The sequence below is a fragment of the Dermacentor silvarum genome, chromosome 1 (genome assembly GCF_013339745.2).
Source record: "Dermacentor silvarum isolate Dsil-2018 chromosome 1, BIME_Dsil_1.4, whole genome shotgun sequence".
NCBI classification, from domain to species: domain Eukaryota; kingdom Metazoa; phylum Arthropoda; class Arachnida; order Ixodida; family Ixodidae; genus Dermacentor; species Dermacentor silvarum.
Genome location: NC_051154.1, coordinates 334,476,441 through 334,548,529, shown reverse-complemented (window position 1 = coordinate 334,548,529; position 72,089 = coordinate 334,476,441). Strand labels below are relative to the sequence as shown.

Sequence of the window (72,089 nt, the reverse complement as noted above, 5' to 3'; positions counted from 1 at the left end):
GAGCGCTCTTGCTAAATTCACCGATGGCATGCGCGTAGCCGAAGCCACTTTTGTCACAGTTTCTCACAATGCCACCTATTTTATTGCTTTCCTTTTTATTTCCTAAAATACTGTAGGCACAATGTGGGCCCTAGCAGCACGGGGGAAGAATGTATGCATTTAATGAAGAGCAAGAATACATTAAAGAAAAATTAGCGTGCATCGAAACTTTTAGTGAGAGAACTGGCGCTGCTACACTTGCATGCATGGAAATGCCGCTACGTGGCGACTTCGGGTTGACATCGTTCTCGGAGAGTCGGGAGACCACGAAGGCACGCCTGGCTGGCACCGCTGCGTCTCTCACAGTGGTTCATTTTATAATAACAGAGCGAGCAAACAGCTCTTCTCTCTTCATTATTGCACAATGACGTGTTTTATTCAATAATGAGGATTCGTGATTTAATGCAAGAGCATATGAAACGCAATTATTCCCGGCGGATCGCTTACGTTGCAGGACGGATGACAAGGCATGCGCTCACTGTGCGACAGTTCGTAGCTTGTTCTTGTTTTCGCTCGCTTGATTAAGCACTATAGGTGAGTAAAATGTATTGACAGATGGAATAACCGCCGCAGTGCCTATATCGTTGTGCTGCTGAGCTCGAGGCCGCGGCTACAATTCCGGCTGTGGCCGCCGTATTTTGAAGGGGGGAGTGATTTGACAGCATATTCGAACTGAACTGCTGCGAACTTCAGCCGCCCCCATTTAGAAAAACATCCCCTGGAATTTATTGATGACGCGTTCCAGGAACACCCGTCGTAACACATCGACCACGCTACTCTCCTTTCGGTTAGTACGCCACTTCAAGCTAGGTCACAAACTAATACCGTTGAACACGTCCCGCTAATGCACACAAACTTCGGGCTGCACTTGGAAAGCATAGCGTAGCGAACGTCCTTCATCAGGCTTCGAGATCGCGAACAGGCATTCACGGTGCATTGATCCCGCGGTGCCGGTCGTGCTGCGGAGCATTAAATCGCTCTTGCAACAGCTAAAGCCCCTCGAAGTTCTAATACAAGCCATCATGCCGACAGCAAGCGGCATGACGTCACAGGCATGGCGCTTCCGCCTCATCTGCAGCGCACAAGTAACTCAAAGCAGAGTGGACAGCTCTGATATTCCCGCGGAACGGAGAGCGCGCAGGACCGCCTCTGAAGATGCGACGTGCAGCGATACAGGAGAAAAGAATTCGGCAGAATCCATCTTGCGATGACTTCGCATTGAAGCACTGCAGCGACAAACCGGACTTCTCAAGACACCTCTACGACACCTGTTCCTGATTCTGGCAATAGGGCCGTCACGCAGAGCCCGCTCATTCATGAAACGAGCTATCGTGGCCCAAAACCGTGGGAACAGCTTCGAGCTCAGTTTCCCAGGTGGCCACGCTTACTCAAGACTGCGGGGGTGCGACATTGGAGATCGGCCCGGCGGTAGGGGGAGTCAACATGAGAGGGATGCTGTGACCGATAGACCTCTCCTGGGGTACGTCACACCGCACCGGCGACGTCACAGCGTGACGGTCACCGGCGCACGTGCGGTGGCCCTGGTTGGCAAAAAACAGCCGCCGCTGACTTCCTGCGTGGTGCTGCAGTGTACTAGAATATTCTAGAACACCATAGTGGTGCAGTCGCGCAGAAGTTGGTGTAGGTATGCGCTACGTGGCCGCGTGTCTTTATTTCTTTTATTTATTTTTTATTTTTATGTGAACTTCCACAATTCACTTGCCAGCCAGATTAGCCGTACTGCTTGTCGGAGAACATTGGCGTGTGGTAAACTGCGTGATGAAAACGTTGCGACGCTGGCCTTTGTTACTTGCGAACGTGAATCTCGTGGTGGTGGTGTGTGATGGATTGTGCGATGAAGAATGTCGGCTTTTCCATGGTATAGTGTGCCACATTTGTTGTGGTAAAGTGTGCGACGAGAACAGCGACGATATCGGCTTACCTTGGCGCAGGGAAACGGCGCACATTGCGTGTGTGTGCGTGCGTGGGGGGGGGGGGGGGGGGGGGGTGCACTACGCGATTAGCAATACATCTCGCTTACGAGAGACTGTGGACGCGTGTTGCGTGTAATAAAACCAGTCGCAGTGATCAGGCTCCGATAGAACTTCAAGTCCCGTCATTATTGAACAGGTGAGAATGAATGAAACACGGCGATTAGTGAACGCATGTATTTCGGGACCATCCACGCTGTGTGCATAAAAAATATGCAAAAAAAAAACTCCGTTTCAGCATAATTTATCGACTGAAAGGTATGACTACAAATGAGCTCCTACGATGTTTTCACCGCTGCCGAAGCTGCGTGTTTGCATTTAACCACGGGGAATGCCCAAAAGGCAAACCACTGAAATTATCGCGATTTAAAGAGATCACGGGTCTTAAGTAAAATTGAACTTTCTTTTTTTTTTTGTTATTGGTGTATTCACCTTTATAGCACGGACTTTATGCCGTGGTAATGCACAAGGACACGCAAAAGTTGGGTCTTGTAAAGTTGAGAGCAGCAAAGCAGGCAGCAGACAGCGAAGTTACCGCGCAACGGATTATGTACTTATGTAAGGTGTTGCTTTCTACATTCACGTGAGCGAGACTAATAATTAAAATTCAATTATGGTGTTTAACATCCCTAAGCTGCCCAGTGGCTTATGGGGGACAGCGTAACGAAAGGCTCCCGATTAATTTTGTCCACATAGGGTATCTTACCATGCTCCTAAAGCAGAGTAATAAGTTTTTCTGCATTTCTCCCTCATCCTATTGTAGGTGCCGCTACTTGGTACGGATCCACTCAGCCGCCCTGTAGTTGTAGACGAAGTTAATCTTATATATCGTTTAAAGCTACAGTGTAAATGGGGTGCAAATCAGTGCATTCACGACAATGCAATACAAAATTGTGTTCGAAGACCAGTAATTTAGCGAAAATGTGCATCATCTGCGATAGAATGTTCGTTTTCGAGGAGTAATACATTTTTGTCGATGTTTGATGTACACGGATGAGGTGCACCTTTAGTAAATCACCACACGCTGACTGACGGGAACCATGCACTCGGCAACAACGCTACGTTGTTGTACCGGTAAAGTGGGGACGATTATACTTCCTAAGCACAGTTCGTAAATGCTGCCACTTCAAAAAATCGCAATAGGCCGGACTTACGATCGCGGCAGTTGATGTACAAGCAGCGCTCTTAAGCAGAGAGCAAACTGGTCGCACGAACGCTTTTTGCCAACCAGCGCCCGCTTCGGCGGCGAAGCAGAGGGGAGGGGCCCCCGCAGTGACGTCATGCTGTTTGCAAACAGGGAGAAGTCTATCGCAATCGACCTCTCCCGCTGTTTATATATATATATATATATATATATATATATATATATATATATAATTTTCCTGCATACAGCGCGGATGGCCCCGAAATACATGCGCTCTCTAATCATCGCGCCTCATTCATTCTCACCTGTTCAATAATTACGGGTCCTGATGTTCTATCGGAGCCTGATTACCACGACTGGTTTTATTACACGCAACACGCGTCCACAGTCTCGTAAGCGAGATGTATTGCTAATCACACACGCACACACACATGTGGTGCGTTTCCCTACGCAAAGGTAAGAAAGTTGATATCGTCGCTGTTCTCGCCGTACACTTTATCACAACAAATGTGGCACACTTCCTTGGAAAAGCCGACATTCTTCATTGCACAATCCATCGAAGACCACCACCTCGTAGTTCGCGTTCGCAAGTAAAAAAGGCCAGCGTCGCCACATTTTCATCACGCAGTGTAATGATCGACTTGGAAATCTGCATCTCAATTATGGGAAACCAAACCCGCGCACGTTCCCCTGTCGGGGCAATTACTTCATCCCCAAGAGGCGGTTATGATCTTCCTGGAAACTGTACCTCTCAAATGTGGGAAACAAGCCCGGGCGCTTTTCCCGTGACGAGATAATCCCCTTCATCCCCGAGAAAGCGTCACACCTCTACGACCTGAGCAGGCGCAAAGGCGAGCAACCAAGAGAGGACCCGAAGGGGAGGAGGTTGTCAACTTGACCACCTGACAGAGGACTGACACTTCCACAAGTTCCCCGAAGGAGACATCGGCTACCACAAGACCACGAGGGGTTATTTAAGGCCTTCCTGGCCCCCGTGTTAAACAGAACCGTTCGAGACTCGGGAGAGTCAAAACCATGTACCAATGAAGTGAGTGCAATCTTTTCCAATTTTTTTCATCATCACGATGCAGTAGCGCACCCAGGATCTCTGCCAGGGGGGGGGGGGGGGGGGGGGTTGATAGTTTGCCAATACCATCCAAACAGCACTAATTTCGATTTCTTCACGGAAAATTGTTTTAAAAATTCGCTTTTTGCGAGTGTGCAGACGATTGCGCGTCTTACATCTTAGTTGCAGTACTCAAATGCGTAAGGAAAGAAAAGGGGTTAAACAAAAGGGGGGGTTAAGTCGGCCTCAGGGGGGGGGGGGTCCAACCCCTGAATCCCCCCCCCCCCCCCTGTCGGTGCGCCACTGTCACGATGACCGCCTTCATCGCCGTCTCCTGATTATTGCGGTGACGACCCACCTCACCCGGTCGAGATTATATCAGCAGTTTACCACACGCCGATGTTCTCCGACAAACATTACTGCTAATCTGACTGACAAGAGAATTGTGGAGGTTCACGTAAAAATATATAAGAAATAAAAAATAAATACTGTAAATTAAAACCTTTTGCCTTCGTTCCTACTGCCAGACGTGCTCATCAGTGGGGTTGGTGATTTCTTGGCCCAAACGCCACCTGGAGCCGCAACAAAACGCTACGCCTTAGGAGGCTACAAATCCTTCTCTTCCCGCAGTATTCGTGACGCAGCGCTATGGCTGTGCTTGAGGAACCACTGTGAAGAGGGTTCGGATTTAAGATAAAAGGCAGAAGCTGTAAATGAAATGTTTCGTGAATATTGTCTTCGAACTGCTATTGTCTACGATTCTGAGTAATAATTCAGCCGACCATGAAATGTGGTCTGAGCAACTGCGTTGTTCGAAGGAGACAGCGCCTTTTTAGCATGTACGTCATTAGATATACTTGTAGCATTCATATATACAGAAATACGCATTCGAACTCATTCATAATGAAGTGCTTGGAACCTCCAAATGTTATACAGGACACTCCGCTGTAAACATCGTGCATCGTACCGCTCACACTAGAGCAGGCTTAGCACCTTCGACAAAAAAGCACTTTATTTAGCATGAATGAGAGAGACTTAGTACAATGAGCGGCAGATGTTCTGGGCACACTTCATATCACGGAATGTGCGACTGCAGCTGACCTTATTGTACCGAAGTACACGGCATGCTTCTCCATAATACGCGCGTGCGACACAAAGTGAAAGCGGTAGATGGTCGAGAATTCGTTTACAGGCTCTTCATTACTGCTGCCTTCGTTGAAATTCGTGGCTTCTCGGCCCTACGTTGCGGGCAGTCAGTGCCGTTCGCATCACCACACCTGTCATGAACTGCGACGCATTCGTCAGCCGTACTTGCACGCTCCTCAAGTGCGTCGTGACTCGCCAGCGCTGCAGTTATCGCTAGCGCAGCTCAGTATAGCGTCTGTGGAGGGCAGTGGCGGCATCGGGTTTTCGTTACAGAGACACAAATAAGCCGCAGGGGCGCCTAAATTGCTTCGTCGTACGGGCAAATTGGTTGTAGCAGTCTTCGTTTGCTGATGTACTTGCAATACGTATGAAGCATGGGAATTCGGCCGAGACGGCATCATTATACAAGTCATTTTGTAGCAGAGACGTTCGACTTGACGGCGACAACCATGGCGAAAATTCGACTGCAGTGGATCTATAAGGCCATAAGTTAAGAATTTGCCTCCAGCAGTACATTAGAATCTTGCTTTCTCCAGTTGTGCAACCTCGTTCATTCGAATCGGACGAGCAGTGGTCAAATGAGAATTCCAGCGGTTTGCATGTATCTGAACAAAGAACTCGTAGTTGGTCTCCAAGTGTTTTCCAACGTCTCCTTTGCGTGACCACCTTTAGCAGTACCAAACCTAGCATGAACCCCCCCCCCCCCCCCCCGCCCCACTCCAGCATTTTAAGCCCTCTGCAAATTTACTGCCGCAGGTACATTTATATTTCAATTTATGTGGAAGCCATTTTTAACACCCCCCCCCCCCCCCGCAAACAGAGCTACCAAAATACTTGTTAATGCTTTTTTTAACCAGAGTTGATTTAATCATGATTTTTTAATGAGAAGGATGGTGTGTGCCACATCTGCTGAACCCCAATTCTACAGTTTCGGTGAGACAAAACTGGCTGCGGTTGGGAGGCCGTGTTCGGTGAAGTTTACTTTGTGCCATCCGCTGGTTTCGATCGCTTTTGTCTTGCCGTTTCAACGTGCATCTTGTGGCCAAAACACTTGGAAAAATTTTCACAGGTTTCCTGTGGCAGATAGCACAATTCTAGTTGATGAGCTGGTCTACTCGAAGAGGCGGGTATGACTTTTAGAAAAAGGATCACTAATGAGGTTTTTAACTAATTACCTTATGGCCCATATTGCAATTTACAAATTCTAGCCGTGGAGTTCGCAAGGCGATCACTTGGAATGAATTCTCAGCATGACACCAGTTTCGAGATATAATTCGAAAGTTAGTACGTAAAAAAAAAAAAAACTCATTTTATGCATTGTAGCACAAAAGTAACTGGAACGCCAATGCGTTTCTCCGCAAAGTTCGGGAATATCCCGAAACCGGTGTCATCCTGAGAGTTCGTTCCAAAAGGATCCATCGCCTAGAGAACTCCACGGCTAAAAATCGTAAATTGCAATATGGCCCACATTGTTAATTGCATACAAGGTAATTTGTTCTAACCAAATTAGCGAAGTTTAGCCAATTAGTCGATTATACATTTCAATATTTTGTGCAAGTAATGTCAGCCTCTTTGACTAGACCAGCTCATTAAAAAGAATTGTGCTATCTGCCATAGGCAACGTTTAAAAATGTTTGAAATCTTGATGCTAGCACCAGTTTCCAGATATCAGTCCCCGTGGTTTGCTATGAAACTGATTGGAGCTCCAATAATAGTTTAGATATTTCGAGAAGCATAACTCAAAATCGGTGGTGACGTCAGCATTTCTCCTCGGGGTTTGTGACTTCATTATTGTAATATCAACGCACACGTTACAATTTACTTGAAATGAATAATTATAAGATAATTCGTAAATATGTTCATAGCAATTCGTAAATATGTTCATAGTAATTTATTATGAGTGCGGTGTCCCAGTTATCCACAGTAATCCGCGTGAGAAGCTGTAACATACATCACTATTTGGCGCAGGAGATAATTACAAAATATTTTCAAACTTGAAAACATTAAAAATAGTTAGCTATATATGCGTTTATCTGAGAAGGCTTTGGCATCCCGAGGAAATCGAGAGTTAGTTTCGATTTTGCGTGTCGGTCGCTGAAGTTATGAAATGGCCTTCCGGCGAAATCAGATCCTGAGGTTGCTTGTGTTGTTCATATGCAGAACTAGTCAATATATGATTCAGTTTATCTAACAGCAAACAACCCCCCCCCCCTCCCCCCAATATCCGCTTTTTTGTTTCTGTGTTCTAACTTCTAAAACACGACGTTGACATTACCAGCTGATTTCTGTGGCGCATATCTTTGCTCGTATTCACCGCACACTTCGATATCGGCGACAGACGTGCTGCTGTGGAGTGCGACGTACGAATCTGTGAAGACTGTAAAGGTTGTGGGCGTTTGAGATGGCTGCGTAATTTACATTCAGTGTGATTATGCTCTAGTTATAGTTTGGCTAAACGGTGTATTAAATTTAGTTGGGTTTTTAGATTCAGTTGCAAGTTAGTTGCACTAGCGGGAATCGCGCTTATCTTAATATCATCCCAACGCTGTGAATGCAGGACATGCTTGGCGCGATTCCACTTCATCCACTGAGCGACGAATGCCGAGGGAAACGGTAGTTTGCTTCGGTTTTCCGACCTCTGTGCGACGTGCCTTGCTAGACCCTCTAGTGTCGTGGACGTCTGGTAAAAAGTGTTGCTAGTTATTGGGGGCGAGCTCGACCACTGGAAAAGCTGGTGCCACCGTCGCCGTGACGTGGCATGAGGCATCACGCAGTGATGTGATTGCTCCAAACTGCTCCAAAAGGCCAATCGTGCTACATTTTCGATAATATGCTCCAAAGCTGCTCCAAAAGGTGTTTTTTGCTACTTTAAAAACACTAATCTAACAAGCGACATCATTCATCACACGCAAAGTCGTGTGGGCACACGGAGGAAGTAAAACGTGGGTGCAATAGTTGGGCTGCCACGCGCTTGGAATGTAGTGGCTTCGGCCATTGCTGAAATGGTGCTTTGAGAGGTGAGAGCAGACAACTTTCTTAGCACTTTATGGAAAAGCGTTCTGCTGGTACAGCAAAGCCTTTTTGCGAGATGTGACTATCCTGTGGTTTGGTCAAGTGGGTACATGACGGCTGAAAATTTTGTTAAATGCGGGCAACTCGTTGCACGAGCTACTGAGCTTGTTTCTCTTCGTTGCCCTGCTGCTATTTTGCTGTTTTCGGCTGGTGTAGCTTAGCGAGCGAGCATTGTACACTCCTAAACCTCTTCCGTAGTTGAGTTCCCCAAATTCCATCCATCATGTGCACTTCTACAGTTTTAGCGCGTCGCCATTTTAGCGCCCAGCCTCCTGCAAACTGGAAAGCTAAAGCAGAGATTAGAGAGGTTTGCGGTCATACTATCATCGTGATGCTGCAGTGGTCGTATTATCCCAGCTTCATCTAATTTTCGTCACACCATTGTCTTCATACAGTTGTCATCCCAATGCCAAAATGTCATCGTAATCACACTGCCGTCGTCATTACTTTGTCATCATGCATGTGATTCGCATGTTTTAGGGCTACAACTTTATGTTGAGCTAAATGATTCTTGGTAAAAATGTGCATGTTTCCCGTTAAATTGGGCCTCCTCCCTCTGTAAGCTCACTTGCTTCTCTCAAAGACGATTTTTCCACTTGGAAATATGCATTTAGATACTCCAAAAGCTCGCTCTTCTGCTCCAAAGCTCACTTTTGGTTGCTCCAAGAAGATGCTCCCAAATGGCTGCGACCAATCACATCACTGCATCACGTCGACACAGCGGCCGCGTCGTCTGCTTCGGAAGCACCGTAGCGAGCTGAAAACTAAAGTTAAGTGTCTCACCTGCGCTACAGTTCTGATTAAGTGGGGATGTTTTCCCGTCCGACGTGGTAGGCTATTGCTCGGTACCGCAGGTCCGGACGCGTACGCAACGGAGCCCGGTGTCAGCCGTACACGTAGGTACACGGAGGCCAAGAAGCGGCATGTAGCTTGGATTGCGAAACTTAGAACCGGCAAGCAGCCATCGGCTACAACTCGGGTGTGTAGCAAGCACTTGCGCGAGTAAGATCTCTGCTACGGCGTTGAGGCTGCGATGTTCGGTGAGTAGCAAAAAGCGCGCACTGAGAAGCTCGCCCTCGCGGGCAGCCCGGTTAATGTCATGAAGACTTGGTCTATGAACTTGTTGATGCTAAAAAATGACAAGTTCACCAGAATGGGAAGGGAACGGTAAGAAGCGCATTCAAAAAAGGCATGGCATATGCTCATGTTTGTGTTAGCACCAAACAATAAATGTACTGGATTAACAAAAAGAAGCAGCGGAAAATTTCTTTGCTGAGAAGACCGATAAACACACAGTGCGATGCAAGTTGAGAAATAGCGATATTGAAACGTCCAAGAATTTAAAAGAAAAAAAAAAGGAATCGTCGCGATGGCACATCACGAGTGGCCGTAGAGCTGCGAATTAAATCGCTAGTTGGAACAAAATTATTTTTGAACAACTCTGATAGCGTCCACGAAACAATGGTTGCTTGTGTACTGCCAAATGGTCATACGCTGCGGCCTAAAGCTCACGGCACGGTGCGAAATCGGGCTCGGGCAGCGAAAGCGAAACATTGTGCGCGAACATGCATGCAGACGCGCAGTCGGTCGCTGCATTGAGGCTTCATTATTTTATGCTCCACTTGGGTATACAGAACATATAACTATAAGAACATATTTCACACAGTCCACTCTCAGCAACTATACCTACCTTTTACGTAATAAGTTGGATAGAGGGAATCCATCGCGGCGACCGCGCGCAATGGGCGTTCACTGTACGTATTCGGGAACGCGATAGCGCCTGTAAACTATTCTGCGCTTTCTGTTTGCCCAAGATTATTATTTTGGCAGTAAGAATCTTCCCTTATTTGGAGAGTACTTACAGAAATGTCCAGGAGGGCTCCCACGTGGTGTTTTTATTGAGCGCCGACAGCCAAACCTATGAGGAGCGCGCCGCGTTATCCCTCGTACTACGCAAGCGAGGGGCTTCCAATAGATGGCGACTCCGTAAGTCCTCGCCCCTAATACCAGAGGGCGACAAAATTGCAGCTACTCCTAGGAACGGCCGGAGTTACAGAAATGCACGCGGCAGAACCTTTTCTTTTTTTGTTTTTTTTTTTTGTTTGTTTTTTTAGCCATGAGCTACATTTGCTAACAGTTATGCAGTCAACACAAAACAATTTCTTTCGGTTTCTTACTTCAGTGAAAATATTGGGCGAACATTATAAAAAGTTTGGCGCGGAAACAAACGATGAATGAAACATGACACTGACAAGAACAATACGTCCAACTGATGCACTGACGGTGTTGAGACCCTCTAGCGATGCATAATTTTACTCGTGGGTGTTGCTCCGATAAGCCGAGTAATTAACAAAAATTGGGAGTGAGACCTCTATAAAGAAACGAAGTAAAATGTTAAAAAATGGTGTAAGAAAAGCGTACCCGCACTGTATTCCAGGCTCTGGATTTATGTACAAGAGGTGAGTGTCCCGTCCCACTCGTCGAAGATCCTTTATGGCTCCAGCGAGCACGTTACCGCCGTGGCAGTGGCAGCTCACAGAATGTTACACGTAGTTTGTTGAGATCGCAAAGCACGCTCCTGACAGACACATTCGACTTCATTTCGCCTCCATCGAAATGCGGCCCGCGATCTCGTGCTCAGCAGCGCAACGCCTTCGCTGACCAGCATGTCATAATGTGCTGGGTGCCTGGGGACAGCCACGACGCAGTTAATACGCTCGGCCGACGAAATCTCCACACCCATAGCAACTTTTTGCGTTGTTTTCTAAGTCAGGTGATTTGCTTTGACTTGTAAATTGGTGTCTTTATCTCCCCTATTAAAGACATGAGTTCGTTGTCTGATGCGATGATTTCATCATCATTGAAAAAGTGTTCGTTCGGGCACTTGATCTCTAAATGAAGTCGTCGGCAATCTTATTCAAATTGATTTTGCGGGAGAGTTCTTTGTGGGCTTGCAAAATTGGCAGATGGTTCAAACGGGCTTGTCAAGTCGTCGACCGCAAGTACATTTTCAGTCGTCGAAGGCAAGAAAAGGACCTCTCGGATGGGGTCGACGAGACCGGTATGGCCAACGCAATTTTTTTAGCTTGGCCATTTCCGGCAAAATGGTTTCGCAGGTGTCACGCGCCTTATTTTGGAGTTAATCTGCGACGAGTTCAAACATGGCTGCATGGGCCATCCGAAATAGCTGGTCCCTTCGCGTGCGCTGTCTCCCCGCTCGCCTATAGTGTTATGTTTCCGCTGGTGCTTATACGGTGGAAAATACGCTTCCTTTTCAGCGTCAGACGGGTTCTGGCGAAGTACCGATGAGGGAGCTGCCCACTATAAGTTTTTTCGTTGGTACTCATGCTGTGTTTGTAGCCGGTGCACATTGCAACGTCCGCAGCCGCGGTAGAAGCGAGCTCGACGCCTGTTTTCTATTTCTACTTTTATTGCGACAGCAATTGTATCGACACTCCAGGCAAATTTTGGCTGTCGTCGTCGCCGTGATATTCCGTATAAAGTCCAAAAGTCATATGAGTAAGCGACCCATGCACTGTGGATGCGAGAAAAAGCCAGTAACACTGAGACGAAAAGGATGGCGGCTTGATGGACATTATCTTCCCATGCGCTCAATATTCGGGTTAGTTGGAGGTCACGTGATCAAATGCGCGCATGGGGAGGAGAGCACGCGTCTTCTCATCTAGTTCTGCCGCAGTTGCGAATGACTGTGCGCGGTTGACGCTTACGGGGCCCGCGTACCGCATCAAATTGTTCGTAATCATTTGGGGAAGGGGGGGGGGGCAATAATGAAGGGCGAGCTGGGATGGCTGCTAACTTCATGCGCGCTGTCTTCCTTCTTAGGCTGTTTTGCCGCGCCCCAAGTGTTGCAGATCGCATAGCCTCAGAGGCAGGAGTAATTAGAGATCGCTGACAAAGGCCGTCCTGTAGTGGACATAAAAAAGTGCAGATGATGATGATGAATCTAATTTTCGGAGTCGCGGGGAATCGCATGGCTGTACGAACCGTTCGTCCCCGCTGCCGGCGTTCTTCATAATGCCAGCGTTGTGATAGCGACTGCTCGTGGTCGTCGAGCGAGATATTTACAGGTTTACATGGTCCGTGCATTGCACGATGTTTGCTATTTTAATTAGTAAGTAAATGTTACTACAATTCATACGGCGATATAACTAACGTACAGACCCGTGTGAGGGCCCCACTTTTATGCCACAATTTTAGCGAACCTTACATGGGACCGGGCCATTTTACATAATTTTTCCAACTACGTGTATGAAATCCGCCGTAAACCTCCGCGATCGCCTCCTCTCACCATCTGTAGTCGTGGACAACTTTAGAAGGCAGCAGCATTTGCCCCTCAAAGGCGAATGTGCACGAGCATCCACCAATCGGCGCGCACTCTAGACTGACGTCATGAGCCGGATGGCCGGTGACGCCGCCGACGGAGGACATGGCAGCCCGCGCTTCGAGCTGGGCCGAGTTACAGTGGCTTGAATGGGAAAGTGTGATGAACGGAAAGAGAAGCAATGCTGAGGCACACATCATTCACGTGCATTTCACACACCGTTGAGAAAAGACTTTGCCGAAGGGGTCACTCAAGTCTGCAGGTCTTTTTCAGTGTCAAGAAAGCGCGCAAAGCAATTTGTAGCAAGTTGAACATACTGCAACATATTCATTCTCTAGACATAGGCTATCCATATCATTAGAAATAATTGTTAGCTGGCTACCTCTTTCTTTTTAAAAATATAATAAACTTTGTCCCGTGTACACATTAAAATATACTGTGTCTGTGCATGGTGTTCACACTGGAAATTAAAATAATATGTTGAAGGGGGGGGGGTGAAAAAATAGGAAAGAGGTAGCCGTTGGTGCTTCTAATGCTCTTGTTCTCCTATTGCGAGGATTTTCAGAAATAAACCGGAAGTATGAAAAAAATCCGTGCACGTCCGCGTCATCAATGATGCAATGAGCTTTTAGCCATATTAATATTTTAAGGGAAAAGGTAGCGGCCACTCAAAAGAAACCATAAATTATTTGGGTAACCGGACTCTGGTAATGACAACTTAGGAGCGGGGGAGGGCATCGCCTGAGAGGAAGCAGACCCCCCCCCCCCCCTCCCGGAAAACTCCGGAGGGCACTCGAGCCCCCCCGTAGTCGGCGCCTATGCCATTTGCCGCCACATACCATCATTAAAACTCGCGTCTTACTCCGTTGCTGGGCGTTTCCGCTTGACTGAGCAGCGGCACGCCATCGGTTTCGATGGTGCTTGGATTGAGCGTTGAAATTCGATAATGGAACCTCGAATTACGCGCGATTTTCAGGAATTAAAACGAAAATGAGGGTGCTATAAAATGTGACGGCCTCCCAATTTGCGATATAAACAACTGTATCCAGGGATCTAATAATTTAAAGCTAATTATTTTTTAATGTTGATCATACTTCTGATACTCACGTTATTAGCGGCGGAACATTCCTGCCTCGCCCAAGAATTTATCTGCAAAAACACCACTTTCGCTGCACTCAAAGCCTTTCCATAAAAACAATCTGCATATGGGTATGGTCTAAAAAAAGAACGTATATTTTACGCACTTTACAGCGACTGGTTTTTGGGCCTCTCTACAGCAATGTACCATTCACTTTTCATTTCTACATTGATTACTCATTACCACTAGCTTGGCACTGTTTGGCGTGTCCGGCCCTTGCGCAACAAAGCACCGCATCATCATCATCACGATAATTGGTAGCGGTGAGTGTTTCTTCGATATATTAAACCACCATTTGTGCCTTAGCTGTAACGTGTTCCTCGCCCTCGCGTTCCAGCTGCACATGATGTTTCACTCGGGGTTGCAAGCAGCACGCAGTGTTCCTGATCGGACTCGGCAGTCTTGGTCGTGTGTCCGCTTAGGCGAAGCTATGCGCTATGCCCCACAGTTTGAGTGGCCTACATGGGCATCGCACACTGTGGGGGTGATGCCTCTGCTCCGAACGATGCGGGGTTTCGTGGCGATGACCGCACGTGTTCTGCTGATTTTCAGCCGACGCCGGATCATCTGCATTGGCTCTCTCAGCCTGCTTTCAAAGCATACTCGGTGCTGCCCGATGACGCTTCCACACTTTTATCGCCGAAAATCCCTGCTAAGGATTCGTTTAAAAGCCAGAATACCGCGCGCGCGAGCGTGCCTCTAATTCGTCCGCAGCGCACGGAACGCAAAGCGCAACCCTTGCTCTCCCTAGCGGCCACCTTCCCCATGGCATGTAGAGAGAGAAAGAGAGAAAAGAGAAAGCGGAATAGATGACGGCAGCAGCTTTAGCTCATGCTTTTCCTGAAAGAAGAGATCCTGCCATGGATCCTGCTGATCGCCGGCGCATCGGGGACGTCATGTGACATCGGCGCGGCGGCGCACTGCCATTTTTCGTTGGCGGCGGCGGCGGCGTGGAAACCGAAACCTTAAATTTAAAGAGCTGTTTAGCTACATCCTTCATTGCAAAACTCATTGAAATTCTGGGCTTTTCATAATACGGGCGGAGAGGACCGAATACAGAGACGTTGAAAGTGAGAGAAACACAAAACCGGGGGGGGGGGGGGGGGGTCCACCCCGCACCTTCCCCATATACCCAACCCTATCCGAGAGGACTGGGAGGCGGCCCTGCTCGGCTGCTTCGACCTGGCGAGCCAGAAGGCCCTGGCCGTGCGTGTCCAAGCCGCGGCTATAGCCAATGGGCTCCTGTAATGAGGAGCCCACCTAGTATTTATAAGGAACGTCCCTTAAGGATCGGCCCACACCCTCCCTGTCAATACTTTGGCCAATAAAGTTTTTCAGTCAGTCAGTCAGTAGTCGCGATTGTTTTCTTTTTTGCTATGCCTCGGTTTATATGAGATATTGTTCCATTGAGCAAATAGTCAGTGAATTTGTCTAGAATTGCTCAGCCAGCACCGGCGCACGTGACACTCTCTAGATATGTTAATCTTGCTTCCATTTGTCCTGAACGCTTTATGTAAAAATAAGTAAAAATATAGAACAGACCTCTTCTATGACCATCTATTGCTGGGTTCAACTCTAAGCTGTCAACCAATCACCAGATGCTACAACACACATTCCCGACTAGACAGTAAGTGAAATCACATGTTCTGAATATTAGTGACCCTTTGCTTAAGTAACTTTTCTTATAACGGCCTTTTTCCCGGAAGAAAAATGAATCAAAATACTTTTTTTTTTGTTGCTTCAAGTGAATATAGTGTTTTTCAGCTGAGATATGTTATGATGCGGTTCAAAACGAATTTTGCTGACTTTGATAACTCGTCATCACCGGGTTGATTGAACCAAGTGCGGATTAGTAGAAATGCAGGCGTTGCTCGGATGCACAATTACTTCAGGGAAATAAAAAAAAAGTTTTTTTTTTTTTAACCTGAACGTCAAAACTGTTTTACAGTTCAGTGGAGCTATCGGTGTCGTTGCATTTCATTTTTCAAATGAATGTTCGAAAGAAAGAGCACCATGCAGCAGAGATGTAGAAATATTTTTATTTAGGAAACAAACAAACTGGGAACAAAACAATGATTGGATCGAACAATTTCGTTCAGAGGCAAGATTTGCAAAGGCTGTAGTCATCAAGGAAATAATCCTTGACCGTCGCGGCTGCCCCCTTCTTGCAGTCGTCTTGCAGTTTGTGAACATCCATCAAGCGTCTCTGCATGTTCGACGTGCGTACTGCGCACGCGTAGCGTTTTACCTTGCAGCTGCGGTGGGAACAGGCGAATATTTAAATTCTCACAATGAAATGATGAAAAGGCTACGACCAACATATTTAGTTTTATAAGAACCAACGGCGCTCTACTCACGATTCGAAAGGCGTCCTCCTTTAATGACTTGGTCAAGCAGCTCTTGCACTAGTAGTCCGTTCCAACTGTCTTCTTCTGCTTTCCCCCAGTGATGTATGGTAAGTGTCCAAAATGTTTCCAAACAAAACTAGACTTCACCTTCGATTGCAACGGAATAATGCGAAAACTTCCAACCGGCATCTTAAACACATCGGGGCCAGAAATTTCTATCTCGCAACAAGTTGCATCTCTCGCGTTGATGCTGTTTTCAGACATATCGCCAATTCTATCCGCAACCACAGCAACCACGACTGTCAAACCGTCATTCCGACGTTCTGAGGCCGCAGTTCCCTCTCGTCGCTCCGTATGGCGCTTTTGAAAGAGGAGTTTCGGAATCCCACCATCCCACGTTGCGCTGACTGGTGAGGACACGCATGCGCAGACGCGCGGAGAGCACGGTTGCTTTTGTTTGTTTTGTGTTGCTTCATTGCTCCCTTACTTGACATGGTACTATGCCTGAGACAGGGAAAAGAATAAACAAGACAACACAAATCTCAAACGAAGCTGGATTTACTTTAAAACAAAAAACTTTATTCCTGCTTAAATGGCGCGCCGATCGCGCCGAGAAAAAACGGCGGCGGCGGCGGCGCGCCGATCAGTTTGCGTCGGCGGCGGCGGCATAGCGGCGCCACAAGAAGTCAGCGGCGGCGCGCAGTCGTCTCGGCGCACATCTCTAGTTGTGAATTCTGTCTGAACAAAGGCTGCTCCTTGAACTTTGTCGTTGCTTGCACTGTGCTTCAGTTCAAGTTGGTCACCACCGGTCGTGCCTTGTGTGGCAAATTGAGCGTCTCGCTGGTGCGGCCACGTCCGACAACCATCAGGCAAGTGTTCGTATTGGTGCTCTAAGCAGTCTCGCCATGAGTTGTGTTCGCCTTTGTTAGCAGCACACGTTGCTACATTGTGACGCGATCACCGTCTCTTCATTCTAGTGAGCTCTCAAAACCTGGCTAGTCGACCGGTTTGCTGCGTGGTTTCGCGTCTCTCGTCGTGGCACTAGACGCGACATAGTCAGTTGGTTCTTTATTCTATGACAGTTTTGAGTTCGCACGACGTCGTGCGTGTCGTTCCTCTCTGGCGCCTTGCTTTCGCTCACCGCAGGCGAGTTATTTCGATCTTTCATTTTATTACTTGCGGTGTGTACGGTACGGCGTCTGTTGTGCGTAAAGTGTATTTGACAACACTAGTGTCGTGCTCGTTCACTTGGAGCATCACGACATTTCGATGCGCGCCGGTGTGTGCTGCCGCGCCGCACATTGGTGGCATGGGCTGTGTTCCAACATTCGCCGTAGACGGCGAAGCGGGCAACGCCATCTTAAATCTCGTTCCAATTCTCGCGAAGACGTCAAAGCAGACAGCTTCGCGAAGGCGGCATCGAAGTGAAATAGGGTGCAGGCTACTTTCCACGAGTGTCTCGTTTCAGCACTACGCAGGTTCTTTGCTCGTTTTGTGTGCCTTTGTCCGTAGGCGTGCCGGCTTTGCTAAGTGAGCTCTGCTGGCGCACTGCAATGGCGTGGACGATTGTTGGCGAAAATACACGCGCTGGGCCATGCTCAAGTTTTTTTACGCTCCAACGCTGGCTGCCGGCGCGGCGAACCAGTGGGCACTGGCGCCCCATTTGGGAAGCTCTGTGTGTCTAAAGGTACTATCGGCCAAAAAAAAAAGGAAACGGCTCCGGCGGCCGGAACGGCTGCCTGGCCACAACTAGAGTGTACTAGACAATGGTCACCATATTCTAGTACACTCTAGCCATAACGGAGCGCTGCTGTCTCGCTCCGCGCGCTTGGGTCGAGAGTGCCGTGGGTGACGTTAAGCTTCTCCCTCACTTTCGCGCTGTGTCTTGTCAGGCTCGATAAAATGTGCCCCCTTTCTCTCCCACTTTCCCCTCCCCGTTGGCGCTGAGCCGTGCTCCCTCAAGGGCTGCAGAAGATAGCGCCAACATTTCCCTTTCCACACGAACCACTTACTACTACTAAAACGTACGTCGAACGGTTGCTCTGCGGCTGGCGGTCGCGATAAAAGGGACCGTGCATAGCCGGTATTCAACACATGGTGCTATCGCGCGCAGTAGCCGACGGCCGCAGGGAGTCCAACCTCGGCGCTGTGAAAGAACAAAGACCTGCTTTTTTTTTTTTTTTTGCCTGTATTGACCTAATCTTTCATACTAGTGTGTGTCGCCTACGTCCCTTGCTGCTCGAGTTTAGGCAACATTGCGCAGTGTGCCGCAGCGGCGGCTGACGCGCGCTCTTTCACGCCTGCGGGAAAATGCATGTTCACGTTAGCTGTACGGCGGCTTGCCGTGCACCGTTTGACGTTCTCAGGCTGACGTGCGCGGGCGGTGGTGCTCGCACCCGTCAAGGTTTCCTTGCCGTGCAGAGCTTTCACTCTGCCTTTCACTCTGCCAACAACCGCGCTCGTCGCTCGCACCGTCTCTTATCTCCACACGGCTCTGACCTTTATTGCATTCGCCGCTCAGTTTCCGTTGAAGCGATAGACCGCACGTACCTTCGCCGCTGCGGCGTATCCGATTGCTGCCAGAGTTTTGACGGTCGTTGTCTGCAGTCATTCAGTGTGATCTATTCATGTTTGTTTGTGCGCGCTCACACCACGCTTGTTCATTCAGTTAGTAATAGTCGGGCAACATTTTCCAATGCACGCTACACATGCAATGCTGCCCGGATAGGCAGTGCAGCGCTACAGGTGTGTCCCTTCGCACGCGCTGCCCACGGGAAGCGCTTCTCATCAACACCACCGTTTCACACGCGCCTTCTCGTGGTCATCGAGTCTCTCTTCATGTCGGTCTACTTACGCCGCAGCACACCTGCTTACTTAATCCGCTCATGTTTACTACAATTCATATTGCTACCAAAGCCGCTCACCTTACTTCGTATGACATTGCTGTGTTGCTATCGCATTCATTGCTTCGCCCTTAGGGCGAAAACTGTGACATTTTTTTTTTTTTTTTTACTTTTTGCTTGCGAAAGCCAAGTCGACGGTGGCGCACCTAGAAAGTCTACGTTGAAGCTTTCAGGCCGGGCCACGGCCGGGCTCGCCTGGCGCGCGCGCTCGCTTCTTACGGCCTTCGGATCGGGGCTAGTTCATGCCTATCGCCGCTGCTTGGAGGGGGGCGCTGCGACCCCACCCTGCTTAAAGTCCCTATATAAGAAAAGTACCGCCATCGTTTGACAAATGCCGCTTCGCTCTCTCCTGTGTTATCCTGTATCTCCGATTGGACGATGATAGCGCGCGCTTTTCACTTCTTTATATTTTCTTTTTTTCCGCCTCAGAGCCATGTTGAAAGTCCTCTGCGCAGCCGCAGTCGCCGGCGGCGCACGCCCGGCCTGAAAGCTTCAACGTGGACTTTCTAGGTGCGCCACCGTCGACTTGGCTTTCGCAAGCAAAAAGTAAAGAAAAAGCAAGCGCTTTAGGAGAGGAGGCGGCGGAGGAAAGAGTAGATGGCGGTACTTTTCTTATATATGTATAGGGACTTTAACCCTGCTCAGCGGTTCCCAGCCGATCTGTGCAGCGCGCGCAACGCTGGAAGATTGGGTCGGGCGCGCTTCTTACCTCACCGTGCATTCAAGAACAAGTCGCCTAATTGTAGAGGACGCGTAAATGGTTCATCTAGGCTTCTTATAAATGGATACAGTGTAACCGTATTAGTACATCGAGCTTCTTTAAATTCACTGGGGATGCGTGCGCCGGGAGAACAGCTCTCCGCCATCAAATGCATTTTGAGGAATGAACATATTTATTGCTCGTATGCACTTACACTGATTGCCATACTTTCAGGCGAAAACTATTACGGACACAGTAGCTCACAAATGTCTTATTCACAATTACAATCTAAAGTGTTTCCTTGGCGGCTTGTGTACAGAGGCCGAAGGCTTGTCGTTTTCGTCAGTCAGTTGTTTTGACTGATTTACAAGGAGTATTCTCAGAAACTTCTCGGAAATTAGATTTGCGGATCGTATCGCATGACTGTCGTCAACACCTTCAGGGCAGCTCAAGATAGGAGCGCGTTGTATACTAGTACTGGACTGCTCTTTCGAGTACTTCTGGCACACTCCTGCGTGGTAGGTGTTCGGAGGCTTTATCGAAAAAAAAAAAACGCTATTTATTTTATAAATACTGCAATCACCATGCGGTGATTTTAGCAGGGTGGTACAAGCATAACGAATACATTGGTATGTACAGAAAATGCACAGGTTAATAAAAAAACTGTTATATGAATAAATACAAAACGTACAGGTTGGGCACACGCGACGTTACACTAAAGAAGTAAAACACTGTCACTGGAAACATGGCACAAACAAAATAATGTCACTGTAAACATGATAAGAAAAAAGTTAATGTTGGCGCAGAGACGTCATTTTTTAGCTGGTCCCAGTGCACTATTGTGCGCAGAAAAAGAGAATGCTTAAAAGATTTGCTGCGTGAGGAAAAAGGAGTTATAGTGAAATTATGTATTTGCCGAGTAGCGTATCCGGAGAAGGCTACGATCTTTGCTATGTCCATCTTATAATTCCCCTTTATTAGTTGACGCTATCTTATCCAAAAGCGCTAGAAACTCGGGCTAGAAACTCGATCATTGCTTGGGAACTGGTGAAAAGAAACACCGGGTGCTTTCCCGGAAGCGCATTTACATTCGCACGCCCGTATAGCCGGTCGATTGCAGCGCGCTCGCGCGGCGCTAAAGGGAACTACGCATCTAGGTGCTTTTCGGTCATAGGGGTCGCGCGTACCTATCTCCGTCGAGCTATGGTGGCATAGTCGATCCCCCTAGTCCCCGCTCGCCGCCATAGCCGCGGGGACGCCTTCGCTCGGCCAGGCTCGGCAACTCGCCGCGAGCAGGTGGTGCGCACACTGCGGGAATCGATGTCTATCCTGCATTGTTTGAGATAAAACGAAGCGATACAAGGTGGAACAACGCGTTTGCGTGAACGGAGCTGTGCGTGCGCAAACAGCGCGACGACGACCACGTTGAGAAGACGATCGTTTTCTAGTGCGGCCGTGGCGAGCCGACTGTTGGGTTCTAGCGCAGGTATTGAACGCGCATTAACTAGAGAAACACTGGATTTTGATACGATTAGCGACAGTGTATACAACCGTACGGACTTACGTTTGTGTCATATGGTCAATGTTAAAACGACGATGGCATTTGTGCGCCGGCGAAGTGTTAAAACGTGATTACATTTCGGAGGGAAGTATGCATGCGATCGTGGACCAATGGTAGAGCATCAAGCTCGGAGTCATACCTCAAAGAACTTTTAACTTTTATTCTGTGATTATGCCACAGTGCTAGAGCCTAATTTCTTGCCATTAGTAAACAGGCAAGAAGACAATACATTGCTGCTCTACTCCTGTCGCGACTGTTTAGTCAAGTTTAAGTAGTGCCGTGTTACGGTACGGTAAGTGCGGTAACGTACCGCGATGACCGAATACGTTTGGGCTGCGTGTGTGCTCGATGCGTACGGTAACTTGATAATGATGATAACGGCTAACATTTAGGCCTTGCAGAATGTAAGAACTATGTGCTGAGTGCGAAATATTAATTTTGGCAGATACTAGAAAGCTTTAGCTTGTCTATACACGTATTATTTACGGAATTGCCTTCAATAACACGTGAAACCTTTTTTTGTTACGTAGGTGTGTTTGTCGAAGCAATAATAAAAATAAGACTCTTTGTTGTAAATTGCACCGCTGTCGACACATTACACCAGCAGATAAGTTGAATATAGTTAGTTACTGCAATAAAAACTCAGCGCCCCCTCTAAGTAAAGTCTGCGTCACTAGATGGCGCCACCAACCTGAAGTGTTTTTTTTTTTTGTGCCACGCTTTATATTCAGTTTTTTTTTTTCGGTTATTTGAATCTTTTTTTCTCATTCGGCCTGAGAATATTACTCGCCTGTACGAAGGGTACGGCCACAAGTTCAGTTCAGCTCAAGGTTATGCTTCCGGTTAGAGGGACTGTCATACTTGCTGCCACTTCGCCACGTCGCAGAAGGTGAATTAAATTTAACTCGTCCCTTGGTCCTACCATGGTGAAAAACGCACGCGAGACGCGGACACGCACGGCGTGGGCTCTGTGGCCGACGCCACTTGCTCGCTATGTTTAGACTTGGTCCGGCTCGGCTCGCAAAACATGGTGCGCACGTTACCGTATGCAGTAACGTATGGTAAAACTAAAAGGGGAAAGAAATTGAGATCCAAGCTAAGTGACAAATTGTGTCCAGTCAGTTTTAAACACCGTTAACTCAATGCATCATTCTGACGGACCACGGCGACGCGCCCGCCTGGCCATTAGCGCGGCGCGCTCCGGGAGGCCATGCAAAAGCTGGGGAGGCGGCGGCTCTAGGGCGCAGGGACTCACAGAGCTAGGGGCGTTCGCGGAGACGCGTCTCCAGCAAGTACCTAGATATGTAGTTCCCTTTAGCGCCGCGCGGGCGCGCTGCCATCGACCGGCTGTACGGGCGTGCGAATGTAAATGCGCTTCCCGGAACGGGACTTGCAATACGGAAGACACCAATACACCATCACACAGCAGTTATATAACGATGTGCAATGAACGGCGCCAAGTCTTGGCTGTGGCAGCGCGTACTAAAAGGCTGTACGCGGAACAGGGGAAGGGTCACGGTCGCAGCGCCCCTACCGTCGACGGGCGGCGAAACGTGCTGAGAAACTCTCCCATTATTTCCCCGACGGGTGAGAAGGCCGTAAGAAGCGAGCGCGCGCGCCAGTCGAGCCCGGCCGTGGCCGGGCGCGCGCCGCCGCCGGCGACTGCGGCTGCGCAGAGGACTTTCGACGTGGCTCTGAGGCGGAAAAAAAAAACAAAATATAAAGTAGTGAGAAGCGCGCGCTATCATCGTCCAATCGGAGATACAGGAGAGAGAGAAGCGGCGTTTATCAAAGGATGGCGGTACTTTTCTTATATAGGGATTTTACGCGGAGCGAGACAGCAGCGCCCCGTTGTGGCCAGGAAGCCGCTCCGGCCGCCGGAGCCATGGTCCGTTTACATTCTTGGCCGATAGTACATACGTCGGACCAGGCTATGGTCGGACGTACGCAAATCCCAGAAGCTAGAGGTACTACATACGTATGTGTGCGTAGTGTTCGCATATCTTTAGAGATGACTTCTTCCGTGCTTGTAGCGCGGCCGTAAAAGCTGGGCTGCTGTTTTTGACGATGCAAAGAAGCATTTACCCTTGCGCCACTTACGTCATATCGTCACTCACTGCCCATGTCGAGCGCGCGATGTGTGAACGTTGCCGCCCCGCCGCAGTCATGCCAATTTGTTGTCGCTTTGTGTTTCGAGTAAACCACAGGAAGCAATTGCCCTTTTATTAGAAGAAATGGGGTTGTTGAAGGGATACGGGGGGAATGCTGCGCTTAGCGACTTGTCGCGATGTGTTCGCCCCGCAATCTCTGTGATATCACGCAGCCTGATCGAGGTTGCGTGAACACCCTTAGTAAAGCAAAAAAAAAAAAAAAAAAAAAAACCTTATCAAATACTCATTGTCGCGTCATATACTTTACAGTATAACTGCGTCATGATAATTTCACAACTTTAGTGGTTATGCGGAGGCCTGAGGTGTTCTCTTATTGTGTAGGGGTTCTGGTACAACCGCGGCGAGGTTGTGTGAGAGCAGTCTCTAGACTCAGGATCGAAGTCGTAACGCTGAGTTGAAAAGGCGGTTACTGTAATTTCCTTTTCGCTCTTCAGTGTGGAGTGGTTAGCTGGACGGAAAACAGCGGCCATTATCAGGTGAAGTAAAGCGATTTTTTAGCCTCTAAAATAATTACGACTTGGCGCGTAACCATGCAGCGGCACTTCGTGCTTAAATCACGCGTGTTACGGCGGTAAAGATATTCTCCTTTGAAGCAACTTGGCGATCCTGATAACGTGCTGTCTCTCGCAGTGGCCTAACTTGTTTGAATGAATTCATGAACTGTTTTCTTTTCGCAGCGAATGAAAGAAAGAAAAAAGGAGCAGACATGTATGCCTAGAAATTGGCGATGTATATACCTTGCTAATTTAACTTCGCTGTATTTGGGATGCTGACTGTTTTCATAAACCAGTTCAAGGTTCGTAGATAATGCGGTAATAAAGTTGCGCAACAATTTTTAGCTATACTAAGCTGTCTGGCCAATATCTCAAGGCCCCAGCTTGGACAAAATTGGTGAAAGGCCCACGAATCGAAGCACCTAAATAGCACAACTTGCAAAAAAAAAAAAAAAAAAAAAGTCTATACTCCCAAGTATAGAGATGGCGTTTCGGCTGGCGAGGCGCGACCGGCGTAACGTGACTGGCCGGAAACGAAGCTGGCCCGCGCGCCGATAACGTCGGACTATAAATGGGCCTGAACCCTTAAACCATAGTAACATACAAGGATAAGAGAGGACACTTCCATAGGCCCCTGCGGCCGATTTTGGTTCGCAGCGCACCTAGCGGGTGTGTGGAATCTACGCAGACTCAGAGATTGGGACCACAGGAAAACTAATCTCGAAGGCTATCTTCTGGTGATTAGAAAAATTACACGGCCTCCAAGATCGCTTCCGTGCGAGTGCTCGTCCCGGAGGCTATATTTCGATTTCTTTAACGCGTTGCTTGCATGCATCGAGTAGCTTTATGTACGCTGTACCGCCAGAGCAGCAAGCACACGGTGCCACTGTGTGTTTGTGCAGACATTTTAAGTAAACATGACAAGTGTTGGAAGAGACGAAACATTTTATTTTCAAGTCATATTCTCAGTAAGCACATGCACATTTCTCTTTCGCAATGTTCGATGAAAGCAAGCACAGAAAGTATTGCACTGCAAAGTGCAAGACATCTCAATACAGGTGCCATATGTTGAGAATAAATTTCACAAAAGGAATAAACAGGCGATATTATGAAAAACCCCACAGAACAGTAAAACTGCAGAAGACAGCATTAGCATCAAAGAGGAAAACAACGCTCGTCCTTTGAAGCCTAACCTTTCTTATTAAGTGGTAGTTTCGGGCTGCATAGCAAACAAGGAATGAAGGCTGCTCACTCCAGTTGTCAGCCAACCACGCTCTCTCCCTGTGCTGCCGTTGTTACTGCACCTCGCAACACAGCAGTAATTCTCGTAGTACTTGACTATGGTCGGCATGACCTGAGGAAAAAAGTATTGGTTATGTCCTCTCTCCCGCCTTCGCACAAATTTTCCCCTACGCACTTCAGATCGCCCTTTCGCGAAAAGCGTCACGTGCAATTGTCGCAGCTAAAAAAAAAAAAAAAAACCTTCTGCGCTACTGAGGCAGGAGTGTTTATTCAGAATACGTCGTAGCCACAGCTTTTAAACATTGTTCTCAATTCGCAAGTTCTCTCTAATCATAACTGCATTATTTCACACAATTACACACGCGTGCATTGAATTCAGACTACGTATACCAGTGTGTGCCGACTCACTTTCTCGCGCCAAGAAACGATTTTCTCACAAACGTGCTGCGCAGCATTCCAAATTGCTGTTACTTATATACATAATGTGAAGCAATCAAAGAACATGCGCGAAGTGAAGAACACAAAAAGCTCTCTGCGCCGAACAGCACAATACGACAAATGTCAACTTACGGCTGAAGTGACAAATACATAAGCAATTTGCAAAGTAACTAAGGGAAAAAAGAACGCAATGAAGGCCTTCTTACCAAGCAGCAGCAAGCAGACAGACGTTCTGGCAGAGGAACCGAGCAAAGACCACGCAGACGTTATCGCACATCTTTTGTAGTAGTTTTGTAGTGCCGCCTTGCCTGATCACACCATGGCCGATATTTTGTAGCGATGACTATAGTGCACTATAGAAAAGTTACTACAGTAGATAACTAGTATGCACGTTCCCTTGGAGACAGGGAGTGTTGTATTGCCCTCTAGCGGGCGGCATGAAGCTGCATAGCTCGGCCGCTTTTAGGCTGGAGTGGCCACTCTTGTAATCCGTATGTTACTCTATGCTTAAACGTTGAAAGCGCAGCGCATACGAATACATTGTAACACCAATTTCTTTCTACTTGCCTTTAGTTTGCAGCATGGACAAAACGCCTTATGTTCTCTTGGAGCGAATCAACGCCTATTCACAGCGGGCGTTCGAGCATGGGCTCCAGCAGATTCCCATCGCCAAAAGGTACTGTTGTAACATTAAACTTCCATGTAGACTGAAGTGAAGTATTCAGTCATATGTGGTGTATGCAAGACAGGTTTTACACGTCGCGCTATCAGCCTTCATGCATTACATTTATGCACGAACAGAACAGCCCGAGTAACTGTCTAAAAGGCATTTCTTGCCTGTTTATTCAGAGCACTCTGCAAACAGTGACGGTGTGCGCAACAGAATTATTAGTCTTCATTTTTTTTTTTTTTTCAAGAATTGTAGCCTTTGCACTTCATTACAGGAGTTTCTTCTACACCTAACAGTCTGTAAGGAACTTGATTATACTGTGCTTTAATACCTGCGGTAAACAATCAATATGACGCGTTCGTGATCAGGACTGGGCTCCATACCCTTCTCGTTTTAAGCTTTTCAAATTCATTACTATGCTTATTTTATGCGAGCAAGTCATTCGGTAGGTGACACACATTATGCCAAGACGGCTGTCACATGTTAGTACCTATTTAAATAGGTTCAGTATGTAGACATGCCTTTTTACTGGCCACATTTCTGATTTGCAGTGGTAGCCTAATGGTCGCAGGACTTCAGCAAGTTGTGGACTTTAATATTTCTGAACTTGAGGCTCGCATAGTGAAATGTTCTACCTAGCACAGAAACAAACGTAAAATAAAAATGATGTCTGACAACATAAGGTGCTCTATGGTGTTCATCTCAGTTTTCTCCATTAGTTTTGTGTGCTAGGTAGAATGTATCGGCTAAGGGCCCATTCACACTTGTGACTAGGTGAGGTCACGCGACCAAGTTAGTCGCAAATCGACCAGTCTCAAGTATGGTCCCAAATGATCGCTTTTCTCGAAAGGCGACCGTTTCGGGCTAGTCGCTCGCTGCTCATTTTTCAGTCGCGCAGTCGCAGAACAACTCAACCAATCAGATGCAAAGGAACAGGACGTCCGTATACGCTGACGCTTATTTTACGTGGCGATTACATTTCAAGCAGATGTGAACGGCATATCGAGAGACATTTCGGTTTAGCGACTCGTCAGTTGCATTTTTCAGTGTGAATGAACATCATTTGTCTCTACTCATTTGTCTTGAGTAGATTTCTGGTCGCCAGTCGCAATTGTGAATGGGCCCTAAGGCAACGCCTCCGACTATGCCTACTTTCTTCGTTAGCCACATTTACCCTACTTTAAATTGAAACTTATAGGTGCGCTTTAAAACAGCACCATTTTGCTGCATCTTGAACGTTTTAAACAGTCAAAAGGGAATAGGCGCACATACATGTAAGGCCAGCACTGGTCCTGGGTGCAAGTACTCCTACTGTTTTTTTGTTTCTCACACTATTTAGCGTTTTTTTTTTTGCACCAACTTGCAGAAGTACTTCTGGGTCACATTGTGTTGCCCCTCAGGCAACAACTAAACACCAGATTTTGAAGCAGATTTTGAAATGTTATAAGCATCTAAAACAGGCACTTAATGCCTCATTTCTACAAAACATATATGGCCCGTTTTTGTGCCATGAAAACTTCAGTAGCATTTACTTGCGAGGTCTGAAAGGTAGCAACCATATTATGCAAGTCATCAGTGTTTCACAGTGCTTAGCTATGCACATTGAGAGGCTGCTTTTCCATCGGTGTACTGCTCTCGACCTGTTGTTTAATGTTCTTGTTCAGTTCAATGAGTGGATAATGTAAATTTAGTAGCCAGACTTTCCTGCTTACAATATGTAGCACATTAGGTGGAGCCATAGGTTGGTGGAATAAATGGAACCCACTCAAAGTATATTTCTTGCTTAGGGCTCCCTCAGACTCAGATTCACCGAAGTTCTACTCTGCCAGGCTTACTCAAACTCGTGCATTGGTCAGTTTGAGTGAGTCGACTCGTGAACTAGTTTGCCGACCTATTCCTGAAAGGCTTCGTGAAGCGAGAAAAGACAGTGGAGACAGTGCTCTAAATAGGTGCCCGACGTGCGAATGCAGCACCTACACATTTAGTGCATGTGCGAGGGACAATGAAGCCCAAATGCAGACGTCGACACGCCTTGGGGTTGGGGTGTCATCGTTTGCTTAATGGTGTTTTTCACTGGTCGATCTGGAGTGGGTTTACGCTTTCTACTGGTTGTTTCAGATCAACTCACTCTGCACCGGATCGCTCTCACTTGCTCCGCTGCCGAGGCGCGGATTTGGGTGGAAATAAGAGGAGAAGCATACGTCATTACCGTTCGCTGGGGGACAGCGATTTTGGTGGCCATGGAAACGCACAGAGCAGAAGTGTGATTTTTGGGACGTGTGCGCACAGACTTCCGGTACAATCCATCACAGAGCATTTTCGCTCTCCGCTGACAGATTAGTATTGGTGAAATGCGAGCACTCGCTCCATGATTTCGTCGGCCGCTCTAGACCGACCAGTGAAAAACACCATAGGACAGATGCCACAGATACAGAGAGCAAGTGTCATTATCATTACGTAGCTGCATTGCTTGGGAGGCTGTTCGCTGTATGCACAGAAAACACGAACGAAAAAAAAAAAAAGAAATGGTCAAGGCATGCTTGCCCATTAGAGTGCCAAAAAAAGCTACTGCTTTTTACATGCGGAGGCACAAACACGGTGATTTTGACAACGAAAAATGGCTTGGAATTGCACACACTGCAAGCGGCGCAAAGAAAGATGAGAGAGAAAGAAAGTCTCGATAATGACCCCAAGAGCAGTGATTCTATAGTTCGCTTTTTACTTTGGCTTCGCTTTCCACTTGGTGCCAGTCTGCTTAGGAGACTGCGTGATAGTATGTGCTGCTAATCTAACCGAAGCTTTGGGGAAAATGGGTGTGAACTTGGGCAGCTGTGGGGGAAACGTTGGCCTTGGGCATCGGTGAAATTTCTTGAAGGGTACACGGTTTAGAGCACGGCATGTGCTTTTTGACCCGGGCCAGGCTCGGACTTTCTGGTGGTGTGCATGTAACGTGCAGCGAGTTATCCTTGCGCGTCTCGACTCTGAAAAACATGTCTTCTTCAGGCCGGGTTTGGGCTTGTTTTGAGCTGGGCTTGGGCCTGAGGTAAAGGGGTGGCGGGCCAGGCCGGGCGGGTAACGTAGATTATTTCCAGGGCCGGGCCCAGGTCTCGCCATAAAATTCTTGGTCGAGCTCGGGCGGGCAGCCCAGCATAAAAACGGGCCTGGGTTGAGAAAGTCTACCTGTGCAGTGTTCTAACACGGCTGACTTGCATATGAGCAATCGCTTTTGTTTATTTGGTACAGCCCTCTATGTATTTTGCAGCAAAGCAGGTAGCAGATGTGGTGAAGAATGTCCGCTGTAGGTGTGGGCAAAAATTTATAAAAAATCTTACAAAATAAAATATAGAAGGAATGTTCGTTTGGGTATAGTCAAGTGCGATTTGTGTGGAAAAGTAGAAGTTTGGGCACGTCTTGTGAATTTGCCGAAATACTTGTAGCATATGTACCAAGATCTTTGTAGCATATGTAGTGTTTAACATTGTGTCATTTCAAGACTATATAAGGTATATGAAGCTGAAATTTGGTGTGAATATTGTGCGTCTTTGGTGGAACAAGGCGGAAGAATTTCAGTGTTGCAGGTGCTTTGCAGCCACTGCAAGAAAATATCAATTTTGTGCCAATTGATGGTCTTGGTGCTTGCTGTCGTAATGAAACGTTTGCTGTTTGCGAACTGCTAAGCATATCCAGTTCAACGTTCGTAGGGATATGCTGTACATTTTGGCGAGCACATTGAATAAATTGGGTAATGTTAGGTGTTTCTAGTTGTGGAATAGGTTTGCAAAATAAATGGAACTCACTCAGGCTCGCTATCAAATTGCTTATTTATCTTGGGGCACAGTTGGACTTCGACTCTCCATTCTGTTCTGCTGTGCTCGCTCAAACTCGCACCCCTAGGACCTGCTTGAGCTTACTCGGGCTCGCGTGTCAGTCCGAATCTGAATGAGTCGACTCATGAGAGTTTGTCAACCTATGGGTAGAGCAATTGCAAAAACGCAAATACACCAGGAAAGCTACTACATACTCGGTGAGAGAAGGTAGTCTGTTCCTAACATATTGATACAAATTTTCCAGTAAGAACCGAAGCATTTAATAGTGTATGTTTACAAATTTTTGTGGAGTTAACGGTAACATGCGACAAACACCTTAGTTTTCAGGTACGCAAATTGTGTGCATGGTGCGTGGGCTATGCTGTGTGAATAACTTAAGATGGTAGTGTGTGTTCAAGAGACTTGTCCTAGGCTAGCGGTCTGGCATAACACAGCACCAACATTCTGAGCAGTTCTCACAAGACCCAAATGGAAAATAACATTGTTCACTACTGTACACTTAGAGTTAATGCTTTATTATGGATGCCATTCCTGCCGAATTCACATACACTTTTTAAAAGAAAGGGTAAGCTAAGGGGCAGGGATTATTGCTTTAGATGAGCTGCTATCCTGATCTACAAAGGAGCAGAAATTTTAAAAGCAGTCCGCCTAACTATAACAGCCTTACACAGGCAGCACTCTCTGCCTGCGCGTAAGATACAGTATGCACTATGCCTTCAAGTTCTTTGCCTTACTCCCGCAGATCTGTCTTCAGTGTCTCTTGCCCATTATCGAAAGAGTAGGCTTTTGGCAACCTTTCTATTTTTTTTTTTTTCGTGACCAACGAGCAACACGAAGGTGTCGAGCTACCCTCGAAATCTCGGCTAACTTTGATAGCGCAAGTGCTTCATTGCTGTGTCACATTGCCAGGTGTGCCGCCATTGTAACGGCGTCTGCCAAGTCTTGTAGAATGTAGTAACCGAAAGTGCCTGTGGGCACCTCTAGTATTGGTAGCTGGGGCTTGGTCCTGTTGGTGTCAGGCTATACTTCACCTCTTTCTTCTATTGCACATTAATCCGAACCAGTGGCGTAGCCAGGGGGGGGTTGGGGGGGTTCAAACCCCCCCCCCCGAAATTTTTTCCGCACCCCCCCCCCCCCCCACTTACCCGCCCTTTGTTTTCGTCGCTTCGCGCTGACATAATTAATTAAACCGGTGCTACTATCACAATTTCATTCCTGGGCACTTCCGTTTGGTTGGTACTTTACAGCGAATCATGTCTGCATATGGAAAAAACTGTCACGGTGTTTGTCAAGGCTTTGACACTCTGTGAAGTTTTGGGCGAGAATGTGGCGGCCGCATTCTGAAGCAATAAATGTGCAACAAATGAAGCAACAAATGCGGCAGCCGCATTTTAGATGATGGCGAAAACGCTCGAGGCCCGTTTACTTAGATTTAGGTGCACGTTAAAGACTGGTGGTCGAAATCTCCAGTATACATTTCCGCCGCTCCCCTTCAGGTGCCGGTTAGGCCGCGCTCGCGCAGGATCTTAGGCTACGTTCACACTTGGTCTCGAAGCTGTAGGAGGCGGCAAAATCTTGCAAAAATCCGCCCGCCTAGGCGGCAAAACAGGCAGAAAAACAGGCTGCGAGCCAAATCAGTCTCGGGCCGATTTTTTCGCCATGGCGAAGCGGAAACGCGGTGGAAAGTTGTTCTGCTTCACTGCAAGCTACACTAGCATGTAAACAACCGGTCGTAAAATTGAACATGGCACCAGAAGTGTAGGCTGTAATGCTGATCGACGCGATCAAGAACCAGCCCTTGCTCTACGACAAGAGTGGCACTAAAACGTACTGTCAGCAATACTCGCGATAGTATTCAACGTCGCGCGACCGGAGGTGCGGCAACGAAGCCTTGGCGTGACCCAACTTCTCGCGCTTTTGCAAAGCCAGGCGAACCCACCACCGCCGTTTCCGAGGTGTCCGCGTCTTCCGTTTATTCATTGTCCATTTCTAGAAAACAAGTAGGTAGAAGTATAAAAGCCATTTCTTCTTCCACTTCCACGGCAGACAATAGTTAGGCAGATTCCTCGTTGGCGCTCCATAATTCTCCTCGCACGTGTACGGTATGTTGCAGAAGTCGCGGGGTGCTTTTCTCGTCGCGACGATAGATTGGGAGCGTAGGTCTCACGTAGGACGCGCAGGCTTTGGCGAGCCCCAACACAAGGGCCAGCCCGGGTTTTAGCTGTGGTGTTCCCGTTGCCCCTTTGGTGTCCTGGAGGCGCCGACAATACGAAATGATGAAATGTTATTACAACTTGTAAATAAAAGCTATTAAAGAAATATTCTCACGCCTAGGCACCAACCTGTGACTCAGCGCTACCGCGCCCGTGTGAGGAGAATTACGGAACGCCAACGCAGAATTTACCGAAGGTCGCAGATGACACGCGAAATTGCGTAAAATGATCACTTTTGATGACGGTACGTGGGTCAAAGAATGAACATACCGCTCGACATAATGCGATAATCAGCGCCACCACGCCGACAAACGTATGCAGACGAGATGGATCTGGACGAAAACGGCAACGGCGGCCGCGGCGGTAGCAAAACAAATGTGAACAACTTGGACAGGCGCGGGAAAAATTTTCCGGCCGCTTTGGCCTTTCCGCCCGTTTGCCGCTTCCAAGGAGGTTATAAAAAAACTTCTGGAGTGGAGATCCCCTATGCGCGCCCATGCGACCGGCTGAAGCCTGGAAAACCGGTTGGCGGCCATCTTGCTCCAGGCAAGAACGAGCGCTGCTTGCGCGCTGGTAGCGTAACCAGTGCGATTTCGTGGTGGCTTTTTATTATGAAAGCGGGAGAATTACTATGATTTATTTAGCGCAGATGTTTTTTTTCTTTAATGCGACAGCCTTTTATGCATAGTTCATGGTGGGGTGTCCGTCTCAAGGCCGTTTCAAAACCGTGCTGTTGACACGAAATGATCCTCTTAGGATAAGAGGTGATAGCGCGCGCAATATCACTATTAAGTGTACAATATTAATTAAGCATGTGAACTGCAGTAACAATGAATATAGATAGGTGAATGAAGTGTGTTGAGACTGTAATAATGTTGAATTAGGAGTAAATAATCATGGATTAAAGGGGTATAGTTGGGCTAATTGATGATGATGGGAAAGCCACATTTAACATTCTAAAAGTGATTACGCGATTTAACTGAGGCGATAATGCGTGCACAGAGAGGTGAATTAGGCGAATTTAGAGTGACTTTTTGCTGAAAGAATTGTGACGAAATAAAGTGACGAAAGCTCCGTAAAAGAAGTGGAAAGCGGCCGTCGTATCATTGAATTAGCGACGCTAGGGCTTTCATGTCGCCTAATTCTATGATCAGGAATCCCCAGTAATCTTTGTCATGTCAGGCTAAGGACAAATGCACAAGGCAGTTGTTAACGCAAGAATACGTGGGCTGAAGCTGTAACGCGTTTCATGCGCATCAGCTTGCCACATTACCGAAGTGACACGAAGTACAAGGTGAAATCAGTAAAGTTGTAAATAAATTTTTATTATGTCCTGGCTATTTTGATAAAAATAAGCATAAAAAACATGGTGGAAAAAATGAATAAAATATTGCATAACTACCTGGTGCATCACAGTGCATACTGCAGGAAAACAATACCAAACAGGCATACATAAAATGCAAACACATGAAAACAAACATATTTTTGGCTGCACAAAAACAAAAAAATTGCACCAAAGCCCAAAATTAAAGGCATGCTGATAATGTCACTTCTTAAGGCGCACGGTTCAGTAACTACGAATAATGGCTTTTAAATATTGTAAAGATCGTGAGTCCGCAATAGACGAATTTGTAGGAACTCTGATTTGTATAGAGCTTTACACGACGGCATGCAACAGCAACTTGATCTCCGAAAACAGTAATATTCACGATCCAGCCTAAGTTAAATTACGCCGAGATAGGATACCTATGGCTGCACAAGAACTGTTGTTGCTCGAGGCACATATCGTGTTGTTACACACACGATATGTGACTGGCAATACTCTTTATTTGCCAGTTAGGTCAGTTATTTTCTTGTTTTGATGCGAAACAGTTGCGTGCCACGCTTATAAACAGTCAACTTGTGAGACGCAGCTACGACGTCCGCCAGGTCTGTGAGCTGTATCATTTTATATAAATAAGTAGTAAATAATTCCTCTCGACATGCGGAATCTCAAATTCAAGCGCACCGGAAATATATACGAACAGCAAGCATTTCTTACGAACTCGCTTTTTTATGCAGATGTGCGGACAACACTAGAAAAATGGTTGGGGTGCTGCCCTGTCGCAGCCTTGTCGTTTGACCAGACCTGTCAAAACAACCCTCTTCAAAGTGCACCGAGCAAAGAACATCCGAATCTTTAGGCGCCCAGCCATCTCTGCGAACAGCGGGCTGCCATGCGTCACGCAGCGCTTTCTCTTTCGGGAACCTGTCGCACAAACATGCAGAAAAAAGCTTGTTTCAGCCTATATTAGCCAATTAAAAGTAGATTTCATGTACAACAGCGCTCCTCGACGGAGATAGTGCACAGCAATGGTCGAGCAATCGAAGGCTTTCTCGCGCTACATATACACGTGAAACGTTACTCCTGACTTTTGCTTCGCACGATTCGTGCGACGCAGGCGTTCACCATCCCGTTCAGCAGAGCTTGGATGTTCCCTTACAAACGCACAACTACCGCTCAGTAGACCGTAACTAAGCACTATAAATGCCGCAACTGCCGAACTACCGCAAGGGCCCAAGTGGCGCAGCTGCGTTTTCTGCCCGGAGCAATATGGCGGTCGCCGGCGTCAGCCGCGGCGCGGCATCTCCACTCCAGAAGTTTTTTTTATAACCTCCTTGGCCGCTTCCCAAGTGTCAACGTAGGCTTAGTCTGCGCGAGAAACGTCTCTTGTTTGCGATTGCGCCCATACGGAAGGCTGGTAATTACTGTTGTGTTGTTGAATCACAAACCAGCAATTACGGAAGGCTGGTAGTTGCTGTTTCAGTTGTGGAATCCCAAACCAGCAATGTACATACGTAGGGGTTGATGACAGCAGTGAAATTGCACCGACTCGTAATAGAATGCACGAAACAGACAGCCGACAAGCATGAATTACTGCTGTGCGCAGTACAGCGTAAGTAAACTCTTGTTGCAGGCGCTGACAGTTCTCGTCGGAGTTCACGCGTCCTGAGAAATTGATTATGTGCACTATGTGCTGAACAATACAGGAGTTCATTCCTGCATCACTAGTACACCAATAAGTCGAGATTCTGTGAGGTACAAAGCCGCTTCCTGTTTGCACCGCCGTAAGTGAAGCAGAAATGAGTTGCACGCACTACTTAAAATGCGTACACATGCCATATCTATGCTGTGGGTGAAATATTCTGTACAATTCTGAATCTGCTGAATCTGTTTACGTAAAGGCAAATGACGGCTGCACGCTCGCACACAGCGGAAGACACAGCGGCCCATGCACTTGCCCCAGGAAATGCAACCCTCTCGTATGAGGGAGCAGGGCGACGAAAGCTTCGGAAAAAAAAAAAAGCCTTACGCGTTTTTGCGCGTATTTAAGTTTTCTAGCGCAAAGACGCAGCGAACAAGCTATTGCTATGGGAGTAGGTATAGCCTGGTCACACGTGCATTTTCACGTCCTTGACTTGTGAAACGCACTTCGCCCCGACGAGGACGACGCCATCTACGCTTAACGGAAATTAACAATTAATGATGTCTTCTCCAATCGCACGGGTCGTCTCAATGATGCGTTTTCCAAGACTGGTCCATTCAGTGGCGCGATGAGAGACCGTTGCTCCAAACGCCCACTGTACCTGTCGTACTTACTGTATTTACTGCGCTTACTTTACTTTTTACCTAATTTCTTCACAAGCACACGCACACGCGAGTGGGGGGGGTCTTTGATATACATGTATAGAGTGTGTTTAAACTACCGACATTTATTATCAATCACGTGACCTAGAGGAAAGCAGAAGCTTGCCCCCCCCCCCCCCCCCCGAAAAACATTTCTGGCTACGCCCCTGATCCGAACACTGGATGATGGCAGATCTAGGAGTCTGCAGTTACCAGCTGTGGAGTGTGTATGGGTTGGATATGTCTTTTAAGAACCTTGTGCTCTTCTTTAGGGCACAAGGTTCTCTTCGTGTTACTCCAAGGTGAGCTGGCTTCAATGTTCATGACCGTGGCACTTCAGCTACACGCATTCCTAAGTTTGGCTCTGGCTCATGGCTTCATCTACCACTGCTCATTTTAGTACTGGTGTGCCTCCACTACTGACTTTCCTACATATATTGTTTGTTTGTTCAAGCCATGCACTACGGCCAATGCAAAATAGCATCAACATAACATTACAAAAGTGCAATTTGAATGATCGCTATTATCGTGAGCTGCAAAAGTTTCCCGAATAGCTCATTACTGGCAAGAGGCGCTGTCTAGCGGTGGTACAATGTAGCACTCGGTGCATGAGGCTGGGCAGCCTGTTGCCTGGAACTTTTGGATTATTCCTCTCACTTGACAAATAGTAGCTTGTTTTAACGCGAATAGCATTCTTTGCCTACTTCAGTTGTTTTGAGGCTATCTCTCTATCTAGCCCAGAGGTTCTTGAGCATGTTGGTCGCAGGTAACCATGCTACTTCATGAAGTGCCAAGGAACCCCCCTCCCCCTAGTAGTGAGGCTAGGCTTGGTGCACAACACGTTTGGGGCCAACAGTGGTAGTGGACAAGCTATTTTGATGGTAACATGCAACCCATGTGGTGCAAACTGGGTGCAATGATCATGAGCCAAGACAAGACAGCATCACTACCCAGGCATGCAGAGAAAGAATGAGTTTTCAGTGAGTATCGCACGGGGACACTTGTAAAGATTTCATTGCAAGAGGCCTTAGAATTAGTGCCGGCTCTACTTTGAGTACAGTAAAACCTCATTAATTCAGATTTCACGGGACTGAAAAAAAAAACCGACCGAATGTTGAATCATCGAGCGTATCAAGAAAACAAACAAATGCTTACTACATCAAGACGCTTTTATTTACTGAATGAATCAGTGAATCCTGTTTCTGTTTTGCACAAAAGCAGTGTGGAAGCTGCTTTTGCTGCAATTCTCGTCATGTTGTGACTGATCTGAGCCACTTGGTGAGCACGGAACCAGGGAAAATTTATCAGTGGCTCGCAGAACCTCGCGGAGGGGGGGGGTTCAGACACTTTGAGTACCCATGATTTAGCCTCTTACGCCGACCCAGTCGCCCAAGTGGTCTACCTGGTCAGGATGCCATCATGGTTGTTCCTTTGTCATCATTCCAGCTTCGTGATATCACTCTTGTCATGTCGTCATCACGCTTTTTCCCTCAACCCAGTGGCCCAAGCTGTCTTATAACGTAGGCCAGTAGGTATGGACTTGTGGTAGTGATGCCGTTGGAGTCATTGCATCGCCGTCATATAGTCATGCATTTGTTCTCACACCACCATAGTAATGCCATCGCGGTTTTTTTCTTTCTTTATTACACATATACTTTTCATTGTACAAGATACGCGCAATCTGTATGGTCCCGTTGGCAATGGCTAGTACAGGGCCCATTTAGACATATACATATAAGAAACTGTCATACTATTTGGTATAAGTGTAGTCAACTTGGTTAACAAAATATACAAGAAAATACAACACTTCACAAAAATAAAACACAAAAATAATTGAGTAGTAGTAGTACTTAGATTTGCCAATAAGAACATGTTGTATATTGACAGAGCGTAAGAGTTGGTATTCCATGTCTTAACCTTAATAGCGCAAGAAAGGGACGAGGCACGGATGGACGACGCGGACACAGCGCTGTGTGTCCGTGTCGTCCATCCGTGCCTCGTCCTTTTTCATGCGCTATTAAGTATAAGACATGTTGTATAGGTATTAGTAATAATCTGTTCGAGAGGTTAACAAAGAAAACAGGAAAATTACGCCACTTCGTAATAAACACATGAAAACCTTGATAAATAATATTTGTACATGGTGTAACAAAAAAACCAGCCGTCGGTGTGCGCAGCCGCAGTGGCATCACCTTGCGGAAGACCGTGTTGGCGTACGCATATTGTCGAAGGCAGTGTCCTGCAGCAAAAAACAGCACAGCGTTAGCGAGCGTGCCCGTGCAGCTGCCGGATCTGCTCTGATGCCAAAGGTTGTTGCTGTCATTCCAACTTCCTGATCTGACTCTCGGCATGCTGTCGCCATCACGCCTTCTACTCTGACCCAGGGTCCAAGTTATCTAATAGCTTGGGCCACTAGGCATGTGTTTGGAGTCGTGATCATGTCCTGATCGTTGCATCGTCGTCATTCCACATTTGTCATCAGACTCTCATCATTCCATCGTCATCATGCCATGACATAGTTGTCGTCATGTCGTCATCGTCGCGCTCTTGCTTTATCATTGTAATAACTTCAGCAATGTTATCCCGTTGTCCTCATGCTATCGTTTTATCGATGTCAATCTTTCTTTGTCATTGCTTTGTAGTCATACTGTTGTCATTATATAATGATTATGCCGCCCTTGTCATTCCGTTGTCATACCTTCATTGTCACACCTCCATTGTCAGACCATTGTCATAATGCAGTCTTAATCATGCCATCATCGTCACTCAAGCTTTGTCATCCAACTCTCATCATGCCATTGTCATCTGTGGGGTCTCACACGTGCTCTTAGGACAAAGGAACGACAACACAGTAGTGCAAACAACCAAAAGGGCATTTATTGCACCTTTCATACACTAATACATTCTAGCCGAATTGCAACCACTAGAACATTCACATGGGCGCGCGACAAATCAAGGAAGTCTGACTCACCGCGACCCGATAGCAAGCGAATATGTTGTCACACCATCGCCTAGTCGTTCACGTGTACGGTCACGCGAACGGTGGCGCGTTTTGAACGATCTGTGTTCGTCCATACCGGGTCCTGCTCTTAGCCTCACGAGACGGTCCCGCGAAGCGGGCCGGCACACGCGAAGCGTTCGTGCATGTTGGTTGCCGATCCCAAACGAAAGAGGAAGCGCACTCGACCTTTCTCTCCCAAGTCACCCCGCCGTTGGGCTGCGTTAGCATCGCGACATTCGCGCCATCTCCTGCAATGCGCCGCAACCACCACGACCGCTGCCGGGCTTAGCCACGCGGAGAAGCCGGACTACAGGAGACATGCGGGGAAAACATCAGGGGACGCGTGAAAGTCGCGCATCCCCACACATCATACACTCCTCTTCATCCCATTGTCCTCATGCCGTTGTCATACTATTGTTGTCGCTGCACAGTCGTCGTACAGTCGTCATGGATTGGTTGTCATACCGTCATCAGGATACTGTCGTGGTTGTTCTGTCGTCATCATTGTAACTGTGACATCCGGCCCTCATCATACCGTTCATATCGTCATGCCACCATCATCATCACTTCACTGTCATCATCCCATTGTCGTCACGCCACATTGTCATACAACCTTTGTAGATCGAATGACGTTGCTCTATCATAATCATGCTGTCATCATTCAATTGTGAAACAGATGCTACCATGCAGCCATTGTCATACAGTTGTCGTCATGCCCTCTTGGTGATGCCATCATCGCGATTCCTGCTTTTTCATCCGGTTGTCATCATACCCTCGTCATCACGCCATCGTTGTCATAGTCGTTGTTATACCATCATCATTATATGCCTTTGTAATTGGATCAATGTCATTCCTTCTTCGTCATTCCATCGTCACTGTGTCGGCGCAATACAGTCGTCGTCATGCCTCCATGCTTATGGGCGACGTTAGCAAGCAATTGCTGTAGCATAGGGGGATGATATCGGAGTATGTAGCATATAGCCGAAGCAACCAAAGTCTCGGAATTATGACTACACATGTCATATAAATGGGACTTCAGAAATATGGTCTGTCGCTACATTGCTTAATTGCTATTTGCATTGCCAACGACAGTCATCGTTGAGATGAGTTTTGGTGTAATTTTTTGAACTTCCCTTTGTTTGCCTGAAAATTCCAGTTGACCTTTGTTGTATAAGTGATCATAACAAAAAAAAAAAATTAAGGGGGGGATTCATGATTGTCTGGATTGACCTTTGCCTGGGGGTGGCTAGATAGTCTACATCTAACAGTAAGCGAGTGTTTTAATTAGCATAACATTGGTTGTTGCGATATTTTTCATCTGTGTTAGCTATTTACAAACTATTGCTGGATACTCTGTGCAGTTTCCCGGAAACGGGCTTTTATTCACGTGGCATTTTTTATAATGTAGGAGGCCAATAGTCCTCGTCGAAAAGCTGCCTGTCGCTGTTGCAAATGGACTGCGACCAAGTGGGGATAACCCAAGTGGAGAGCCAGCAAGAAAAATTCCCAAAAGAAAGCTGTCACCAGGTCCTTCAAGGTGTGTGTTCATGGATATGTTTCAGCAGTATGCCAGAGGCAATAATTACACATGACATCTGGAGAAATCATGCCAGGCTTCCCTCCCATGGTGGCGGCCTACAGCTCCGGTTGACTGCCTACTGCTTTGAGGAGGGACTCTTTATTAGAACAGCCGATTTGGTCAAACGTTTCTGATTCCTTTTTTTTTCCTGCTATCCCCAGGGGTTCCTCTGACATAAAGGGAAAAATTAAAAAGAAATGTGAAGTAGAATTTGAGAAAATTTCACTTTTCTAGTGTGCTCATAACACAAATTGAGTAAAAAGATTGTGCTTCGAGAAGTACCATCACACCTTGGATTGCACAGCTACTAGCCACTGTAGCATGGCTTTTCACTGAAGCAGTGATGCCATCTTTGAACCACTGTTAAGATGAAAGATGAGATCTTTAGATAGCTGCTGCGCCATATTTCACTGTGCAAAAATAGAAGCAAGAGGAGCAAGTGAAAAGACAAAAAAACTAGTCTTGATTCCTTCCTGCTGCCATTTCCACACAGGAAGTGCTTCTATTGGCTGGCCGGCTTGAACTGCTGGCCGGCTTGAACTGCTGGCCGGCTTGAACTGCTGGCCGGCTTGAACTGCTGGCCGGCTTGAACTGCTGGCCGGCTTGAACTGCTGGCCGGCTTGAACTGCTGGCCGGCTTGAACTGCTGGCCGGCTTGAACTGCTGGCCGGCTTGAACTGCTGGCCGGCTTGAACTGCTGGCCGGCTTGAACTGCTGGCCGGCTTGAACTGCTGGCAAGCATTTCGTTCATTTTGACTGTGGCAAGCTGCGTTACTGGCTTGCACTTTGTTAGTTTGTTAAAAATGCAAAATTGTTGGATATATCTTGCAAAATTCAAGGGGCACTTAGTTATTCATACGTGGATGAATGCGACCGCCGAAGGTGAACGGTTCGACTCCCACTGAAGGTTGTGGGTCTGAGTGCCTTAAAGGGACTGACAACCAATATTTATGGACCCACTTTATTATGGCACAATGAAAAGCTCACCCTCGGTAGTGTTTACACCTGCAGCGGTTACATCCAAAAGTGCGTGGATATTTTGTAAGCAGAATTTTTCGCTCTGAGCGATCCGAGTCCCTCCTCCAGCAACGCTGAGAAGTGATAGCGATGCCGATAGCCCGCCTTGCAAATTGTGAAAGCCGCCCATCGTCCTGCTTTCACTGGAGAAAGTGCAACTGTGGTTAACCACCTATATTGTCACCTTTCCAGCCACCTTTAAAGGTAAATAGATTGGTACAATTAGTTTGCGTTGCTGTGCAGACCTTTCTTACAGCTGCACCGCGTTCTTTTCCCAAGTACACGCCTACGTCATGGCTGGTTGGCTCCCGTCGTCGTTATTCAGTCGATAGACGAGCCAAGCCAAGTCATCAAAAACGAAGGCGAAGGCAGCGCCACTTTTCTACTCGCTACAAACAAAGGCTTATCTGCACATTGTAAGTTAGAAAAACACTTATAATATAGAAAGAATGTTACTGCATTTCAATATTAATAAAAAGACCAGGAACAGCATACACTGGTAGAAGGTCACGTGGTAGACCTCTTAAATAGGTTCATGTTTTTGCCACATGGGGCGCCAAAGGTCATTTTTCACGACTTTTAGTGAAAAATTAACAATATAAAACCATGTTTAATGAAAAAAATAGGGCCCGTTCTAGCCAATACGATAGACGATCTTTCCATCCGCGGGGTTATGTCAATTCATGTTCCGAGCGGTTGTCTGTCCCTTTAATTACCTCTGTTAGTTAACACCAATGCCGGACAGAAATTTATGTTTATTGGGGCTTGGAAAACGTTGAAGGGCAAGGAGGAACTTGCCTCCTCTTCTCCGGTCGCTCTGCTCAAGTGGAAAGAGTAGAGGGCTCTGTGGGGGGGGGGAGCTTGTCCTGGGTACTCCCATGTCCTCTTTTTATTGTTTCAGAAAATTTATGCGTGGCCTTAATACTTGGAAACCGTCATGCTGGTAAAGATAGAAGAGAATGGGGCACAGAATTTAAAGGAAATTCAGGGTTTTTCAGTTTTCACCAATTCAGAGGAAACCGCCTCAGGGTTTAATTTTTGGTGTTTATAGGTAAACATACCTAAAACACGGAACCTTAGCTACGATGTTGTGCTGCTGAGTTCGAGGTGACTGGTTTGGTCCCGGCTGCATTTCGATAGGGCCAAAATGTGAAAATGCTTGTGTACTTCGATGTACATGCACATTATAGGCCCCAATTTTTTTCTAAACTAACCAGGCAGGCACTGATGCCAAGTATGATATTGAATGACATAGACCAAGAGGCGCTATCCTGTAGGGAAACTTGAGGGCTTATGAAGCAGCAGTATGTGCATTTTTTTAGGCCGAATAAAAATGCAGGTTACTATATTTTGTTCAGGTATTCGTGACATCATTGTCTAGCAGATAGGTGGTTTTAGCTACCATGTTTGAAAATAGCCACAGGGAGGCCCTTAAACATGGTCTACCTGTCATCTTGGTCAAAATAACAAGGGAAATAAGTCCTGCTAATGCTAACCTTTTTTATTTTCTCTAACGGCATAATTTCATTTCTGCTTAGAAATTCAACTCTTTTTACAATTATCTTTTAGGCGACCCTGCCCCGACACACCGAGCAAACGTGTCTGTTCCAGCACTAAAGGCTCTCGGAAATACCCACAGATGAGGTTGTGGACAGGGCCTAAGGGATCGGCCAAGAAAAAACAGAAAAAGGGATCGGCCAAGAAAAAGTGAGTTGCAACTACTTTCAAACAATGCCGAGACTTCTTTGTTTTAAAGCGAAGCTTTCATTGTGTCTTCTCGGGGGTATGGCATTCGTCGTTTTCTCACCGCATACATTTATGGATATACAGTGGCCGACCGATAAATTGGACACCAATAATCTGGACTTGTTCGGTAATTCGGACAGTGTCTCGGCACCGTTAGGCCCCGTAGACTTAATGTGTGAAGACAACCGATATTCCGAACAGCCGCCAGCTCTATATTCGATTATCTGAACTCTGTCCGTGATTGTAGCGTACCTGAATTCTGCAGCCATAATCTCCTCTGGCAACCTCAATGACACATGAAATATGGCCTCAGAGATACGAGCCATTTCAGGGACACTAAAGAGAAACCGGAAGTTGAGCTTAACTGGTAGATTATCCTTTCACGATCACAGCCATACCATTCTTACTGCAAACAGATGTTTAATAAGCGAGAAAATAGCGAAAAACTGAAGAATAGGTGCTGACGCCCCTTCGAAATTCCTGCACTACACGTTCGTGACGTCGGAGCTTACAAATGCAGGCCGGTCGCGATTGGTTGAGAGCGATTTATCACTGTTAATAAAATGCAAAATGAAATACACCTTAAACAGCATTTGCCAACTTTTTAAACCGTTTCAAGCGAGGAAGTACAAGTTTAGCACAAAGTTAAATAAATAAATAATAAATGGCTTGGCGATACATGCGGCCGTGATAGTTTCGTAGTTTCGTTTTTGGTCAATGCATCGTCGCGCGCACCTGTTCCGCTCAACGGTGTTCGCTGGCTCAAAAAACGTTGACTTCGTGGGAAACAGCCAGAAAATGCCTCGTGTGTAAGTGTTGAGGGCTGTATAAATGGCCAAAGGCGCTTGCTCAGGGGCAGCGGCAGTGTTGACTCGATTGTGTCCTTTCATGTGGTGTCACGCGGAGAGCCCCGGCTCCCCGGCGTTCGCAATGGCTCAGTGCTCTGCCGATGATAAAACGGCAAAAGAGCCAGAGAAACCGATGGTGTGCTCTCTGCATTTCTCGCCCTCGGATTATGTGTATAATCTTGCCCTCGGAAAGTATCTTGGCATGCCCCAGAGGCCAGTCCTTTCTCGAGCAGCTGTTCCCTTTAATGCGGCCTTCATCAAACCCCCTACCTGTGCCCCTGCAGCAACAAACTGGCAGCTCGGTGAGTGCTGAATGTCATTAAATAAAGCCACGAAATAACCATACCGAGTACGTGCGCAACTTTCTACGCTTGTTCTGTCGGGAACATCGTCGCCTGGCGGACCGGACACTTCGCCTTTCGTAGACTAAAATGAAGCTCTGCTTTCCGCCGGTGCGGCCGGCGGCTCACCGCCATCGCACGCGGAAACACCTACCGCTCGAGCACGGAGGATCATTTCGCGCTCCGTTTCACTGAATATCGCTGAAATGCAGTCCTGCTTTCCTGGCGAGCTCTTCGTTGCAAGGTTCAGTGGCAGCAACGGTATCCATCGCGGCGAACGCAAACGCAGCGACCATGCATGCAGCCATGATGCATCCAGCGCCTCGGCCGTTTACGCAAGCGGTGACGTATCATGGCGCATTCTGATTCGCTGAGAGCAATGAAATCTGTGACGACACTGCTTCAGCGCCAAATCTGGGGTGAGAGAAATTGAGGAAGAGATATTTGGTCTTTGTTTACGAATTTCTCCTTTAATAGCTCATATTTTTGCACCCAACAAAAACTGCATGCATTCCTGAAGGTCCCTTTTTTATTCCAGCTGAACTTCCTGTTTCTCTTTAGTGTCCCTTTAAGTATGGCCTCAGGGACCACACATAAAATGGTAATCCCTGAGGCCTTGTCTCGGTCGCAGTACTATGCCTCAGATTAAATTACAAATGCCAATCTTGGAGGCTCTGTTGGAATTGTGAGGTCGCATGAACATCGCGATCATCACATCCTATTTCAGCATCCCAGCACATGGCCTGCTCTGCTCTTTTTGACTGGATATCATTGATAAAAAAAGGCACTATTTGTGCCGGGCAGTATATTAATGTAAAGCTCTTCATAAGGCATTAATGTTGAGAGTCAAAATTACACAAGTCTAGCTCTATGTAGCTGTTCACAGGCACTTTCCACATCATGGGAGCAGCACAGCTGTATGTGCAGAGCAACATTTTATTTACTTCCTATTGACCTTTATTAAGTGCATAAAAATTATTCACATCCTGAAAAGTGAAATGAAATTGACACTCCATGTGTAAGTGGGGGACTCGTCAAAATAAAGAAAAAGCACATTAACAGAAAGTGATTAATAACCTGTAAGAAATGAAACCAAAGCACATTCACATGCTACAATGCATAGTCTAAGCAATTCCAACCATTAGTGGTGCGTGGAATAAAAGAGTATGATTTGAAAGAGTTTTGGCAAAATACAGAGCTATGCTGACAAAAGTGTCGAGTGTGAGGAGTCGAGGGGTAGTTTCTTGGTAATTAGTTGCAGGAAAAATTCAAGGTGCAATTTTTGTAGAAATATATGAACGTGACCCCTTTTTCTGAGATAATAGGGAGGCATACACTTTTTTTTTCACATTGATGTTGCCAAAGTGAAAAATCTTAGACTTCTATTGAGGTGATCTTGGTCGCTACTAGCTATCTGATGGAATAAGGCACAATCATTGGCAAACAACTATACTTGAACAAATGTTTTGATTCCATTAATAATATCATTCGCATATAATATAAATAGCGAAGAGCTTGGAACATTCTATATGGAACACCAGATGTGACTAGAAGACAGTCCGAGCATTGCTCGCCTGCATCCACAAATTGCTTGCAATTAGGTATACTGCAATTCAAAACAGTAATTAAGAAAGTCCAATTTTTCTAAGCTTTAGTGTTACCTTATCGTGAGGAACCTTTTCAAAAGCTTTGATAAAGAATAGGCTTCTTTCAAGCATGGTCAAGCTTTAAGAGAATGCATTTGATATTTGAGTACGAATAAAATGAAACTTTATGTGCAATTTTGTGCAGATATACCAAGCTCCAGCGACTAGTACAGAAAAAAGAAACAAGGTACATACAACTCTGCGTTACTGTTAGTGTGCGTGCCCAGTTATCTGCTACAGTGGCTGCAGCGTGATGACAGCAAGGGCTCCCCCATCTTCTTGTGTACCTCTACTCACTCTTGATTCCCGCTTCTCATTTCAGTCTCGGTATTAGGCAAAATGGACCCTAATAAGAAAGAAAAAAAGATTGATTGCTTGGGCTGCAGGGTCGAAGTACATGTACTTGCAGCTGTGTGTCGATCAATGCTCTCTGGGAAATTTGCTTTCACAAACTGTTTCCTGTTAAAAATAATTTCAAAAAAAGGAAATAAATTTGGCATATCTTTTCAGGTCTTTTTTCTCTCTCTAAACCGAGAATGCTGAACCCTGCACATGGCTTTTGAAAGCTTTTTGATGTGCAAAATGTACACCACTTCACTGTGCGCTTGATCATTGTAGATATACCTTAGTAAGAAAAGCCATGTAGCTGGATCAAAAATATTTTAAATGTGAAATCGTTGGTTGGCACACCTTTTTTTCTGTAGAAGTACGCCGGCCTTCGTCTTTGCCTGTCGAGTTTGCCTGTGCTGCACCCCTGTGCCCATCCCCACCCTTTCCGAGGCCGGTCTGCAGAACAATCATTCTATCCCAGGTTACATTGGTTACAAAAACCCGAGGATTTCATTTTTTCCTAGTGCTTTCCATTTGGCATAAAATTCCATATTCTTCTGCCGGTTCAGTATCTTTGCTGCCCCTGCTGTGGCAGTGGTCAGTGTGCAAGTGCGACCAAACAGAAGGAGGCCTAATGTGATGTCAATGTACATTAGCTTCTTTTAATTTCTGCAGTCACTGCCCCTCTTCTCGGGTTTGTTGTGGCAATGTTTAGTTCTCGCCATTCAATGTGAGGTGGCAAGATTGTCGAAGCTCGGGGAAAGCAGCTTGTTTATACCATGGATGCAGAGAACCTGTGTGTGGCAAATGACAGAAAACCAACCTTCTTCAGGCACCCATGTTATAGCAGGGCCATTGACCTTGTCATACATTCAGTAGATTTCAGTTTCGTTGATGGCAGCTCCATATCGAATGGGCGGCCCCCACTTTCTTATAGTATTCACAAACGTCGCTGGACAATAGAAGAGTAAACAAAGGTGTTACTCTGTCACATGGTGGGATACAAAAAAACAAGTCTTGGAAGAGTACACTCGCGATTCCTTTGCAGACATGCTGCCCAGCAAGAAAGCGGCTGCCAAATCACTGAAATTGCAAGACTGTTACTCTGTACCAGGCTTAAGGTTACCGAACTTTGTGCCACCTGCAGAAGAGCGGAATGTATGCAATAGAGGGAAGGGGGTGATCTATCACTGAACGTTAGGTTTAATTGAAATAGTGCCATTGTAGCTTAATAGCCATCACCATGGCCGAGAAGATGACTTTGAGCTAAGCATGAGCTCTGGTGCCGTGTTTAGAACACCACCTCAGGCTTCACCAGATGATCATAGCCAGACGCCTCCACTCTAAATGACATCTACCAGAGCATTAAAATTGAGAGCATTCCCTTGCATTGATTCATAGGCATTCCCAAACGATAAGAGAACAGCGGGCGGCATTCTATGCAAGCGTGTCAGTGGTTTTACGCTTATAAGAATTGTGTAGACACTTATTGGCATGCTTGCTGGGAAGTCTCCACATGCAGCTCTTTTCAAGCCCTTGCCTTAAAACTGGGAAAGACTCTTGTGAGTCTACTCATCTTATTTGTGAGTCTACTCATCTACTCATTTTGCAGTCTACTCATCTCACAGTTCAAAAGAGGCCGCAAGCCCTCTACCAGAACTTTTTTTATTTTCCCATCAATGCTTCTTTCACCTTTTGGTAGCTAGAATCTGCGCTAAACAGCTCACATTTTGTGCTCCGCCTTGATCTAATCGGCAATCGGATGGCCACGAACCTGCCTAACAGGAGCTCCTTGCCTTCTTCAACATGTGGTACAAAGGGGACCTGCCACAACTGTGCAAGTGGCATGGGTGGCGCCTGTAATGTAGAAAAGATGCTGTCAGTTAAGCCTCATATCACCTTGTCTCCGTAACATTTTGCATGATGAAGGTCGTAAAAAAAATCTGTCTACACCAGGTTGAATTGGTTTGCGGAACAGAAAAAACTTCCAGTATGCATGACTGGTTTTTGACAGCAACTGTGCTATGGTCTCTCAAGCAACTGTGCTATATGCTCATCGCCATTTCTGAGGCCTACTACTGCGCGCTACAGAATATGTAATCAACCAACCGCAATCTCTGGGCATCATGGGCGACGTCTTTGTTCCATGCATGCCTTCCTCTTTGATCTTGTCATTTGTGTTCATCTTGGAAATAATTTTATTGAGGAGACGTATTGCTCAATGTTCTGCTGGGAAGTGTCTTATCTCCCCTGTTGGTTAACATTGCTTTGGTTGCTCTGCCATGACAGTTGGCTATAGCCACACACTCCGAATGTCAGTAGAGTCTGTTTATAGCGGCTATAGTTTGCGAAGTGAAAGATACTGGTTCAGATGCCATGCGACACTTTCAGAGTGCAACTGTATGCCTCGGTCACCGCAAGAGCGGAATGGGCTTGTACTAACTATTCACTGTGCACATGAAGCAGTGTGGCATTGTACAGCAAAAAAAAATATCCTCCGTCATTATGCAATCCTTGGGTACCCTGCAGTATCATGAAAGGGAAATGCAAGTTTGTGCATTGCGCAGACAGTGCCTTTAGCAAATAAATGGTTGTCCATCATACATGAGCATTTTTAAAGTTAGATACTCGGCTTTAAAAAATAAATGTTTGAAACCGATATGAATGCTTTATGAGCGGAATTGCATGCGAGTGAGCTAGGAACTATTGAGTGTCCTTTTGCTTAATTTTAGTGTTGCTGCCCTGCCATGCTTCTTGACGAACATTTTATCTCTGATAATGGGCATTTTATTTGCATGACGAGACGACTAGTCCACGCTCATACAAACGCATAATTACTGCGGACTTTGCACGCATTCATGATGATGAAATGGGAAAGTCCTTGCGGCAGTGGGAAGATATCTTCCTGACTGTTGTGGTCAGTGCTGAATTAAAAAGCAAATTTTGTTCAGAGCATGTGAAGGATAATGAGATATCCTCAACTGACTGCAGTTTCATTGAAGCACAGAGCGCCAAGGCACTCTCTGCACAAAATTTTAATGACTTGTAACCATTGTTTTTTTATCCAGTGACTGATAAGCTAATGTAGTGTAATGAAGTAGGCAGACTATCTCTCTCTCTCTGTGTGTGTGTGTGTGTGGCTTGCATTGTTGTTGCTGCTTATGCATGTTCCAGGATTATCAGTCTCCTGCATGTCAGAAGAATTGATAGTTGCGAGATGCAGTGAAAACAACACTTGTTTTAATGACATTGAAAGCAATATCATCAGAAGATTGCTTACAAATAACCACTGTCACAACAAATTGCATGGTACTACAATAGTAAGAGCTATCTGCTGTTAAGATAAAATAGAAGTATGCGCTCTAAACAGCGTGACGTCACTACGAGTGCTCTTCCTATCTGCCGCACCTCCGAAGTTGTCGCAGATTGGCAGAAAACGTTCCGCCGGCTGCATCTATCTGCGTAGGAGTGCTGCTGGCAGCATCTACGAATTGTACTTTGAAAGTAACCGTCCTCAATATACTAGCACAACAATGTAGTGTTGTTGCCAAGTGCATGGTGCCTTAGCATGTGGCGATTTCATAAGAATGACTCTAACGTATATGAAACAGCCACAATACTTTTTGAAAGTGAATATTTTACCACAGAACAAAAGGACACTTCGCTTAAATGACTGTTCTTTGGAAAAAAATTTTCATTGCATTGATGTACTTTATTGGTGTTCATTTACACTGTAATCTTAAACTACATACAAGATTAGCTTTGTCTGCATTGATAGCGGTGTGCGAATAGTCTCGGCATAATAGACTCTTCTCGGCACTAGGTCTCACTAGGTCTCATTCTCATAACTTGAGCAGCTAGCAATAACCATGTCATCCAGGCCATCCACGTTTTCATTGTACAGTTCGGTCTAAATGGCAGGATGTTTACAAACAATGAAGTGTTTCATTTATAAGTTGTTGTTAGAGGAAGAGAACATTCGAAGCAATTATAGTAGAGCAGCTGCACTGTTCACCTACAGAAAATGCTTGAGGAAAGAAATAATACAGGCACACAAGTGTTGTTGCACTATTGTGCCTAGTGTTTAACTGAGCCCGAGAAGGGAGCCAACAAGTCTTTCTCCGTTCGTTTTCTTGCTTGCTTTTGCTGCTTTCATTCCAGTGTCTTTTGTACGAGCTAGTCCAGAAAAATTTCCTGAAAGCCATAGAATAATGAAACTATATATTTGTTTTTCAGCCTGGCTGTGCTCCTCGGTGTCCGGAGCAGGGGAGTTCCAGTCGTTAAACTTGAGCGTCTCCAGACTGACAGTGTACAAGCATTGTGACATGCCCTTTCAAGACAATGTGACAGCAGATTCCCAATCACCTGGCAACGAGAAAGTAAATTCTGAAGACTCTGATACTGAGTGTGATCTTCCCAAGTTCTCAAAAGCAAGTCGCAGAAGGAAGACTGGCCACAGCCCCCGCAAGATGTCTGCCGTTGGGTACACGGAGAGAGAATCCTCGGACAACTGGTCCGTGTCTTTATTACGAGTGCACATGAAACAAGATCCTAAGGCGCATTTCTGCCAACTTACTTTGGTGGCTGTTCCCTTGACTGCTGTTTGAAGGATACACTACGCAGAATGGGCAAACCTAAGGATGAAGCCTTCTTGGGACTCCCTGGCTTCACATTATGTATGTTGCTGCCATGGTGGTAACTGGTGGGTAATGACGCCTATCAGCTATTGCAAGTGCAGTTGCTCAATCTCTTTCCCCATAGGTATTTCCCCATAGCCCTTTCCCCATAGGTATTTCATTGTGACCAACGTACACCCAGAATAGTAAAGTACGCTCAGTGTTATGATTAACTGTAGGATGAAGCGCTGTACACAAAGTAGTTACAGAGGTAAATCTGAAGGACATGCTAACATTGTTGATCAAGGAACTCATTAGTTTATCTACCGGCATGTCATAATTCGTTGCAGTGAGAGTCACCTGGTAGTTGCTTCTCAAAATAAAAGGTTCAATGCAGGACAAGATGTTTTGTAGTTTTCGGAAAAAAATAAATATTTAGGATTGTGCAACAGTTTTTTTTCTGAGCTGCATGATTGCCTCAAAACTGATGTTCTTACTCCCTCAATGGGGAACCAGGAGGTGCTACGGCAGTTTGGGTGTGCAGCTGAAATATGCTGACACCATCCGATAGGGAGGCCCCGAAAATGGTACGACATTTTGGATGATAGCAGACGCGCACCTGTATCAACATTCGCTTTCGTTTTATGCATCGAGCCAAGCTCTGGCCATACGGCCCTACCTGATGCGCGGTGGAGAAAAGTGCATGCGCTCATACGTTCTGTCACGCCGGTTCCCAGTCAGGCCAAAACCTGGACACATGTACCTCAAGATGAGCGGGGCGAATTGATAACGCGAAATCGCAGCATGTTCAGCTGAAAACTGTAACTTGCGTTCAGCAACTGCATAACTTGCGCAGCAGCGTGCCCTATGCTGAATGTTTTAATATTTTTGGTAAACTTTACCCAGCCTATACTGGAGAAATCTCAGCCGCAGTTGTAAGCGTTCATTTTGTGTTGCGATTTTGAGAAGTTATCAAGGCTAGACATTTTTATAATTGTGATGTACATTTATTTATTGTAAGTGCATAAAACTAGTCATTTTTGGGAATGTTAGAGTAAAAAAACCCTACTTTAGATGCCGCTTTGAGTCCTTGAATAATCTGCGACAGGTCTTGGAAAGTCCTGGAATATCTTGAATTTTTGCCTTGGAAACCTGTACCAACCCTGCATCACCTTCGCTAACATCTCCATGGGCGCTTTCTTCTTCTCGCCGTCTACCTTTCTAGAAGACACATGGACACGATGTCAGTGCCGAACATCGCATTAGTGCTCTTGTTTGAAAACATGTAACTTCCACTCATCGGGACTCTATACTTACCGGGGCATGATGCCCTTCTCCGAAACCTCTTGCAGGACAGTCCCGCAAAGTTTGCGACGCGCGTGCGCGAAACGACTGCGCACTATGCTGACCCCAAGCGAAAGAGGCTACTTAGTTCCTTTTGTGCCTGTGTAATCCCGCTTTTAGGTTACATTAGCAGGGTATGGCTACGTGGGGAAGCCAGATTACAGGAAATGCAAAAGCGATGCGGGGAAAACAACATAAGGGGGTGCAAGAGTCTACCATCCCCACAAACTGCAAGCAGTTGCGCCGGATGGAGCTGATGTCCCTAATGTCCCTCTTAGACCAATCGATAGCTTTTACGCTGGTGATGTTGCAGCATCGCATCACAATGTCAGGCGCGGATCCAGGGGGGATGTCCTGACCCCCCCTCAGATTTCTGCATCGCCCCCTCGCTGAGAGGGGGATGGCCCTGTCGCAAAAAAAATATGGCCACCAGCATTCTTCAAAATTATTTTTCGCGAGCACCAGTGGTATCAGCCATGTAGAAGTAAAGCTAGCTCGCTCACAAGCTTAGTTGTATTTCTTAGGGGTGTGGTGTCGCGAAGTTGCCGTAGTTATTTGTTCTCATGAACACCGTGGACATCCTGGCGCCGGCCGTACCTTACTCGTCCCGTCGGTGGCGTCGCATGAACGAGGGGACGTCCCTTTTGCCAAGCGTCCCGATGGTCGCGCGAGCGTCTTCGCGCCTGATCAACTCAGTTCCCCATTGGGGTGTCATCGGTTGCATCATTGGCTGTCATCGGTTTCGCGACCAACCTGCTTAATGAGAGATCTCTCGAGGAAGTGTTCATATATACATAATAACAACTAACAGCTAAACTAAGAACTACGCATAGGCAACTTTTTTTTTAACTGTAGCACTCGTGATCACAGTGACACATTGACAATATCCAGTACGAGCACAGTGCCGTTCGTACGCTAGAAGGTTTTCATTTTAACTTCGCAGTTTTATTGTCGTACATTAAGCATAAGAGGCTCAAAGCCGCCGGATCCGTTTATTTGAGTGGCCGTTCTCGCGGAGCGGGGCGAAGTCTCGAGCAGCGAATGCGAAGTGGGGAAGCGTGACGTCGGCGGCCAACGCCAGCGCGCGGGCCTAGGATGGCGTTGCGTGGTTAGAGAAACGGGAGAAGATGCGCGCCTTGTGTAAAAGGATGACGTCGCGTGGGAAACAAAACATGAAGACGCTGGCTCGTGCTCTCGGCTACTACGCCACATCGTTCTTCTTGTAGGTGGCGTCCTGAGTCTTCATACGCGGTGATTCGCATATCGCAAACAACCATCGTAGTGGTTGCCGCGTTGGAGCGGAGCATTTCCTCCGAAGCAAACGGAGATGTCTCAGCCGAACACAAAAAATCTTCTTAAGGAAATCAAGGTGTCCCAACAGAACTCCAAAGATGGACCCGTGCTTACACATTTATAACGAACCTGCGACAGATCATCCCAAATTTTATTTTAAGATACAATACAGGCTATAGATATACCGGGTGTTCAAAATTAAGCTTTATGGTTTTTATAAAATTAGGCACTGGAAGGCACGTGAATACCACCTGCGCAAATAAGTTATGTGGCCAGGGGGACACAAAGTGAGATGATAATTATCGCTGTCAGCTGCCGAATTAACAAAAATTGAATAACTTTTTATTGACTGCAGTAAGTGTGTATGTTTGTATTTAAAAGTTGGAGGCAGTCGTGTTTCTTCAGTTTCACTTGGAAGAATTCTTCTAGAATGTCTATGCTCCGAGATATCCAACTCCAAATTTTAATTGTCGTTCGCATGCTTATGCATGCAAGACAGTGAGGATCGGCGCAAAGCTCCTCCCTGATGTGACACGGCTGTTGAGTGCGGCGTTTAGTCTGACAACGCGGTGGAGACATTGGCAAAGATAATAACTGTCCCCATTCCCCTCACGGCTGGCGAAATAAAAAAAAAAATCGGAAGAACCCGTAACCGCTGTCGCAACACGCGACCACTGGGAGGCCTGTAAAGATGGCGGCAGCTGCCATGCCGAGATAATGGCATGCGCGGAGAAGCCGGAGGGCAGTGCGCGTGCGTAATGGTGACTAGACGACCGGGCATGGTCCTTGCCTGGGCTACGCAAATAAGGCGACTGCTGATTTCCAAGTATTGTAAGTTTTATTGATATCAAAAGCAACAACTGCACCATCAACAGCAGCAACCTTTTTAGCTATGCTAACGAATATTTCATACTGCCGCTTTAAGTTTGGTGTTGTCATGCACAAAACTCGTGACAACACTTCACCCATCAAGATGTCAATGCCCTAAAAATGTTCAAAATGCCTCCCTTCCACAGCAACGCAAAGCATAAGCTGCTCTCGCGTCGACTCGATAACTCTGCGCAGTACGACAATTGAAATTTGGAGTCGGATATCTCCGAGCACCAACACGCTAGAATAATTCTTCCGACTGATACTGTTTAGAAACACGACTTCCTCTAAGTTTTCAATACAAACATATCCACTTACTGCAGTCGACAAAAAATAATTGTTCAATTTTAGTTAATTGGGCTGCTCACAGGTGTTATGGACAATACCTGTTACACACTGCATGCATAAGGATGGAAAAAACATCGACGGCCATGACACTACATGAAGGTGCGTGACCAGCGAAGCTCGATAAAAGAATCTGTATCAGTCTCTATTCAATTAATCGTAGGCTCTCTTAAAATATTCTAATTCAGCGGCGTCATGGTACTTGCGTATTTTAGCTGCGGTGTGTGCTTCGCGACATTCGTCACCTTGCATAGTTTGCATAGCTATTATATTGTCACGGGGTCGTGACGTTGACGAAGGCAGCAGTCGGCCGGTAAACTGAAAGTCAGATTACAGCAATACACACTGGCACTGATAGCGGCGAGTACAGCATCAGCCGTGGAAAAGCTCATCATCGTTGGGACGCGCCGTCGTTTATACATCACGCATCGAACTTTCCAGCCTTATCACTGGTGGTCACGCAAACTCTGAAATAAGCTTGACTGTTAGCGTCTTGCGCGTAATCTTCACAAAACGATCTACTACAATTGTGAAGCTTCTCGAACACTGAGGCGCAGTCTGCGCCCATCATTGCTGACAGTCTTTGTGGGCGTAAACCGAGAGAAGACGCGCGTGGCAGGATCGTGCCGCAACCGGCCTTCCATTTCGCCTGTACCAGGGCTTAATACTGTAAACGTTAACATTCGATCACGTGTGGCGTGTACCCGTATATCCTGGGCTGCCACACTTTTTGTTGACTTAACACAGAGCCTAAGCTTCACTGTTATAAAGGCTGAATAATGCTGGGAAAACCTTCTGAAGAGCGGAAAATTTTCTGTGTACCAGTATATATACAGCACAGTAATTAGCTGCATGTATGCACACTCATCAAAGTTTAGCTCTGACGTTCCCATTTTGCATGCATACGTTTTGCTAAACACACTAGCACTGCGAGCTAGCGAAAACTGGAACTGAAATCGGCTGCAAGCTGCCAGACTACTTGCATAGTAACACAAATGTGCGGAGGCCCCGCCTCTGTAGCCTTCGCTCCAATGTCAAGACAAGCTGTCGCCGATATAATTTGATCAGTTTGCTTACTGCCATTTTAGCTCCTAAAGTGATGCACCTCTTTATCGGGCACTACTTTGCAATTACAATAAACTCCCGTTAATTCAGCATAGGTATTTTTTGCATAATTCAAATGCATAGGGAAATTCTGGTAAAGAAAAAGAAAAAACATGCATTCTTTAGAGCGAAAACTTATTTAGTTTGACCTCCAGTGTATACCGATTTGGTTAATTCGACTCCCACTGGTGTCCTCTGCTGCACTCAGCAGTTACAACATTGACAACACAAGAAATTCAGCATCCGGTGTTACTGCGTTCCTAGACGTGAAGCTGTTTTATAAACACGGAAGCTTCATTTGCCTACCATCCTGTGGTGTTGCCTGGGTCAGTTGGTAGCCAGTCAAGTTCTCACCGAGTAGGTTCCTCTATTCTGGCGGTGGGATTTTGACCTCGGCCCTCCAGCCCGATTAGGCCCCAATCACGCGCATACTGTCGACGCCATCTAGCTCTTTCAGATGATCGCCACGTGTTTGATTATGGGGATGATTTCTGCACTGTGGCGCATTCCCACCATCATTGTGGGGGATGTTTGTACAGAGTGAAACCACATGTAATGTAACGAGCCGGGAATTATCTCGTATAAGGAGATCGTCGATGTCCAACAAAAAATGGTTCGTATCTTTTAGATAAGATGAGAATGTACATGTAAGGCTGCTAATTATTACATCAACATAGCGCGAAAGTTGCTCCGTGACTCCCAATGCCCGAAACAATAGGGCGTCCGGGACAGTTTTCTTTGTGTATTTTAGGCAGAAAGTATAACTTGCCCGGGATGGAACTGAGTGGAATGAGTCAACCTACTGCGTTATCGCTTAATAGCTTCGCTTGTACGAAACCTTTAATGTTATTTTGGAGTATTGCTTTAAAATTTGTGGTAGGATCACCGTCTAGACGCTTATAGAAAGTCTGGTCATTTATTTGTCTCTGGGCTTCGCTTATATAGTCCATTTTGCTCATGATTACCACGGCACCACCTTTGTCCGCTGGTTTTATCACAATATCACTGCTTTTGGCCAATGAGGTAGTAGCTTTCCTTTCTTCTAATGAAAAACTATTGCTTTAAAATTTGTGGTAGGATCACCGTCTAGACGCTTATAGAAAGTCTTGTCATTTATTTGTTTCTGGGCTTCGCTTATATAGTCCATTTGGTGCTTTATATAGTCCTTACATGGTCCATATGGTGCTTATAAGACACCACCTTTCTCCGCTGGTTTTATCACAATATCACTGCGTTTGGCCAATGAGGTGATAGCTTTCCTTTCTTCTAATGAAATGTTTAGCTTAAATGAATTTTGGTTCTCATAAGTTTTCAGGACGTCACGTTGGACGGCGGCGATATACATGTCTAGGCATTTATCACGCTGGGCCGGAGAGGTCCAACGGTTGCTAGAAGGCATAACTGGTGGCGTGTCAGAAGTTGATGGGCGGTCGTGTAAATATTCCCGTAGGCGCATGTTGCGTGAAATGTTGTCCAAATCTTTAGCCAATTGAAAGTCGTCATGTCCGCCAGTTGCAGGACAAAAGGTTAGGCCCCGTGATAAAATGCGAAGTTCATCCCCAGTTATGCTCACATGGGAAAGGTTAACCACGTTAGAAAGAGGCGGCGGGCTGTGCTCTGGCCTAGGAGTGAGTGAGTGAACTTTATTGGGTCCACAATAGACGCGAGTAAACTCGACGTCACCTGGCTAGGCCTACTCGGCGACCATCAGGTCAAACCTGACGGCCCTCTTGCGGCGGGCCCTCTGGACTTCCAGAATTTGAGAGGTCTGATTCTGGGCCTTAATAAGCGTCATCATTTGCTTTTGGGTGAAAGGGGGACCGGCAGAGGCACAGCCCCACAGGACATGCTCGAAGTCCGCATTACCACCACAGAGGGGGTAGTCCGGGCTTGGGAACCGTTCGGGGTACATTGTGTGCAGTGCCGCAGAGCTTGGGTAAGTGCTTGTGAGTAGAAGTCTGAGAGTGACCGCCTGGGCCCTGCACAGCAAGGAGTGTGGCAGAGGCAGGAGTCTTCTTGATAGGAAATTGTGTATGCAGATCTCGTTGTACGAGCAGAGAGGCTCGGGTCGCCCGGGATAGGACGCATTACCTGGCGCACGGTCAGTCAAACCTCGTGCAGCCGAGTGTGCCTCCTCGTTGGGGTTGAGCGAGGCACCCTCAATGTTTCCAAGGTGCGCAGGGTACCAGGCCAATGTGTGATGTTTGAGGTCTTTAGCGTTTTGGACGATACGTGGGGCCTGGGGAGCCACCATTCCCATCTGAAAGGCCCTGATAGGGGTCTTGGAGTATGAATAAATCGTGTCATGTACACCGTCCGTCAATGCAAGAGCAATGGCAACCTGTTCTGCAACGTTGGAACTAGAAGTGCGGACGGTAGCGCAGCTGATGATTTTCGAATCGCACTCGATGACCACTGAGGAGAAGGCTTCTTCTTGAGCGAAAAGAATTTATCGGGACCGCCGTTATTACCTGCCTTTGAAACAACGACCGGTCCACGCCATCACGAAGCAACTTTTTGCAATTTTGTTCGTGCATCTCACTTATCTTTTCTTAAATTTATATGCTTCTAACTCAGTGATTTCGTGCGTGCTGAAGTCACCACTGGCGCACAATTGTCGTTCCGTATTTAGCGAGTCCTTAAAAGCGTGCTGATGATTGTGAATAGTACGGGTAAGATCTAAAGAGGTTCTTCTAAGGGTTTCATGTCATTTTCATGTCAAAAAACAAACTACCAGACCTCCAACCGTTTACTTCCCCTCAACCACAGAAACGAGTGTCCATCGTAAACGTCAAAGGTACTAGCGAAGCTCTCAGCCGAATATTAAAAAAAGGCCTCAAGTTCGCACGCAAACCGATGAACACTTTGAATATCCTCCTTCCTAAACCAAAAGACCGTCCACCAAAACAAAAAGGTCAAGGTGCCGTGTATAAAATCAGCTGTGCCGACCGTCCGGCGTCGTATATCGGGGAAACGAAAAATCTAAAAGAAAGAATCGGACAACATGAAAATTATGTCAGAACATTCAACCGAATACGCAGCGCCGTCGCCGAACATTCCACAAGATTTCTTTCCAAGAAACCCAAATCCTTCAAACAGACAAACTGGCGAAAAAGGCTACTACTGGAGTCATGGCACATTCAGAATACGGCAGGTAATATAAACCGCGTGAAGGGCATCCTTGCTCTTTGTATGTTCATGGCCTTGTAGACACGACCAAGGGAAGAAAGGACCCCCTGCTCTAGGCCACCAACACCAAAACATCTCGTCCCCCCCCCCCCCCCACCACCTCTTTCGTCTGTCAAGAACAGGTACCCTGCCAAGTGTCTGCCCACCTTACGCTCTCTCCCCCTTCCTCTCCTTTCTTACGATGGACCATTTAGAAGCGGCACACCACCATCTGCGAAGAATACCCCCTGAAGAAGGAGCCGAATTGGCTCCGACACATCGGGCTAATAACATTCCTCCGCCGAATAACATTTCCTTATTTGGTTGGCGTCAATTTCCAAGTCTTAATCAATTTTCCCAACCAGACAAGCAATTCTGTCGAAATGTTTAGCTTCAAGAAAACACGTTGCAAGGTTCGTGCGCACATGATGTATTGCCAGAAGCACTGCCTCCGATTTCCACATGAAAATTAAAGGTAATTTTACGTGTGGCACTAATAACTGTACATATTTGCTTGAATGTTCTGTTTGCAAATTACAGTACGTTGGACAAAACACGGTTCCGGTATCGTTTTAACAACCATAAGTGCCACGCTGCTACTCTCCCTCATCCTCCGCTATTAAAACACGTGCGCATTCCGGGCCACTCATTTGATAAAATCACCGCAATCATCCTTCAATCTGGTTGTGATGAGTGGTGAGAGGGATTTGGAAAGGGGTGATGGTCCCTAGTTTGACTTTCCGCAATGCGGTCCTGTGCATGAGATCAGAGGTTCGAGCAAGGTTGGAAGTTAAACAGCGAGGGGTAGGTAGACTGGCTCTGGGAGCACACGGAAATACACCAAATCAGGGGGTACAGGGTGACATGGGATGGACGTCATTCGAGGGCAGGGAAGCCAGCAGCAAGATAGAATTTGAGGAGCGATTGAGAGAAATGGCAGAAAAGCGGTGGGCAAGGAGAGTTTTCAGTTATTTGTACATGAGGAATGTTGATACAAAATGGAGGAAGCTGACCAGAAAACTGTCAATCAAATATTTGGACTGCAGGAGAGGTGAAAACCAAGAAACAGCGGTTAAGAAAAAGGTTAAGGAAACAGAGGGGTCTTTGGAAAACAGGGATGCAGACGAAATCAGCATTGGGAACATACCGAACTTTCAAGGAAGAAATTGCCAAAGAAAATATCTACGATAATTCTAGGGGAAGCTCTTTGTTGTTTGAAGCCAGGACGGGAGTATTGCGGACTAAGATGTACCGAGTCAAGTACCAAGGTTTTGCTAAACCAAGGTTTAGACACGTTGTGCTGTGCGTGTGGAGAAGAGGAAACGGCTGGACACCTCATACTTCGCTGAAAGGCCTTCACCCTACAGTGCAAAGCAACGGGGCTGATTTTTTCAAAGCATTGGGGTTTAGGGACAGTGAAGGCAAAATAGACTTTAAGCGGGTAGAAATAACCAAACGGAGGTTTATCTGATTGGTGGATAAAATCAAGGCAGGGGTGAAATTTCACCCACCACAAAGTACAAAATATGTTAATAGTCATGGCTAGGTGGCGTATGCCACCGCCCGATTTAAAGGGTTCAGCCTCATCCATTCATCCATCCATCCATCCGTCCATTGCCACCAACAACATTGAATCACGTGGCTAAAGTGAAAATATGACCCTTTTCGCGGCGATCCCGTGGGCGCTGCCATGTTTGATCACGTGGTGACGCGTCCATTGCTTGCCTCCGTTGCCTCCTTGTTTACAGTGAAAGTGTATGACGCCGGCGCGGCTTAGAAAACCTCTGTTTTCGGAGATATCGTAGACGGTGACTAGGTGGACGACACGAAGCTTTGACCACAGCTTCAAAGAACATGCAAAAGCGATTTCGGAGCTGATTATGCTATGTCCAAACGGCGCAAGCAGCGTATATGGTGCTTGTTCTAAAAGCGGGTCTAAATATGTATTCCAAGCTTTCCGATTATGAATTCAGTCAGGATTAGTGTGTTTTGCTCTTTCTTCTTTATTCGGCAAATATTTTGAAGCAGTGGCTTGTGAGTTTCTGACTCAGTGAAGTTCCTCGGTGCGGCCACTATCTGATTATTTTCTGCCTAATCGCTCGCGGGTGTGCTCAATTCCTATAGATTTGTTCTTGTTGCGCACAAGGCTTGAAACGTAGCTGTTTTGTACATTGGGTACCTTGTAGCAAATATATATTACAGCTAGTAACTCGCTTACTCTTGTGGACCATCAAGGAACATTCAGCTTCGACCATTCGTGCGCCATAGGTGTAGTCCGTCATTTATTATGCGTACACAGTGCGCATATATTCAAGTGTGCGCCCATTCACTTATTCTTGATACGTCGGCGATAGAGTGGGCGTAAGTTTTCCTGCCATTTGGGAAAGATGTGTATAGATAACGTGCGCGAAACTTACTATGACAGGAAGCGGCGCTACTCCCTTTGTCATTGGTTAACGAGTGGTACTCACTCATGCGGACGTTCTGGAGATGAAGCCCTTTCTTTGAAGCAGGGGCGTAGCCAGAAATTTTTTTCGGGGGGGGTTCATCGGCCCGACCGGGGGGGGGGGGGGGGGGGGGGCAAGCGTCTGCTTTCCACTACGTGACGTGATCGATAATAAGTATCGGTAGTTTAAGCACACTATATGCATGTATATCAAAGACATGGGACCCCCCCTCGCGTGTGTGTGTGGCACTGTGTGCTTGTGAAGAAATTAAGTAAAAAGTAATGTAAGCTCACCAAAATACAGTAAGTACGACAGGTACAGTGGGCGTTTGGAGCAACCGTCTCTCATCGCGCCACTGAATGGACCAGTCTTCGAAAACGCATTATTGAGACGACCCGCCCGATCGGAGAAGACATCATTAATTGTTAATCTCCGTTAAGCGTAGATGGCGTCGTGCTCGTCGGGGCGAAGTGCGTTTCACAGGTCAAGGACGGCTATACATGTGAAAATGCACGTGTTACCAGGCTATACCTACTCCCATAGCAATAGCTTGTTCGCTGCGTCTTTGCGCTAGAAAAGTTAAATACGCGCAAAAACGAGTGATGCTTTTTTTTTACGAAGCTTTCGTCGCCTTGCATTTCCTGCGGCAAGTGCATGGGCCGCTGTGTCTTCCGCTGTGTGCGAGCGTGCAGCCGTCATTTGCCTTTACGTCAACAGATTCAGAATTGTACAGAATATTTCACCGCACTGCATAGTTATGGCATGTGTACGCATCTTAAGTAGTGCGTGCGAGTCATTTCTGCTTCACTTAGGCCGGTGCAAACAGGAAGTGGCCTTGTACCTCACAGAATCTCGACTGATTGGTGTACTAGTGATGCAGGAATGAACTCCGGTCTTGTTCAGTGCACAGTGCACATAAACAATTTCTCAGGACGCGTGAATTCCGACGAGAACTGTCAGCGCCTGCAACAAGAGTTTACTTACGCTGTACTGCGCACAGCAGTAATCCATGCTTGTCGGCTGTCTGTTTCGTGCATTCTGTTGCGAGTCGGTGGAATTTCACTGCTGGCATCAACCCTTTCGTGTCTACATTGCTGGTTTGGGATTCCACAACACAACAGCAACTACCAGCCTTTCGTAATTGCTGGTTTGGGATTCAGCAACACAACAGTAACTACCAGCCTTCCGTAGGGGCGCAATCGCAAACGAGAGACGTTTTGCGCTGCAGACTATGGCTACGTTCACATTTGGGAAGCGGCAAGCGGGTGGAGAGGCCAAAGCGGCCGGAAAATCTTTTCCGCGCATGTCCAAGTTCACATTTGTTTTGCTACCACCGCGGCCGCGCTGCCGCTTTCGTCCACATCCATCTGGTCTGCGTACGTTTGTCGGCGTGGTGCACATGGCGCTCATTATCGCATTATTTCGAGCGGTATGTTCATTCACTGACCCACCCGTCATCAAAAGTGATCATCTTGTGCAATTTCGCGTGTCATCTGCGACCTTCGGTAAGTTCCTCGTTGGCGTTCTGTAATTCTCCTCACACGGGCGCGGTAGCGCTGTGTCACAGGTTGCTGCCTATAGGCGTGATTATATTTCTTTAATAGCTTTTATTTACAAGTTGTAATAACATTTCATCATTTCGTATTATTTTCGGCGCCTCCAGGACACGAAAGCGGCAACGGGAACACCAAAGCTAAAACCCGGGCTGGCCCTTGTGTTGAGGCTCGCCGAAGCCTGCGCGTCCTACGTGAGACCTACGCTCCCAATCGACGCGACGAGAAAAGCACCCTGCGACTGCTGCAACATACCGTGCACGTGCGAGGAGAATTATGGAGCGCCAACGAGGAATCTGCCTAACTATTGTCTTCCATGGAAGTGGAAGAAGAAATGGTTTTTATACTTCTACCTACTTGTTTTCTAGAAATCGACAATGAATAAACGGAAGACAAGAAAACCCCGGAAACGACAGTGGTGGGTTCGCCTGGCTTTGCAAAAGTGTAAGAAGTTGGGTCACGCCAAGGCTTCGTTACCGCACCTCCTGTCGCGCGACGTTGAATACTATCGCGAGTATTGCTGACAGTACGTTTGAGTGCCACTCTTTTCGTAGAGGAAGGGGTGGTTCTTGATCGCGTCGATCAGCATTACAGCCTACACTTTTGGTGCCATGTTCAATGTTACGACAGGAAGTTTATATGCTAGTGTAGCTTCCGGTCGAGCAGAACGACTTTCCGCCGCGTTTCCGCTTCGCCATGGCGAAAAAATCGGTCCGAGACCAATTTGGCTCGCCGCCTGTTTTTCTGCCTGTTTTGCCGCCTAGGCGGGCGGATTTTTGCAAGATTTTGCCGCTTCAGACAGCTTCGAGACCAAGTTCCTACGCGAACGCGGCCTAACCGGTACCTGAAGGGAAGCGGCGGAAATGTATACCGGAAATTTCGACCACCTGGGGACTTTAACGTGCACCTAAATCTAAGTAAACGGGCCTCGAGCATTTTCGCCTTCATCTAAAATGCGGCTGCCGCATTTGTTGCTTCATTTGTTGCGCATTTGTTGTTTCAGAATGCGGACGCCACATTCGCGCCCAAAACCTCACAGAGTGTCAAGGCCTTGACAAACACCGTGACAGTTTTTTTCCATATGCAGACATGATTCGCTGTAAATTACCAACCCAAACGGAAGCGCCCAGGAATGAAAGTGTGAAAGTAGCACCGGTTTCTTGAAATATGTCAGCGCGAAGCGACGAAAAAAAAGGTGGGTTAGTGGGGGGGGGGGGGGGCAAAAAATTTCGGGGGGGGTTTGAACCCCCCAACCCCCCCCCCCCCCCCTTGGCTACGCCACTGCTTTGAAGGTTAGCGATACAAGGCTGGCGGATGAGCAAATTTCTGTATCCTCGAGGAAAACCGTACATCACGAAGTGCCGGTAACACGTTCGTACAGTTGCAGCAGCGGTCCGCGAACTTGGCCACACAGATTCATTCTATTCCTTAACATGCCAGTCACTATTTTTGCAGCCAACTACTGCACACGTCTTCAATACACATAAATGAATCCACATGATTCAATCCAACATGGTTGGAGCACAGTGTGTTAGCGAAAACTCAGTTGCATTTCCGACAGCTGATCGCACAGAAGCAAGGTAGAAGCGGTAATAGTTTCGTATTCGTGCGCGGTCGCTGAAGAGAGGTATGGCGCGCCGCCGTGAGCGCCATCTCGTTTCTCTAAACCAAACTGCTCCGCGAAAAGGGTCAATAGACCTTTTCACTAGAGTGTACTAGAATATGGTCGAGTGGGCCGAACGGCGCTCTGCTGCTGAGGCGCCGCGTGTGGAAAAATAGTGCGAGGGCGCTGCGAGCGAACTGGATTGAGGCGGAGACGCGCTCCGTGGCATATTCAAATTACTTTCGCTGCGGGCGCCGAGGCCGATAGCGCATAGTACGCTCTTAAAATAGTGCTTTATTTCAACTGCAAATTTATGTTTACACCATCTTGCCAAACATATATATTTCAGACAGGGATTATACAACGCGACGTCTTCAATTTTGCTGTCGTTGTCAAGTGCGTCGTCTGCTAGCGAGCGCGAGACGCCCAGTTTTTCTCGCAGAACCTCTGTGCAGTACATTTTTTTTAATGTTTTAGTTGCTTCGGTGTTCCCATGACTCTTGACGGCCGGTACCAAATGTAGTTTTAGCCAGGTGAACTGCTGTTTTTACCATTGTCCTCTAAGAGTAACTGGTATCTCCGCACCATGAAGGCTATACGTTGAAAATTTTATTAATCGTATCATCTTGCGCGCGCTTCTTGTTGCTGGATAATGATCAGGGACAATTATCGAAGAAAGCAATATTAGAGTGAAATAAATCAGGTTGATTAAGTGCGTGGCGTGAAGAATGGCCAATGTGTTTCTAGGTAATTAAATGAAAGGGTACATAGACATATATATTCACGATATATATCGATATATATGTAAAGGAAAAGATAACAAATCTTCTAAATGCAATAATTGAAAAAGAGAACTCCCGACCGGGGGGGGGGGGGAATATAAGCGCACGTGTTTGCAGTAACAAACACACTTACTAGTGAATACTGCTGATAAAACTCGCATTCGCAGAAATAATATTCATAGCAGGCAAAACCATCTTTATATATATATATATATATATATATATATATATATATATATATGTGTGTGTGTGTGTGTGTGTGTGTGTGTGTGTGTGTGTGTGTGTGTGTGTGTGTGTGTGTGTGTGTGTGTGTGTGTGTGTGTGTGCAGGCGCGGATCCAGGGGGGATGTCCGGATGTCCTGACCCCCCCCCCTCAGATTTCTGCATCGCCCCCTCGCTGACAGGGGGATCGCCCTGTCGCAAAAAAATGGCCACCAGCATTCTTCAAAAGTATTTTTCGCGAGTACCAATGGTATCAGCCATGCATAGAAGTAAAGCTAGCTCGCTCACTAGCTTAGTTGTATTCCGTAGGAGTGTGGTGTCGCGAAGTTGCCGTAGTTATTTTTTCTCGTGAACACCTTGGACCTCCTTACGCCTGCCGTGCCTTATACTCGTCCCGTCGGTGGCGTCGAATGAACGAGGGGACGTCCCTTTTGGCAAACACGCCGAGGTCCGCACGAGCGCCTTCGTGCCTGATCAACTTAGTTTCCCCTTGGGGTGTCAACGGTTGCCTCATTGGCTGTCATCGGTTCCGCGACCAACCTGCTTAATGAAATAGATCTCTTGGCTGTCATCGGTTCCGCGACCAACCTGCTTAATGAAATAGATCTCTTGCTGAAGTGTTCATATATAAATAATAACAACTAACAGCTAAACTAAGAACTACGCATAGGTAACTTTTTTTAGCTGTAGCACTCATTGTGATCACAGTTACACGTTGACAATATCCAGTACGAGCACAGTAACGTTCGTACGCTACAAGTTTTTCATTGTAACTTCGCAGTTTTATTGTCGTACATTAAGCATACGGAGGCTCAAGCCCACCGGATCCGTTTGTCGGAGTCGGCGTTCTCGCGGAGCGGGGCGAAGCCTCGAGCCGCGGCTGCGAAGTGGGGGAGCGTGACGTCAGCGGCCAGCGCCAACGCGCGGGCCTAGGATGGCATCGCGTGGTTAGAGAAACGGGAGCAGATGCGCGCCTTGTGTAAAAGGATGACGTCGCGTGGGAAACAAAACATGAAGACGCTGGCTCGCGCTCTCGCCTACTACGCCACATCGTTATTCTTGTAGGTGGCGTCGTGAGTCTTCATACGCGGTGATTAGCATATCGTAAACAGCCAGCGCAGTGGCTGCTGCGTTGGAGCGGACCGTTACGCCCGTATTCAAGAACGTCCCTCTAGTCAACACACCACCACGACTCAAGAGAGAAGATGGCACCGCCATCCCTCCACAGAAGTGGTAACTGAGCTTCATGATCATTCACGGGAATTCATGAGAATTGTCGCGTCTTTATTCTCGATTATTCTGCGCAGTACGACAATTGAAATTTGGAGTCTGATATCTCGGAGCACGGACACGCTAGAATAGTTCTTCCGACTGATACTGCGTAGAAACTCGACTGTCTCTAAGTTTTCAATACAAACATACCCACTTACTGCAGTCAACAAAAATAATTGTTCAATATTAGTTAATTGGACTGCTCACACCGATAATTATCATCTCACTTTGTGCCCCCTTAGCCACATAACTTATTTGCACAGGTGGTCTTCGCATGCCTCCCAGTGCCTAATTTAATGAAAACCATAAAGCTTAGTTTTGAACACCCTGTATTATCAGGCGCAGCCGCCAACCACATGGCTGTATTGGGTAACGTCCTTTTTCTATAAGCTCGGAGAAACCGATACCTGGCTTCGCTACAGGTCTTTTTCCTCTTTCTGGGGTTTTACGTGCCTAAACCAGTTCAGATTATGAGGCACGCCGTAGTGGAAGGCTCCGGATTAAATTTGAGCACCTGGGGTTCTTTAACCTGCACTACAACGCACGAACACGGGCGTTTTTGCATTTCGCCTCTATCGAAATGCGGCCGCCGCGGCCGATATTTGATCCCGCTATCTCGTGCTCAACGCCTGAGCTGGCTGAGCCACCACGGAGGGCTACAGGTGTTGCTTTAGCCGTATAAAACGCGGGTTTATCGTGAGGAAAAACGGTAAATTTCGGTATATAAGAAAGACTACTATCATCATCATCATCACCATCATCATCATTGACAGAAGCTGACCCCCCCCCCCCCTCAGAAAAAACCTGGATCCGCCCCTGTGTGTGCGTGCGTGCGTGCGTGCGTGCGTGCGTGTGTGTGTGTGTGTGTGTGTGTGTGTGTGTGTGTGTGTGTGTGTGTGTGTGTGTGTGTGTGTGTGTGTGTGTGTGTGTGTGTGTGTGTGTGTGTGTGTGTGTGTGTGTGTGTGTACGACGCCGAATAGTCCTTTCCGTTCGAATGTAACGCATAACAGCACTATTGAAATCTCAAAGGTGAGTGACTGCATGCAAGTGAGGGCTGTTATTCCGAATGATTTTGCTGCCGGAGAGTAGTGGCTGTTGCGCAGAGGCGCAGTTCCTGAGAGAATTAACGGATGGGTGGTAATAAGTCCTGCTTAACAAGTTCCTAGCTCTCAATCACTATAAACGCCCTGTTTTGGGGCAGCCTGTAAATCTGCTAACTTGATTCAGACAAGGATTTTTGACAGTCTCACCATGTTTTCAACCCATTAAAACTGAGTGTCCCGTGTGGTACCACATTTATCTTCTTCAACGAACGCAACATATCTGCAGACATATCTCTAAGTGTATGTGAGACATGCCGTTCCTTTAATTGTTTTATTATGGTCGTTTGATAGCGCACCGAATAACTGAAAGCTGCCGGTTATAATATACAAGCTGCTGAGTTGAGCGGTCATACATTTGGGAACGGAATTACATTTATGCATGAAATGTAGGATAAGCGTAACATGTTTCTCTCGGAAATCAGACTCGAGAATAATTTCTGTTGTTGACACCCCCAGAAATAAGCCGAAGAACGCAGCCACCTGCTTTTTTTTTTTAATATAAGCAAATTCTTGGGTTTTACGTGGCAAAACCACGATATGATTAAGGTACCCGGCTTATATAGTTTTTGCCACCTGGGGTTCTTTAACGCGCACCTAAATAGAAGTACACGAGTCTTTTTCCATTTCGTTCCCATCGAATTCTGCGACCTGGATTGAACCCGCGAGCTCAAGACCGTATCCACTATACAGTATATAGCCACTAATTAGGCTCCCGCGCAGGCTTTCTTTTCTTTCTCTTTTCTTTCTTTCTTTTCTTTTTTTTTTTTTGAAGTATCGACTGGAAAAAAAAATTCCACGTACGGCTTACGGCCAAAGATTAGCATTGAATGACCGCTTTAGGCTATGGGACCAAATATCTTTGTATGCATTTTTATATTATTGTGTAATAAACTTCCCCTTTGATTTGATTAACTAAAACCGTTTTCGGCGCTCGAGGTCCGACTGCAATAAATGACCCCGTACCAATTACTCCGCATTATGTTACGCGAGAAAGGCAGAAATTTGAATGGAATGTTGCGCTGCAGCTTTTTTTTTTTCTTTTTCTATAACAATACTCCCCGTAAATCTGAGGACAAGGCGCCGGATGAGGCAGCTATGTTTTATTTGTTTGAAGCGGCAAGCAGGAAGGTTGCATATGTTTCTCCTTCTGCGTTTCGCAGGACCTACTGATCAAAAACTTTATGCGCAACAATACACACGAGAGATACATGCTGCTTGAACAACGAGAAAAATATTTGTTCTCCGAAGGGAACCGCACAATAACATAGTAGAATGAAAGCCGACACTGCGGCCGCAATGCACGCGCAATCACCGAGCGCTATTAAAAAAATAATAAAAAATAAATAAAGAAGAGAAACAAAGGAATTTATTCTTAAGGCATAAATTCATGTCATATGCAATTATGAACACCAATTGAGCGGTCTGAACGCAAATACCAGCGCACGAAGTAGTACGAATGACCCTGCCGAGCAGTATCGCCAGCAGTTTCCAACGGCGCGACCTTGATGCGGCCCAATCCACTTCGACCGCAGCGCCGCCCCAGTATTTTTCCACGTCGGGCGCCTCACTGCAAAGCATGCGCCGCCCCAGCCGCTCGTCCCACTCGACCATATTCTAGAACACTCTACTTTTCACCATGATTACAGTGTACAAGAATAAGGGCAGTGTCCTCACTGCCGTATCCCTGGACCGTGCGCCGCGGCGCCGCGGCGCACTCAGCGTCGACTGCTCCGGCGCCCGCCAGAGGCGCTGCCGCCAGTTTCTCAATAGGTATTACAATAGGTACGAAGTGGTGAGAGGGATTTGGAAAGGGGTGATGGTCCCTAGTTTGACTTTCGGCAATGTGGTCCTGTGCATGAGATCAGAGGTTCGAGCAAGGTTGGAAGTTAAGCAGCGAGGGGTAGGTAGACTGGCTCTGGGAGCACACGGAAATACACCAAATCAGGGGGTACAGGGTGACATGGGATGGGCGTCATTCGAGGGCAGGGAAGCCAGCAGCAAGATAGAATTTGAGGAGCGATTGAGAGAGATGGCAGAAAAGCGGTGGGCAAGGAGAGTTTTCAGTTATTTGTACATGAGGAATGTTGATACAAAATGGAGGAAGCTGACCAGAAAACTGTCAATCAAATATTTGGACTGCAGGAGGGGTGCAAACCAGGAAACAGCGGTTAAGAAAAGGTTAAGGAAACAGAGAGGGGTCTGTGGAAAACAGGGATGCAGACGAAATCAGCACTGGGCACATACCGAACTTTCAAGCAAGAAATTGCCAAAGAAAATATCTACGATAATTCTAGGGGAAGCTCTTTGTTGTTTGAAGCCAGGACGGGAGTATTGCGGACTAAGATGTACCGAGTCAAGTACCAAGGTATAGACACGTTGTGCTGTGCGTGTGGAGAAGAAGAGGAAACGGGCGAACACCTCATACTTTTCTGTAAAGGGCTTAACCCTACACTGCAAGGCAACGGGGCTGATTTTTTCAAAGCATTGGGGTTTAGGGACAGTGAAGGCAAAATAGACTTTAAGCGGGTAGAAATAACCAAACAGAGGTTATCTGATTGGTGGATAAAATTAAGGCAGGGGTGAAATTTCACCCACCACAAAGTACAAATTATGTTAATAGCCATGGCTAGGTGGCGTATGCCACCGCCCGATTTAAAGGGTTCAGCCTCATCCATCCATCCATCCATCCATCCATCCATCCATCCATCCATCCTGAAAACTTCCCTTGCTTGGTATGGAGCGCGTTCTGTTGGATCGCGACGTTGACCGTTCTCCCTCAAGGGCTACAGAAGATAGCGCCAACCTTTCCTTACTGAAAATGAACCACTTAATATCGACGTTGTCGGCTCTCGACTGCAAGTCCCGCCGGCGTTTTCAGCAGTATCCTCTGTGCTTGGTCTGTGCTTGACGCTTTACTCAATGTGCACTCTGAGTGAGTGAGAATGGATAGCCGCCGTCGAAATTACTGTTTTGCACCCGAATGCAGAACTGGCTACAGTCGCGTGAAAGATGCACCAAAGGCGTCTTTGCTCAGCGTTCCACGTGATGAAGAATGGCGAAAGGAATGGGAGAGGAACCCCAACCGTGCAGATAAGACACTGGAGGAATCTTGCGCGGTCTGTGAGTAGTTACACTTCAAAGCGCGATTTATAATTAGGGACTTGTGCACCTTATAGAATGCAAAGAGGTGTGCATTCCTCGTGACAATTGCCTCTGCTATCAGAAAACGCTGTTCCCACAATTCTTCCGAATTTACCACAGTACCTGATGAAGACGACACCTAAGCCCAGGAACAAAAGGAAAAGGTGTGAAAGCGACGAAGCACCCGCGAAGAAAAGCCGAAGCGCACAAGACAGTAGCTATTCGGAGTTTTCACCGGCTGCTCCCGGCGCTTCCGGGATCATTCTTTATTTCGTTGTAAATAAACATTGGTATTGCATAAATGTACACCCGCGAGCAAAAGTATACGGACCAGGGATTACGCGATAAAGCCGTTTGTTTCAACTACCTGCGAATGCAACTTGAAATTTAGGACTGCAGTCCAATCTTGGCATTGCGAGCTTTCCAGTGTACTCGTCAATTTCAATTTATGCATGCTAATTACGAAGAAATTGAGTTGTTTCAGCGACCTTGTGGTCCGTACACATTTGCTCACGGGTGTACCTGGTATTTTCATCCTTTCGATTTC

General features: G+C 46.8%; 1 protein-coding gene across 1 annotated transcript; it reads left to right on the top strand.

Annotated features, from left to right (window-relative positions):
- The first annotated feature begins 16,950 nt into the window (after nucleotides 1-16,950).
- On the top strand, nucleotides 16,951-51,744 carry LOC119453521 (uncharacterized). Its single transcript, XM_037715567.2, has 5 exons — nucleotides 16,951-17,155; nucleotides 26,369-26,471; nucleotides 40,582-40,710; nucleotides 43,338-43,475; nucleotides 50,916-51,744. The coding sequence occupies exons 2-5, from the start codon at nucleotides 26,377-26,379 to the stop codon at nucleotides 51,001-51,003; spliced, it is 450 nt and encodes a 149-aa protein (XP_037571495.1). The 5' UTR covers nucleotides 16,951-17,155; nucleotides 26,369-26,376; the 3' UTR covers nucleotides 51,004-51,744.
- Nucleotides 51,745-72,089: the final 20,345 nt, after the last annotated feature.

Coding starts and splice junctions, on each gene's coding strand:
- LOC119453521 (XM_037715567.2), top strand. CDS start 26,377: ATGGACAAAACGCCTTATGTTCTCTTGGAGCGAATCAACGCCTATTCA. Junction 26,472..40,581: donor CAGATTCCCATCGCCAAAAG/GTACTGTTGTAA, acceptor TTTATAATGTAG/GAGGCCAATAGTCCTCGTCG. Junction 40,711..43,337: donor CTGTCACCAGGTCCTTCAAG/GTGTGTGTTCAT, acceptor ATTATCTTTTAG/GCGACCCTGCCCCGACACAC.